The sequence below is a fragment of the Lactuca virosa genome, chromosome 5 (assembly GCF_052849685.1).
Source record: "Lactuca virosa cultivar CGN04683 chromosome 5, Lactuca_virosa_CGN04683_v6, whole genome shotgun sequence".
Lineage (NCBI taxonomy): Eukaryota > Viridiplantae > Streptophyta > Magnoliopsida > Asterales > Asteraceae > Lactuca > Lactuca virosa.
This window is the reverse complement of record NC_136430.1, coordinates 283,793,863-283,865,951: the sequence shown is the minus strand read 5'-3', so window position 1 is coordinate 283,865,951 and position 72,089 is coordinate 283,793,863. Positions and strand designations below refer to the sequence as shown.

At 35.4% G+C, this 72,089-nt stretch overlaps 1 protein-coding gene across 1 annotated transcript; it reads right to left on the bottom strand.

The window, feature by feature from the left end:
* Positions 1–40,812: 40,812 nt before the first annotated feature.
* Positions 40,813–41,298, bottom strand: LOC145112843 (uncharacterized). The gene has a single exon (XM_079048969.1). The coding sequence runs from the start codon at positions 41,296–41,298 to the stop codon at positions 40,813–40,815; it is 486 nt and encodes a 161-aa protein (XP_078905095.1).
* Positions 41,299–72,089: the final 30,791 nt, after the last annotated feature.

The following is a 72,089-nucleotide window of genomic DNA, read 5'->3' as shown; positions in this document are numbered from 1 at the left end:
CTACTGGAAATGGACTGGAAACATTACAGCATGCGAGGAGCATTGGTCTGAAGGAAGATATTAGTTTTAGTGATTAGATAGATAGTTAGAAACTTGTAATAAATAAATGTAATTGACATTTGATGATTAAGTAATATAGATTTATTTATAAGTAGAGTTTACTATCTTGTGTCAATTGTTTACTATTGTTTCACTTTTGCATGTTTTACTTCCAGAATAATTAGATTGTTGAAATTATCCACAGTTAATCATACTTTGGGAGTAAGTAATGAGGCAAGACTGTCATGAATTGGTTTGTAGATTGTCTAAGTGTTTAGACATAGCAAAGGTTTGCTGCAACGTTCATGAGTACTCTTGAAATAAGATTTGAGTATTGGATTAAACCCACGCTCATGTGAATCACTTCATAGAATTTATCACGAGTGATTGTGAGACGATAGTATTGTATAATCTTCAAACCGAGGTATATGAGTTGTTGTTTACGAGTTGGTTGTGCATTGATAATGCGTAAACGCATCAGGAACTTGATGTTATAAAACGTGTTGTTGTGTACGATTTGATAAATAAATAGTACAAGCATATAAGTTAAAGTTTATCTGTTCCTTTTATCCTAAGAGGATAAAAGAGATATCTTGTGCCCCTCGATGATTTTGTGTTGACTTATGTGTCGGGCCCGGTCAGGACTGAATTGATGTGTTCAATTAAGTTCTATCTCAAACAAATCAAAAGTCGGGAAACAAACTGTTGGACATTGAGAATGATTATGTTCCATGTCTTTATCCACACAATATCTTGCAGAACGGAGGATTATATGATCCCTTATCTAAATGACGCGTCATTGACTAGGTCAGAGTTCGACAACGGCTTTTGAGAGCTACGATTGCAAATTGGATTTTGAAGTCATACTTGCAGTTATAGTTATTAGAATTATCCAATTAGGAGACTGTTGGATTAGGTGCCTAAGCCCATAACTATAATTGGTATGTACTTGACCCGATAGTAGCATCATCCTTTTGGGTTGCCTTCAGCATAGCAACTTGACTGGATGAATTATGAGAAAGAGGTTGATAAATGATTTATTAATATATTATAAGAATAATATATTAATTGAGAGATCATATTATTTAATTAGTATTGATCATAAATTAATTTGGAATTAATTTAGTGATCAAAAGAGACTGATTAAAAGAACGGGGACTGATTATGTAAATAAGTAATAGTTGTAGTTTGGGCTAATGGACCCTATTGATAAGGGGTGGATGAAAATCTATGGGAAGCCCATAGAGTTTTCGTCCAAGGCCTATCATATGGGGGTCTGTGGATTGCTTAGGGCCTAAGCAAGGGAATTAGGGTTTCCAGTTGAAAACGCTAGTAGCCTCAACTATAAAAGGAACTCCAAGGCTCTTGAAATTGGCACTTGATTCCTTAGAAGAAACCCTGGGTGAATTCTGGTAGCCTCCTCCTCTCTCTCTTGTTCATCCATTGCTAAGTGGTGTTTGTGACTCCATTAGAGGTGCAACAATTGACGCACTACGCTCTTGAAGGTCATGATCAAGCTATCAACAAGAAATGTATTCTTCTAACTCTTGTTTAATTGTTAAATCCGAAAATTGTATGCTAGATTAGGGTTCTTGCTTTGGAAAATTAGTTTTCATGTATAACTTGAGAAAAACCTAGATCCAAAGCAAATAGGGTTGCATGTGCACCATAAGAATGTTGTTTGGTGCAATGCATGGAGTTTTGACTCCATTTTCACCCTTTTTGACCTAGTTTTGGGGAAAGACATGCATTTGACATGCATGTGCATAAATTAAGGATTTTTATGGCTCTTTAGAAGGCAAGGAGGGCTTCTAGAAATTTGGAGTAAAGGACTTAACAGATTAAGTCCTTAATATAAAATTTTAGCTTTTGGTAGTCGTCACGACGTGACTAAGGAATGGTCACGATGTGAAAAAACCCATCACCGTGACTGTTTTGTCTCTACTTCCCCACGACATGACCAAGGAATGGTCACAACATGGCATTGAATTTGACTGGGTTGACCGTTGATCTTGTGGACCTTTAACTGTTTAATTTTGACCTGCTTAACATTGGGTCAAACTAGGTGGATTTGGATGTTAATTGAGGGTTTGTCTGTTTTGGGTGTTAGTCAGTTCGAGGGATTTATCAAAGCAAGGAGTTAGAGCGTTGTTATGCTTCTCTAGTTCTGTGAATTAGGAGAGTTTCTCACTATGCCACATATCTCATTGTATAACCCTTGTATGGTAGGATAGAGGTATTCTAGTTGCTGGGATAACTCTTTGTTATGCATATGCAATGTAGGAAACTTGGTGTCTTGGTATGCTAGACTGGTAAGGTTTTCCCTGTTGATCGAATGGTACAATTAGGAGTTATGTTTGGATATGGTAACTGGAGTAGGCCAATTATCAGGATTATTTATGTCTGACCAACGAAGGACTTATTTGAGAAGTGGTCAATGGTAGGGTAACTAGGGAATGCTAGTTGCTAAGGATAGGGATATGCTAGCATCTGTTATGTGTTTATGATGCTTGGTTATGTGGTAGTGATAGCTTGGCTTCTATGTAGTCTAAGTTGGATAGCTTGAGAACTCTTGGTCTAATTCTTGATTGTGATGTTCTTGTGTGGTTGTTCGCTCTCAGGTGGATCATCTATTCGACTGTCTATCTAGTCCCGACCACATATGATTTTGTTTATCACAGCGAAAGACCATGGGGGTAGCCCATGGAACTTTCTTGTAAGACCATGAGGGTAGCTCATGACACATTCTTGTAAGACCATGGGGATAGCTCATGTCATTGCAGGGAAAGACCATGGGGGTAGCCCCTAACATTTCAGGGAAAAACCATAGGGGTAACCCATGGTATTATTTGGAAAGCCCATAGGGGTAGCCCATGGCAAGATGTATGATTATAAGTTGACCACAACATTCACTCGATGTTGGAACTGAACCGTTATTTCATGTATGATTATTACTTGTGTTTATGTGGATAGGAGAATTGGTTGTTCGATGCGAGAGTCAAAATTTTGTGTGGATGCATTGTATATATGATAGAATATGTGGTATATTGGGGAACTCACTAAGCTTTATGCTTATAGTTGTAGATTAAACATTTTGCAGGTCGTTCATGAGAAGAGCTTGGGGGGACTGTACACATGCATCAAAGATGTATGTTTCTGCAATTTTGTAAACTTAACTTTGATATGGTATGATTTTTAATCAAAAGAATGTTGTTCATGGAACAAAGGTTTTAAATGGTTATCATATTCAAAAATTCAAAAATCTATTTGTAATTTTTTGGACGTTACACAACTTCAGTTGGCTACCACGTCATGACCAAGCATAGGCCACGTCGTGGTAGCCTCACGACAAAACAATCGCAAGACTGCCTAGCACCACATTGTGATGATCAAACCACCAAGTCGTATCACATGTTCGGACCAAGTTAATGGATTAAGCTCTTAATCCCTAAAGCCACTCATCCATACTTTCTTGGAGGCTTTCGTACATCGGAATGCATCAGAAAAATCTATGCTTTATGGACATGCATGCCTTTTCCAATCTAGGTAAAAATGGAAGAAATGAACTCAAAAACTCATCCATGAGACTAAGAACTTCATGGTACATTTAGATCTGGAACATATAACCACAAAAGGACCTCAAGGATCCTTAAAGTTTCCGTCTTTATAGAATCTATCAACTCAAACCACCTTAAACATGGAGAAGAGTGCTTAAAAGTCTCGATCTAGAAAGGCTACACATAAAAGTTATGATATTGAGGACTTACAAAGGTCCAGAATGTGTGTAAGAAGGTGGTGAGGAGCTTGCTTGCAGGATCTTGGACTAAGGACACCTTCTTCTTGCTTCAAAACCACAAAACACCACCAAAAAGCTTCAAGATACACCCAAGGGAGGCCGGGGCTCATTTTATGTCATGAGGTAGTGATGCTGAGGGTGAGAAAACCCTAGCTATGACATCCCTTAAATAGGTCTGAAAACCTGGAAAATTAGGGTCTTTCACAACAGCCGCCATCATGATGTGGCTAAGAACCTTACCACGTCGTGGCATTCATTAAAGAGGCGCGTTTATTTTAGACGAAACCACATCGTGGTACCTTAATCACCATGACGTTGTCACCTAAAATCTCTTATTTGAAGGTTTAACATGATATAATCTTAAAGGAAGTATACCTGGAACTGGTGTTACACTTTTGTTGCCTCAAAGGCCTAATCTTTGGTGTTATAAGACCACATCTTACGAGATAGCGACATATGGTGTACGGATTCTGATTATGCTTGTGTCTTGGCTTCTTTTCATAACACGCTTCCGAGTGTTGACCTTAGTAGTTTCACTAATAATGACACCCCTTAAATCCCAACATACACTGACAAATTCCTTTTTTTGTTAAATTATCCAAGACTTAGGACTGCATTTCGACATGATGGTTCGGCAGAAAGTAGTTTTCAAGTGTTTATGATCACCATATGCTTAAGATTTTCTTCTAGCTATTCTATAGATAAGCTTGGCCAACATATGTCTCTAGTGGGTTATCGTACTATCCTTAAATATAGACTCATGATCACAATATTCCTAGCGACGAGATATGTTTGATGTGTCGCAAAACATGTTTGGACTCTTTTGGAGAGTTCATTGTAAAGAACTCTCGGGGTTCAAATACTGACACGATATCGTTAAAGGATGTTTTGTTTGACATATTTAAGCGTGCGAGAGGTTTTTGCTAAGAAAGAGGCACCTATGAATTTCTTGACTAGCTCGACAGAGGGAATGTCAACCCTTAGACAAGATAACATTTTGGTTTTTGGATGGGTTGGAGGGAAACACGCTTGTGTGGAACTTATACAGGCATCCCCTCCTGTGGGCTTGAGGGTTGAGGGTGTCAAGGTGGGGCATGCTGCTTTAAAAACTGTTATATACGAAGTCACAAAATATGAGAAATCGTGCATGGAAAATGAACACGTGTTCATACCATTCACGCTTGATATGTTTGGCTTCCTAGCACTGGATGCGATAAAGCTTCTCATCAAAGTATAACTGATCATACATAACAATGTTAGGTCCTCTAGATCTATGGATGCAGTCTTCAAATGAATTGATTTTATCATACAAAATGTTTAACGACGTCGTTTGTTGCCCGTTTGTTTTCTCACTCATTGTATTGTCATGACTAATTAATTATGAATTACAAGCTGTAATATTACCAAAGAAAAACGAATTCATTTAATAGGATTGTGACCTAACCGTTTAAATAGAGTTGCAATATATTTAAGAAAACGTTTCATAAAATAGATTTGCTTGATCGATAATCATATCTTTATGTTTCCTCGATGTAATTTTTTGCTTTGTTTAATTCGTTTGCTAGCTTTATATAATTTTGGCTGTTCTAAATAAATCATGATTTCGTAAAATTCAAAAACTTTTGCATACTTACGAAATAAAAGCATTTTGCCAAATTAGAGTAGTTTCTTTTAATCTATTTTGTAAAATAGGCGGTTGTTTTATGTTGATCGTTATAAAAAAAGAATGTCTTAATAATATATTTTCAATTTTGATAGTTTGACGATTAACATTAAGAAAATAGATATTTATTTATTGTTAAAAATATCTATATCTTATTTCATGTTATTTTATTGGCACATGGATAAACATCCCAATAGAATGAACCATGAATTCCGCTTAGCTGGCCACTTCAAGATAATAACATACCCAACTTGCTCCTCTTGTTAATGGAGCAAAGATGAAGCCTAAAGTCTAAACTTGTTGATATATTGATTTGATATTTTAAAAAATAGAAAAAATAAATATCTTTTTATTTTTATTTTTATTTATTTTTCTATCTATACAAAGTAACATAAGTGTCTTAAATTTCATCAAAATATAACATTTGTCATTATGGATAAAAATAAAAAGATAATTATAAAGAAAAAATAAAATAATATTTAATTTCTCTTTATATAACCAATTTAAATTGTTTGAGATGGGAACATGTTTTTTTTAATAAAAAAAATTATTGGATTATTTTATATCAAAACGGAGTTTAAAAAATAGATTAATTTATACAATACAAAAACATAATAAACTAATTAATTATTTAAGTTAATAAGGACAAAGTAAATTATCAAAAACTTTTTATTTAACTTTATTAAGTAGTTTTAATAATCTCTTATACAAATATTTAAAATAATTTACTATTCAATCGACTACAATAAATAAAGATTCATTTTACCACGTGTCAATCTCTAATAAATTTTGACACTTGTCTTTTTATTATATTTTCTTGATTTTTTCAAATTTTAAATTAAAAAGCCACATAATACTTATATATTTATATACTAATTTATAACCCGTGAGAACCACGGTTACAAAATTAATTAAACTTTAATAGTAAAACTCAAAATTATTAATCACTTATTTTAAATAAATTATTAATTAAGAGATTTTTTTAGTTATATAACATAATCATTGATTTAAATAAATATGTAAAATCATATCACTTTATAATTTGTATTAATTTTATTTTAATTTTTATTCTAATGTTATTAATTTAATGTAATTAGAATGGGAAACTTAATATTTGAAATTTGAAATGGAGAATCAATAGGTTGACAAGTGACATGCATTAATTAGGAGAGAAAATATGGTGACATATGGCAAAAGAAAAATTAAATATGTATTAATTATGAGGCCTAATATGGTGACACATGTCAAAAAGAGAATAAAACTATTCTTTTATTAGAATAGGGAAAGAAGATGTAAGGTATTAAATGTAATAACTATTATAATAATTGTAATTAATATGTTTATTCATTCCTTATTTCAAAATTTTATTAAAGAAAATACTTAATATTTAATATTTTGTTTAATCGTATAATATACGGGTTCTACACCTAATAGTTTAATAAACTTCAAATATGCAAAAGACAAACACATAAAATATAAGATACTTTTTTATTAAACAAAATCAAGAAAATCTATGATATCAATCTCTTTTGTATCTTATAGTATTTACTAATTAACAACTAAAAAACATAGTTTTATAAGTAAAATGTTCCATTTATTTTTTTTAGAAAACAAAAAAATCTCCGCATTGCCCCTTTTAGAGAAGATGAGAAGGGCTATGGATAGACAATCCTCTTTGGCTATGTTGGTCGCAATATTCTAGATCTCGTTTCATTTTATTGATTGGTTCTAACTCAAAAGCACAACATGGAGAAAACATATACTTTTTGGGCATTATGTAAAACAATTGAGACATTGTAAAAAATCTCTTTGTGCTATACAAATAAACTTTTGTACCATAACAAATTTTATTTATATATTATAATAACTTATCACCCTACTATCCTCCCTAAGAAATAAAGATCTTTTTGTCACATGTCATATTTTTATTTATTTTGCCACATGTAATTTTGTGGTTATTTTAAATTAATTTTTATTCCACATGTCATTTTATGATTTTTTTCATTTTATTAAATTGTAGATAGTATTTATATTCAATAATAAATGCATATCAATTTCATTAGTGAACTTTCCTTCTAATTTCAAAATTATCAAATTAAAGATTCATTGATTTTCTTTATTTATTTATCTAAATTATTTGTTTAAATTTCAAAAAGAAAAAAATATTTTAATTTTTATAATTCAATATTTTCTTACTTTTCTTATAAATTCATATTTTTCAAATGTTTTGAATTTTATATTTAGTTTTTTTTTAATAAACCCATGTAATACATGGGTCTCACATCTAGTATGTATGAAATTAAAAAAATATATTTTTAGTTAACTTCAAACATTTGAAAAGAAAAACATAAAGATTGTAAGAATATTTTACTTTAGGAAAAAAATATCAGATATTTTCGGGAATTGTGCTAAGTTATTTAAATAATCAAGTCTTTGGTTGTTTATATCAATATTTATCTTGAAGCAACGTTAATTTCATCACTATGGACACCTAATCTATATGTTTTGACAAACAATAACGACAAATCTAGTAAAATCTTATCCGATAATGTTGTTGCTAGTAATATATTGTCGTTAATTTATTTTCAAAGATAATTGAGAAGATATCTTAAAAGATATTTTTTTGACACATCTTAATGATCAATTATAAAATGGTGTATACAACCGCTCACCTGACAGAGTTTATAGGTCGAAAAAGACAATGACCCTGACAATGTTTATAGGTCAAAAAAGACAATGACCCAAGGCACGATGGTGTTAGCAAAACGCACCTCAACATTATTAGGCTGTTCGGAGTGGAGATAGCTCCACGCGTGACCTGCTTACATGGAGCCTCTCTCCACGCGTGAACACCGCCCCCGACTTTGGTCCAGACGTGAACACCGCCCCGGATTTGGTGGGTTGGTGGTGGCGTGGCTACCAGGACAGAACAAGACGCGTAATTGGATTGGTTGGTTACTTTTTCGATTGTTTGGGCATTTAATAAATATATATATTTTATAATTTAATTTCTCTTTCTATATATATATATATATATATATATATATATATATATATATATATATATATATATCCATTTTACACATATTTTTCAAAACTAAACCTATAAACTCTTTCAAATCAAACACACACATTCAACAAAAAAATAGATAACGATTCTGATAACGAGTTGATATTGCACACACTATTGTCTGCGGCACAATACATGTTCGTGAGAGAGGTGAAAGTTCACACAACGAGAAGAAGCATAAAAAATGGATCAACCGGGATCGAGAGGCGGCAAATGAACTTTTGGTACGTGATTATTTTGCCCCTGATAGTTTATATGATCTATCGAAATTTGAAGAACGTTTTCGTATTAGTAAAAATTTATTCTTACCTATAGCTAGAGAGTTGGAACGTAATTATGAGCTTTTCCAATTACGATGAGATGCTAGAGGTAAAAGTGGTTTTACTACAATACAAAAATATACTACCGCTCTTAGACAATTGGGATATGGCATAACCGCAGACGCATCAGATGAGTATTTGAAAATGTCTGAGAGGACGGGTCGAGAATGTACATATCTTTTCTGTGAGTATGTTATAGAGCTTTACCATGACATATACTTGCGACATCCGACTAAAAGAGATGTTGAACAGTTGTATGTCGCGCATCAAGCTAAACATGGTTTTCCAGGGATCCTTGGTAGTATTGATTGTACACATTAGGAGTGGGCAAATTGTCCCAATGCGTGGCGTGGTCAATTCACGCGAGGTAATCATAGGGTCCCGATTGTTATATTAGAGGTGGTTGGTGGTGAAGCTGACGTGGCGCAGAGGTGACATCACTTTTTTGTGGGTTGACTGTGACCACTCCCCACAACCTTAGGGTACGAGATGTATGTATGTATTTTATTTAGTGTATAGGCCCAAGTTTCACATTTATTACAGTTAGGGGTGAGCAAAAATCGAACCTCAAACTGAAAAGTCGAAAAAACCGCATAAACCGAACCCGAAAAACTGAAACTGAAATGAAAAATCGACAGTGCAGTTTTAAGTTTCGCAAAAACCGAAAGTTTTCTGTCCGGTACGGTTTCTAATATTACAAAATCTGAAAAAACCGAACTACACCGCATATATATATATATATATATATATATATATATATATATATATATATATATATATATATATATATGTGTGTGTGTGTGTGTGTATATATATATATATATATATATATCATATCATATCATATCATATCATACTATATTATAGATGAAACATTTTTTCTTTCACTACATTCATTTGAAACTCCCATGCATTTTTCCTTTCACCACATTCATCTGAAACTCCCATGACTTTTCAATTTCTTTCTAATAATGATTATAAGTTGGTTAATAATATCAAACCTAAGTGTAATCATATATAAACTAAATTTCAATATTAAAAGAATATCTTTACTTCCACTTATAAAGTTATTTTTTTTTAACTTTTTACATATTATACTTAATTTATTAGTTTTAATATATTGTTGGATGTAAACCATTATCATTTTAAAGCTACAACTTTTGAACAATTTGTATAAAATATTTAAATTATAAACTTAAATATAACATTACAGGACAAACTTAAATATAAATTTTAGTTTAACTTAAACAACCCAAATAATATTTTGTAAATAGTTAAAAGTGATAAATTGTAGTGTTTTTCTAATAATGATTATAATTTGGTTAATAAGGTTAAATAAATATCAAACCTAAAGTGTAATCATAAATAAACTAAATTCAATATTAAAATAATAACTTTACTTCTACTTAAAAAGTAATGTCTTTAACTTTTAAAATATTATACTTTATGCAGTTATCGCTGTCAAAATTTCAATAGCGATCACATGCCGCTATTTGAGATCGCGGTTATCGCGGTGCTATAGCGGTTTTTTACTATTACTTATAATTTATAATTTTATATTATATTTATATAGAATTTATATATTTGAGTACTAATATTATAAATCTAAATAGAATTAGTATCATCAAATCTACAAAGTCATATAAAAACATAACATAATATTCTATTATAGTAATATGTAAACTAGGTAGTGTCAAAGTGTCAAATAGAGTTTAATTACATTGCACGGGTTCAATATCGTATTAGTAAGTCGTGGTTGATTTAAGGAGTTATGTCCCAAGCCGTAGCGTCAAAGGTGTAGGTCGATTTACAAAAAGCATTAATAGAGTCTGACCATAGCAGCTTAAGTCTTCGTGAGTATAGAAAGAGATGAGAAAGAGAGTTGTCGGTAGACTTAGTTGCTATGCATGCTTTTAATTATGTTAGTTGTTCGGGCTTTTTAAAATGAAAGTATAGTAAGATCATTAAAACTAGTTTTTCATTGAAAAAGTAACCAAATGGGCCAAAATGTAACCAAATGGGCTAAAATGAAAGTATAGTAAGATCATTAAAACTAGCGGTAAATAGCGCCGCTAATAGCGGTGCCGCGAAATGAAAACGCTAAACTGAAAATAGCGGTTCTTAACCTCCGCAAAACGCTATAGCGCCGCTAAAGCACCGCTATAGTGCATAATTGATAGCTTCGATTATACTTAACTTATTTAATTTAATATGTTGTTGTATGTAAACAGTTATCAATTTAAAGCTACAACTTTGGAACAGTTTGAACAAAATAGTTAAACTGTTAATTTAAATATAACATTAAAGTGTCAACGTAAATATAAATTTCAGTTACACTTAAAAAACCCAATGAATATTTTGTGAATAGTTAAAAGTGATAGATTGTAGTGTTAATGCAAAAACTAAATTATAATATCAATTTAACTAAAATATTTCCTAAAGATATTTATATAATCGTTAAAAGTTTTCAAATAAGTAGCTTAAAATAACTTACAATAACAATATTAAAAATAACTCTATATAAATGATAATATTGTTACCTTTAAAATAAAAAAAATGTCTGATGTTCTAAATAATTATAATGATTGAAATTAAAACGTTAAGAAAATAAATTTTAAAAAATTAATTAACAATAACAAAAACTATAAATAACATTAAACTATATATTATATTTAATTTTATTCATGAGTAACTCGCAGGTAGAAGTCATTCAAACGGTTGAGATTATACAGTTATAATAGATGTATATATTATCATATAATTCAAAATAATCAATATATTATATCAATTTAGTATACGAATTATTATATCAAATTTAACAACAACGTTATTGTTATATTTTAAAAAACATATATTTGTAAAAATTTCAATTATATAGGTGTTTCTGCGCAACGCTCGGGCATTCGCCTAGTATATATATATATATATATATATATATATATATATATGTGTGTGTGTGTGTGTGTGTGTGTGTGTGTGTGTTGTGTAAGAGTTCATTTGAGACAGACATAATTTTGTGAAACCGTGAAACCAAATTTTTTTATTGAAATATTCTAATATATGTTGTTCGTAAAAATAGAATATGCAATATATTCTAACATTATATGTTTTAGAATATTTCAATGTAAAATATGTTAAAATTATTGTTGTATAATATTAGAATATTAGATATATTTAATTTTTATAAACACTAGAATATTAAAATATTTCACTAGAAAAAAATAGTCTCACAATCTCACAAAATTAGGTCGTTTCACATGAACTTAACTATATATATATATATATATATATATATATATATATATATATATATATATATATATATATATATATATATATATGTGTGTGTGTGTGAAATAAAAGTTTATAGAAATATGTAATATTTGTAATGTGTATATATAAAACAGGCGGTGTTCGTGTGTGTTATATATAATATATATGTATATTAAATGGTATGAAATATATATGTAAATACGTAGTGTGTTGGTCAAAATAAATGAAATATGTAATAGGTAGCATGTGTGAGTTTTGAAAAAAGTTAAGACTGTACATCTGTGTATGTATAGGCAGTAACCAGTTTAAAGGAACATATCTGATACCATAGGGCGGAAGGAAATCTAAAACCGCTAAAAAAGTTGCGAACGAAAAACCGAAAAAAATGAACCGCAAAAAAACCGAACCGTGCGGTTTTTAAACTTCACAAACCGAAGTTATGGTTTTCGGTTTTGTTTCGGTAAAAGACCGCATCGAACCGCAACATGTTTAACCCTAATTAAAGTGTTAGCAAAACGTACCTCAACAATATTAGCACATGCATACGTTAATAAACAGCACTAAAATTTATTACAGTTATTAAAATTGAAACTCAACAAATGTCTACAATATTCTACTTCTAAATATTAAACGAAATACATTTGTGAAACCTCTTATCTTTGAGACAATTAGTTTCATATAATTGTGTGTTGTTGCCGAATACACAACATTACTGAAAGTGATGTATTAGACTGTGTTGCATTAGTATTATATTTCTCTTTTATGCATCCTTTTAACTTATTATTGTTGTAAAAATTTATTTTTATGTAAGGGTCGAAAATACAATCTTTTATAGAGTTGTTTGTTTAGCATTCACGTTTGCTATCTACTATCAATGTTTCGTATTTGTTAGGCGTTTCTGAATATTATTAGCGAATATTGTAAGACTATTATATATAGCTACATATAATAGATTTTTTTTGTTCATTCCTTAATCTCTATTGCTTCTTATTCTCCTTGGAATTTTTTGGTCATGCAACCTTCTCATTTATAGTCAAGTTTCATTAATATAAAAATTGTGCTTTGTGTTTTTCCCTATAAGGGTTTCCTCGTGTATGTGTGTTATTAGTTGTTCTTTTGCTTCTATTTATAATCCTATTTATAACAATTATTATCCGTGCTTCAAACTTAAAAGACTCAAAAAAAACCATGATATCATCCCCTATAATTTGACTTTTAATGGACTTAACAAGTTTCCCTTTTTATTTTTTATTTTTTGAACAACGAAATTTTTATAAAACCGCTAGCAAGCAACTAGGGGCAAAAGAGAACAAAATAAACAGGAAGCAAATTGCAAGATTACATTAAAGGGAAAATACACCAAGATGACCAATTTAAAGAGGAACCCCCTCTCCTATTTTTTATCCACGAGAAAGAGCTAGCCTTGATATCTTCAAAAACATGGGCCTAAGATGGAGCGATGTTGTTAAAAGAACCGTCATTTCTGGCTCTCCATAAAGACCATAGGGCAGAAAGAATAACCGCGTGAGTCATATCATCTTAAGCAGGGAAGGCGATTTGGCAAAGGATTGTAAAACATAGAGGAGCCATTCTATAGAGTTAATGCCATATGTCACACCCCCAAACCAAGGATAGCGGAAACGTCCGGGGGTGGAGGACTTCATGTAAAGTATCACAACAACGAGTATAATAGTGTTCAAAGTAAATACAACCATCATAAATATAATTGAAAATGTTACACCATAGTATATGTTTACATGTTTCAAAATCAATTACATTATGATGACAAAATAAACTGTTTGACGATTTAACGTCCCATCCTCAAAGTGCTGATGTTTTCCTGTTTCACTGATTCCCTGAGAATACAAGTAGTTTTGAAAAGTGTCAACAATTAAGTTGGTGAGTTCATAAGAGTTTTGTTTGAGAAAGAAACTGTTTTCCTTGAAAAAACGACAGAGTATGTTTCCAGAAAATCCAATATTTTCTTGACTAAGTGTGAAATGAATGCTCCTATGTTATGCGATAATGAACCCTAGAAAGACCTGTAGGTTCCTTCTATAATTACCCAGCGTATATAAGTTATATAAATTTAAGTTAAATAGACCGTCGAATGTAATGAGTCTGCCCTAGGCCCACAACCAAACAAGGAACAGGAAATAAAGTGGACCCACCAATTCTAAGTCGATTGTGACTAGATTCTTATATAACTCTAGCATATACAATTAGCAATTATAGCTGAAGCCTAACAATTCTAGATAGAATGTAGTTTTAATAGAAATATGTTTCCAAAGAAAATCCGATATTTTCCTTAAAGAGTGAATTGTAAGTTTCTGTATTAATAAATAGTGCATCCTAGAATTTCCTATAGTTTCCTTCTATAATCTCTAAGTGTATATAAGTTATATAAAATTTAAGTTAAATAGACCGTCGAATGTAATGGGTCTACCCTAGGCCCACAACCAAACAAGGAACAGGAAATAAAGCGGACCCACCAATTCTAAGTCGATTGTGACTAGATTCTTATATAACTCTAGCATATACACTTAGCAATTATAGCTGAAGCCTAACAATTCTAGATATAATGTAGTCTTAAAAACCAATGCCTGAGACTATGCTTATCATAGTTCATCAAGTAGTGGTAGTGGACATAAACTATACATATCATAATTCGTCAAATAGTGGTAGTGATAGTGAACATGAATTATGCATATTATAGTTTATCAAATAGTGGTAGTGGTAGTGAACACAAACTATACATATCATAATTCACCAAATAGTGGTAGTGATAGTGAACATGAATTATGCATATTATAGTTTATCCAAAATGTTTGTAATGTATATGCAACCTAACTATACCTATTATAGTTCTAGCATGTTTGTTTGTGATGTATAAGGACCCTTTTTCTATGTAAGTTGAATGTATAGCAAAAATATAACTATGTTTATCATGCCTTATTTTTATACTAATGGTAATAATGGAGAATTCTTACAATTCAATGAGTATTTTCTGTTATATAATTATACCACAACAAGAAACACATGTAAAATATGAAATCTTCAAAGATTAACACTTTGCTCAACAAGTTATAAAGTGTGATGAAAGTTATAAGTTGTTATCTAAATTTTTACCTTTCTACACTGTTTTAGAAAAATCACACGAAGTCGAAAACTGATTCCGTAAATTCTGAGAGTTCACAAAATGTGTCTAGTTTATTCATAATTTTTATTATGATTTTTAGAAGTCTTTAACTTGTGTTAAAATGTTCATATTCACAGACTGGTCCAAATTCGTTTATGAAATGATAGGCAGTTTTGTAAAAATCACCATAAATCGTAGAAAAATCGTATGGAGGTGTGCAAGTAGTCATTTTAAAGGTATGAACCTGAACTATTTGCATATTAAACAGTTTTGAAAGATATTAAGTTTAGGATAGTCAAAACAGTCCGTGAATAAGACTCAACTTTTCTGATGAAAGATGTTGTTTGAGTTTAGTTAAGTTTTTGGTGTTTTAACTTGTATTCCCCCCCTTAAAACTTAAGAAAAACATGAAAATGTAGGGGTATGAACTCACATTGAGTGATTTCAGTAGATGGATGATGGAGAAAATAAGTGTTCAACTCAAGAACACTTGGGAGATGCTTGAAGATTTGAAGATCAAATGTTGAAGAAAAGCTTGGAGAATAGCCTTGAATCTCGAAATCTAGAGAGAGGAAGTGAGAGAGAATGAATTTTGTCACTTGGAGGAAAATGAGAGTAATGTGAGGAGAGAGGAGGGTTTTCCAGCTCTTGACCAAGTGTGTGGCTGAAAAATGGTGGGAAAAGTACTATGGAATGACTAGGTATGGAGGAAGGACAAGGGGTTGTACTATGAAGGTATGGGGAGGTTGCTTGTGTCCTTGTCCAAAGGATAAGTCAACACTCCACCTAAATATCTCACCAAGTAGATTTTATTCTTAGGCAACGATTTTCCCCAAAATATAATTAAAATATGAATATTTGGGGTTTATTATGTTAAAATACGAGTTTGGGTGAAAATCCCGCGTTAAAATCTTGAAAAACGGGCTTAAAACGAAGTTTGGGTAAAAAACCGGCAATCTGGACCGAACCTGCGAGGTTCGGCTCTAAGGGAGTGAGAACCGAGAGTGGAGAAGGAAGGAACCGAGAGTAGAAGAGAGGACCGAAGGTGCGAAGGTTCGGTCGTGGCTCGCATCTCGGAACCGAAGGTCCTCGGACCGAAGGTAGGAAGGGAAGAGCCGAAAGTCAGGTCTCGGTTCTGATTAGTCAAGGGACCGAAATAGACAGAGCCCTCGGTCCATTTCGGCTGAGAGGGTTTCGGTTCTCAGGAGGTTCGGCTCCTAAGAGGGGTTTCGGCTCCTTAAGGCTGTTTTTTGCGTAGACTTTCGTTTTTGAGCGGTTTTCGACTAAATTAATGGCCGGGATGCCCCGAGTGATTATAAGAAGTTGAGAGAGATTTGGGAGAGATTTGACATACTTGGAGAGATTTGACATACAGAGAGAGATTTGGGAGAGATTTCACATTCTTGGAGAGATTTCTTAATCAGAGAGAGATTTGGGAGAGATTTCACATTCTTGGAGAGATTTCTCCTTCAGAGAGAGATTTGGGAGAGATTTCACATTCTTGGAGAGATTTCTCATTCAGAGAGAGATTTGGGAGAGATTTCACATACTTGGAGAGATTTGGGAGATATTTTACATACTTAGAGAGATTTCTCATTCAGAGAGAGATTTGGGAGAGTTAGAGTGAAAGAGATTGGGAGAGACTTCTTTTGTGACCTTTTTGAGTGTTTGGCTTCGCAACGCAAGGTTTTTACACTCTGTTAAGCCTTGTTATGAATGTTATACGCTCTCGAGGGGTGTGGAATAATGTTTTATCGAGTAGATTCATCACTTACCCTGATTAGGGTTTAGAATTTCCGAACACGTGAAATATCTAAGTGATACTTTATATTAAGATTGTGAGTAGTACAATGAGAATCATAATGGAAACTGTAATGCCCGTGTTTCTAGGCTAGGCATTAATATTGACATAATAGTCTAGGTTAACCTTTGTAAGTCATTTAGAAGAAATGAAAAGGAATTATGTGAATATTATGTGAAAATTATGTGTTTTATGCTTAATTATTAGGGTTTAAATAATTAAGAATAAAAATGAGCGTCAAAATTAAATATTAGATAAAGCCGATATCTATTAAGAAACTTGTAGTGGGCGTGACAAGGATTACGGATATATAAAGTATGCCGAAATCCGAGTTATAACGAAGAAGTTATGACCTGTCGAAGTTTCGCGACAAACCGGCACGGGGCCGAATGTCGTAAAAAGTGAGTTTTTGATAAACTACTTTTTGGCCTTAGTGATCTAAATGAAACTTGTAGTGTTCGTTAAACCGAGAGTAGGTATAAAAAGAACGCCCAAATCTGACTTCGTATGAGGAAGTTATGATTTTTCGAAGTTTTAGCTTAGCAGTAGACAGCTAAAAACTCGAATTTTAGATCGAGTGATTTTTAGCCGACACGACCTAAACGAGAATCGAATGTCTCGTCATTAGTAGCACAACGGTAAAAAGCCTGACGAAAACGGACGTCGGATGAAGAAGTTATGAATTTTTAACGGATTTCCTGTCCCGGTCTGTTAAAAATAATAATATAAAAATTAAAGTCAAAGTTAGCCGACGAAGTCTAAACGAAAGTTGTAGAGCGTAATTTTACCTACGCGTGCATATAAAGAACGTCAAAACGGAGCTCGTATGCGAAAGTTATGGATTTTAGAAGTTTTGGCGCGAAAACCGAGAAAATTCGCATAGTCACGTTTTTGCCACGTCACCTTCGCTGAAAGAGTGCCACGTGTCCGAAATTGGTGAGTCATGCGAAGCCACGTGTCGCCTTCCCTCGCATGAACAGTAGCTGCGTGTTGGATTCTGATTCGACCGAAGGGAGGCCCAATCCGAAGCTCACAGCTGGACCGAGCCTTACACCGCCTTAGCCTCCGAGCCTCGCAGATGGACCACTAGACCTCGGTCCAATCAGGAGAGGACAGCGAGGCCTTCACACGTGCAGCCACCTGCGCACCCTCGCCTGCGGACCCCACCACCAGACCGACTTCGGACCCTATAAATAGAAGGGTCATGCGAGCCTTCTCGGGTACTTTTTGGAAATTGTCACTTTTAGCCCATTTTTCCATATTTTCTTCATCTTAGCATCCCCCAAAGCCCCGGTATCGATTATAACCCCCGGAATACACCACGAAGAGCCCGTGAAGCCCGGAAAATTTATCTTTTCGGTTTTGAAGCCCGACCTTTCGCAGAGCCCGGTTTCTCAATAAAACTCCCGGTTTTATTAGAAACGATCGTTTTAGGAAACGAATTGCTGCCCGATTTTCATTAAATCAGGTGAGTGTATAGTCACTTTCACCTTACACATAGATATGAAGTATTTACCTTAAAATACGTGCTATGTGTAAATATATTAATTGTTTATTTGAGGTGACTGTTGAATTGATGTTTTATACAAGTTTTAAACTGTATATATATTTTTATCTACAAATATGTTGGGTAAAACATGGGTAGATGAATTACATGATGTGTGATGAAATAAAAGTGATGAGAGGTATCGATGTTTAAGATGATCTAGTTATCTAGCAGAGTATAGACACCGGCCACATACTATTTTAGATAGCCCAGTGGAACGTTAGTAGACTTGTAATCGGTACGTATGTTTGAACTATATGTTCATTAGGTATTTTTGAACTATGTGTTCATCCATTAGTTCTTCCTTTTGAAACTATTACGTGTCGGGGTGCGGGAGCGTACGGGAGTACTTTATCAGTATTTTCCCTGTACTTTTATTTGGAAGAGCTTTGGAGTCTTTGTTCTTTTATGAAGTGATCGGACGAACTTCATGAGTTAGTGTTATAGATTATGTGTTAAATAGTTGGTGTGTGATAAAATAAAGTGATGAGAGGTCTCGATATGATTTGAGATTCAGTCATCTAGCGGAGTTTGGATGACGACCACGGACTTTCTAGACAGTCCAGTGGGAAACATTAGCAGGCCCGCAACCTGTAGGTGTTAATGAACTTGAGTGTTCATTCGTTGTACTCTATTCCCCTCATGATTGCCTTTAGTGCATGTATGGCTGGGGAAACCCCTTAGTATGTTCATCAGCTGTATGGAAAACCCATTGACATGTATTGCGGGGGGGGGGGGGGGGGGGAAACCCGTGGGAAATACCGTCGATGAATAAGAGCTATGGACTTAGCATATGGAAAACCCATTGACATGTATTGCGGGGGGAAACTCCCGTGGGAAATACCGTCGATGAATAAGAGCTATGGACTAGCACATGGCGACGATGTGACTTGGTGCCTATTTGACATAAATTGCTGAAGGAAAGCAATGTTGTCAACTTGTTGGTTGTTTTATGTTAGGATGTCTTGTTTGACATAACTTGCTGAGGGAAAGCAATGCTGTCACCCCGATGTTTGTTTTATTTGACATAACTTGCTGAGGAACCCCCAAAGCAATGTTGTCACCCTTAGTGATAATCCTTAGGCTAGGTCCCTTGTGATAGTTGTTTTAGGGACGTAAAGTGAGGATAATGGGAATGGGTAATTAGGGTTATTTTTGGTTGATGAAATTAATAAATTTATTATTGACTGAGAACTTAATAAGTTTATTATTTATTGTGGGTTGAAAACCCTATATGCTCACCAGGCTCCCAAGCCTGACCCATTCAGTTTATTTGTATCACAGGTATCGATACAAAGTTGTTTTACACTGAGAGATTAAAAGAGAAGTAGATCATTAGTGTAAATGAATGTAAGTTTTGTTTATGCTTATGTTTTTGTATTGACAATGACATCCCAATGGTTTAAGTGAATAAAATTCATTTCTTCGGAAATGATTTGATAACATAGTTATCATGTTTATCTGGGAACAAATTCCACAACACTTTTAATCAAATGATTACTCTGAAATTATTTTAAAAGCATAAATTAAATCGGTCTTTTCTGGCCGTGAAATTGGGGATGTCATAGAAACCCTAATATACAAGGGTTAGATGAGTTGACCGGTTTGACTTGTTGACTTTAGTTGACTTTGACTTGGCAAAAAATTGACGGTTGTCACACCAGAGAGGTCCAAATCACACCAATCTCGAAGCATACTCCAGACATCTCTAACCCACTTACATTCCCAAAGAAGGTGTATGATAGATTCATCTCTTGCACCACATATATCGCAAGTATTAGAGCTCAAAACTACCCCTCTTTTCATAAGCTCGGTTTTTGCAGGTAATCTGTTTATAACTCGCGCCAGCCAAAAAATTGCAAGGTTATTCCAGAAGTGTTTGTACTCCATAGGAGGATAGAAATTAGATTCCCAAACTCCACGTAAAGAGCTCACAGAAAAAGTCCCCAAACTGTAACCGCACCAACTCCATGCATCGTCATTTGTACCATGATAAACTAAGGAAAGTTCATTCAGACGGTTATCAAGTTCCAACAATTCAGTTGTGGAGCTAGGAGGGTATTTCCAATTCCAAGAGAAGACCATCGAACCATCCAATTTCTGACACATATTTGCAAGGGAACATAGCTTATTAGATTCCAGAGCGAATATAGAATGGTATTTAGATCTAAGATCCAAGTCACCAGCCCAGATTTCAAACCAGAAAGAAGAAGAGTTCCCCTTCCCTAAAACGTTTTTGAACATATCTTGAATCACAATATTTTGAGACCCAAAATCCGTAATAGAGCCGACAATGTTTTTCCTAACTCCAGTAGCCCCCAACCGAATAGGGAACAATTTCTGAGATCTTTGCAGACAATGCGAGGACTTGATTAGATTTGACCAAAGGGCAGACATGTCCGTTTTTAGCCTCCATAACCATTTGGCCAATATAGCTAAATTTAAAGCTCTCAAATTTATCACACCTAAGACCCCCGATTTTTAGGTGTTAAGACTTTATCCCAACTAATCCAGCAGATTTTGTTTCTAGAATCACTTTCGCCCCGTAAGAATTTCCTCCGGATTCTATCCAGTTCATCAATAATCTTCAGAGGTGCTTTGAAGATAGAGAAGTAAAATAGGGGAAGACTCCCTAAGACCGAATTCAACAAAGTAATTCTCCAGCCAAATAAGAGTGATTTTCCCTTCCATTTTGACAGCTTATCATGAAATCTGGCAAAAACGGGCTGCCGGTTCTTAATCAAGGACATATTAGCTCCAACCGGTAAAACCAAGTATATGAAAGGGAGAGCTGGAGATTGGTAGTGAAGGTAATGAGAAAAGAGTTCTACTGTGTTCGAATTAACACCAATACCAAAGACACGACTTTTTGAAAAGTTTACCTTAAAACCAGAGGGTAAGTTAAAACACCTAAGCGTTCTCTTGAGGTTAAGTAGATTAGATTGTGACCAATCTCCTATAAAGAGGGCGTCGTCCACATAGAAGAGATGTGATATGCGCGGACAATTGTTAGGGAGAGTAGTTCCTGAGAAAACGCCCAGTTCACATGCTTTCATCATAACTACGTTCAGAGCCTCCATTTCAAGGATGAAAAGAAACGGGGCCAAAGGATCTCCTTGCCTAACACCCTTGGAGGCCGAGAACTCAATAGTTAGGGATTCGTTCACTAAAACAAAAGTATGAGAAGAGGAAAGGCAGCCCATGATCCAAGTGTGCCAAAGTCGAGGGAAACCTAATTGTTCCGTAATTGATTCCAAAAAAATCCAACTCAGGGAATCAAAATCCTTATTGAAGTCCACCTTAAATGGAAGGGAACGTCGTTTACTTTTTTTTTTCAGCCAAGAGATTGTTGGGTTTTGAGCATTCTAACACTCCTAAGTGTACATGCAACCCTAAATACCTTGGATCTATGTTTTCTCTATTATACATACAAATATGAATATTCCAAGGTATTATCCTAACTAGCATACAAAACATTGATTCATATGGAATAATATAAGTTAGAAGACATACCTTTTGATGTAGCTTGATTCCATGGAGCTTAAGAGCCTAGTGCCCCAAGTGTGACACCTCAAATGGTTCACACAACACCAAATACACTTAGAATAACTTGAGAGAAATGAGACACTTCATGAAATCGGCTAGCCCTCACCATTCCTTCATAGTTGCCGATTTTTGGAAGAATAAGATGCTTATATACTATGTCACAATTAGGGTTACACCATGTAAACCCTAATTGTCATGGCCTTTCATTTCCATGATCCATGACAAAACACCATGGAGCATCCTATGGGTTTTAGTCCAACTTGATAATCCATGGAGCATTAGCCCACTATACAAGTATGGATGATTTACATAATCAACCCATATATTTAATTAGTCTCCTTTTGATCACTTAATTAATTCCAAATTAATTCTTGATCAATACTAATTAAATAATCTTATTAATATATTATAACTTATAATATATTAATAAACCTTAAGTGTTATTTCTCTCATTTTAGTCTATCCAAATGCATGATGCCATGCAACCCAAATGGACCATGCCAATCGGGTCAAGTACATACCAAATATAGTTATGGACTTAGACACTAATCCAATAGTCTCCCACTTGGATAAGTCTAAAACTATTATTGCGTATGACTTCAAAACCCGACTAGCAATCATAGCTCTTAAAAGCTGCTGCCGTCGAACTCTGAACAAATCAATGACGCGTCCATCAGATAAGGGATCATATATTCCTCCATTCTAGATATCATATGGACTGAGACATGGATTAAAATCATTCTCTCTGTCCATTTGTTGTTTCCTGATTTCCGATTTATGATGACCGACTAATTGAACAAATCAAATCAGTCCTGGCTTGGCCAAACACTTCGGGGTGTCATCACTAAATCATCGAGGGGCCCACAGATATCACTTTTATCCCTTTAAGGGTAAAAGGAATGGATAGACCTCGACTCATATGCTTGTTCTACTGCTTGTTGAATCATATACAAAGGCACGTTTTATAACACCGAGTTACCAAATGCATTTTCATGCAATCAATGTATAACCAACTCATAGGCAACAAGTCATATCTCTAGGTTTGAAGAATATAAGATATTATCGTCTCATGATCACTCGTGATAAAATCCATGAAGTGATTCCAATGAGCGTGGGTTGAATCCAATACTCAGAAGTTATGAGTACACATGAATGTTGTAGCACCACTTGCTATGTCCCATACCTTGGACATCTACAATCCAGCTTCACGACAGTCTTGATTCATATCTACTTCCAACATATGACCGACTGTGGATAGTTTGAATAACTTAGTCATTCAGGAAGAACGACCTAGTTATTCTGGAAGTCAAAACATGCAAAGTGAAACACAAGAATAATCGAATTCAATATGGTCTCAGAACTTATGAATATAAATAAAACACCTTTTATTTATCACCATATTGATTACACATTATTCATTGCATACTGTTTCAAACTATCAACTTTATACTTGAATTAAAACAATAGTTATCCCATGCTCCAAGCATGTAGACTATGTTTTCTAAACACTAGTCATGCCATACACCAAGTATATACACTATGTTTGTCTAAACATTAGTTATGCCATACACCAAGTATGCATACTAAGTTTGTCTATGATCTTTACTTTGTGAAATAGATCGGTTGAACATAATTCCAATGATTCTCATTTCATAGTCCCAAATCCTTACCGCAAATGCAATAATTCCAAATTCATGCCATTTACCGAAATATTGTTAGATTTTAAACTTATATGTATTGATGACCGACTAATTGAACAAATCAAATCAGTCCTGGCTTGGCCAAACACTTCGGGGTGTCATCACTAAATCATCGAGGGGCCCACAGATATCGCTTTTATCCCTTTAAGGGTAAAAGGAATGGATAAACCTTGACTCATATGCTTGTTCTACTGCTTGTTGAATCATATACAAAGGCACGTTTTATAACACCGAGTTACCAAATGCGTTTTCATGCAATCAATGTATAATCAACTCATAGGCAACAAGTCATATCTCTAGGTTTGAAGAATATAAGATATTATCATCTCATGATCACTCGTGATAAAATCCATGAAGTGATTCCAATGAGCATGGGTTGAATCCAATACTCAGAAGTTATGAGTACACATGAATGTTGTAGCACCACTTGCTATGTCCCATACCTTGGACATCTACAATCCAACTTCATGACAGTCTTGATTCATATCTACTTCCAACATATGACCGACTGTGGATAGTTTGAATAACTTAGTCATTCAGGAAGAACGACCTAGTTATTCTGGAAGTCAAAACATGCAAAGTGAAACACAAGAATAATCGAATTCAATATGGTCTCAGAACTTATGAATATAAATAAAACACCTTTTATTTATCACCATATTGATTACACATTATTCATTGCATACTGTTTCAAACTATCAACTTTATACTTGAATTAAAACAATAGTTATCCCATGCTCCAAGCATGTACACTATGTTTTCTAAACACTAGTCATGCCATACACCAAGTATATACACTATGTTTGTCTAAACATTAGTTATGCCATACACCAAGTATGCATACTAAGTTTGTCTATGATCTTTACTTTGTGAAATAGATCGATTGAACATAATTCCAATGATTCTCATTTCATAGTCCCAAATCCTTACTGCAAATGCAATAATTCCAAATTCATGCCATTTACCGAAATATTGTTAGATTTTAAACTTATATGCATTGATGACCGACTAATTGAACAAATCAAATCAGTCCTGGCTTGGCCAAACACTTCGGGGTGTCATCACTAAATCATCGAGGGGCCCACAGATATCGCTTTTATCCCTTTAAGGGTAAAAGGAATGGATAAACCTTGACTCATATGCTTGTTCTACTGCTTGTTGAATCATATACAAAGGCACGTTTTATAACACCGAGTTACCAAATGCGTTTTCATGCAATCAATGTATAACCAACTCATAGGCAACAAGTCATATCTCTAGGTTTGAAGAATATAAGATATTATCATCTCATGATCACTCGTGATAAAATCCATGAAGTGATTCCAATGAGCGTGGGCTGAATCCAATACTCAGAAGTTATGAGTACACATGAATGTTGTAGCACCACTTGCTATGTCTCATACCTTGGACATCTACAATCCAGCTTCATGACAGTCTTGATTCATATCTACTTCCAACATATGACCGACTGTGGATAGTTTGAATAACTTAGTCATTCAGGAAGAACGACCTAGTTATTCTGGAAGTCAAAACATGCAAAGTGAAACACAAGAATAATCGAATTCAATATGGTCTCAGAACTTATGAATATAAATAAAACACCTTTTATTTATCACCATATTGATTACACATTATTCATTGCATACTGTTTCAAACTATCAACTTTATACTTGAATTAAAACAATAGTTATCCCATGCTCCAAGCATGTACACTATGTTTTCTAAACACTAGTCATGTCATACACCAAGTATGCACACTATGTTTGTCTAAACATTAGTTATGCCATACACCAAGTATGCATATTAAGTTTGTCTATGATCTTTACTTTGTGAAATAGATCAATTGAACATAATTCCAATGATTCTTATTTCACAGTCCCAAAACCTTACCGCAAATGCAATAATTCCAAATTCATGCCATTTACCGAAATATTGTTAGATTTTAAACTTATATGCATTGATCCTCTTGTAATGATTATGCACAAAGTCACAAAGACTTGTCAACAGACATTACAGAGTATTCCAATGGAGATCAACTCCATGGAAACATCCTTCTTGCACTAAGTTTTTCTAATCTTACACAAATTGAATAACTTCCACCTATGGAAACATTTCCATATTCCCATTTTGACTATCACTTCTGAACAAGAGTTGCCTCTTTTCAGAATATGTCAATATGGTCCTTCCAAAATTAACATTATACTTCCAACTGTCCCTGAGCAACCAATCTTTGGTAAACCTTAGATTGTCCTCGACAATTGCTTAATCATTTTAGTCGTATCCAATTCTAGACCTTTTCCCTTCTTAATGCCCCAGGCATTTGGAAAATTTTAGAAATGATGAATATTATAGCACATGCAATCGATCCTATATCCGAAGCATATGGGACATGACTCATGATGTCTCACATAAAGACATGATACTAGACCAGTCCTTTTGCTACAATATTTCTATTTGCCAAGTTCTCATAATTCAGATTATGAAAAGGGATGCCGTAATCATAATCGAATTTTAGAACGCAAATAATGGACCCATATATAGAATTTCCTTATGTTGAGCCATTCCAACACAAAATTCATATATATCCTTGACTAAAGATGATTAAAACCTCAATCTAAGCTTTTAGATTGAAATGAAGTATAATTTCCTCTCCCTTAATTATAGCAAAACAACTTTTCAACCCCTGCAACTTCACGAATTGAAACTTTTGTTTTCTATAACTAACATTGCTATCTTGCAATACTAATAATAATTATCATGCTCCCACTAACATGATGATTATTAGCATAACACTTATGCTCCTACTAGCTTTGACATGTACTCAAAAATCAGCTGAACTTCTAGAAATCAATACTTTATTGACTTTCTTACCAAAGTTCAGATTTTTGATACGAGATGTTTTGATAAGACTTTATCAAAATCACACACCTTTCCTTAGATAGCTCACATGTGTGTCTAAACAATTTTTAGAACTATGAAAAGGGATGTCATAATCATAGTCTCAATTGTTTAGACCTTTGCTATTTCTCACAAGTCCATGTTAGTGTGCCGGTTAACCACACACGCTCCACTAACGACTTTGAGAATGCAAATATCACAACTGTTATCTAATTAAAATCTACTTAGTGAAAGTATTTCCTCACCATCATTTTCATGAATCGGAGAGAAACCTTATGACACTTCACACAACTGTTAGTGAAAGTATTTCCTCACCATCATTGCCAAATATTCAAGAGATAGTGCATATTCTTTATCAAGACAAACACTTCACACAATTGGCCTTAGTTGGTCTTTGTTTTATCCAAAACATCACAACATACCAATTTCAAATGTACAAGAGTAGAAAACATTTTACTCTTACATTTGACAAGTGTTATAAACCTTCTTTAAGATGTGTCACTCAAGTTATAATCTTGGAGTATGACTCTAAGACTTGTTTTGGAACGAAGTATGACTCATCTTCTTTATTTAACCATTTCAACAATTCATGACTCCTCTTCTTAGCCATAAGAATGCACTAAGATGTCCTTAGAAGACCAATTATGATATGGTTCTTTAATCATTAAGATGATCACAAAACATGATACTAAAGTACTCTCCCATCTTTTCAGATTTGAGAAACTTTTATCTTTCTGCCTAATTTGATTCTTCTCATTCGTTCTGCCATACATCGAAACTTTTCCAATGTTTCAGTATTATACTTACTCTGGTAAGTAAAACCATATTTACTAAACTTTAGTAAATCATGACGAATAGTCTTAATGATCTTTGTGGTGGACTTGATCAGTACATAAGAATGTGTACTCGATCCCTTAGTCCTTCACTTGACTCACATATACATGTGAACAAGGAATTAGTCTTAATTTTCCAAAGATGAAAATTCTCATTCATCATACTATACAACTTGCATGATTCCAAGTTTCGGTCCAATTAAAACTTGGGTTATGAGAATCTTTCCTTATTTGGTAAATTAGACATTACTACAAATGAAAGAAACAAATCCATTTTCCAATATTGCTATCAATGGAATCATATAAGCAACAATTTTTCACAAATGTCATTGTAAGGATACTTAGAATAAATACAATCAAAAATTTTCCTTTTATTTTAAAACTTTGCGGAAAAACTTATCCTTACAGTGAAAAAACATATGAAAAATTTGTTGTTATCTATTCCTAAGCAATATATCATATGTAACGCCCGCAGATCCGGGCTAGTCAATTAAGAGACAATGAGCGTCAAAAAAATGAGTTTTTAATGAAAGATTATTTAGAGGGGTTAATCTTAACCAAGTTGTAGTATATGTTACAAGGGTTCCGTACATATAAAGAACGCCGAAATCCGAGTTATAACGAAGAAGTTATGGCTCGTCGAAGTTTTACGGCAAAACCGGCACGGTACCAGGAGACGTAAATAGTGAATTTACGATAGAGGACTTTTTAGCCTTAGTAATCTAAACAAAAGTTGTAGTATACGTTAAACCGATAACATACAAAAAAAGAACGCCTAAATCTGACTTCGTATGAGGAAGTTATGAATTTTCTAAGATTTGACCTATCAGTGCACGACCCGAAACTCGAATTTTAGTTCGAGCTGTTTTTGGCCTACGCGACCTAAATGAGAGTTGAAGATTTAATTAATAGGAAGTCAACGATAAAAAGACAGATGAAAATGGAGTCCGTATGTAGAAGTTATGAATTTTACGCAGACATTTAACAGTATAATCTCCTCCTACTGTTAAATTTAAGATCGGTTGAGAATTAGCCGACGGAGTCTAAATGAAAGTTGTAGATATTGTTTTTACCTACGCGTGGAAAAAAATAACATCGAAAACGGAGCTCGTATGCGAAATTTACGGGGTTTAGAAGTCGGCAGGGTGCTGCTGCAAAAGGGGTGACGTGGCACAATGTAGGCCACACACGTTTTGCCACCAGAAAGCTGACAAGTGGCACCGACTCAGCGAGTCAGTGAACCGACTCGGCGAGTCCATCAGGATTTCATCCTATAAATAGAAGTTCCGGGTCATGTCATTTCCTCACACCTTCAAACCCTTCTTTCTCTCTCTAGAACCTCTCTCTAAGCCTCCCTAACCCCCCAAAGCCTAGGGTAACTCCCTAGCACGAGGCGGAAGCCCCGGAGTGCCTGACGGATTCGAAAAGAAGAGCCCTCGGCTCAGAAACTCTGCTCCGGCAGAGCCCGGTTTTCGAGAAAACCCGCTGTAAGTGAGCTATGCCTACCCTATCTTTAGTATAACTTATGTTTCTATATAATAATGTTATTAGGACCTTATAAGGAGTATTTGGGCTATTATTATGGGTTATATAAGTATTTTTTAACGCTTATATAATAGTAATAATAGCTAGACTATTAATTAGTCTCGTCAAACGTTAGACTAAACTCTAGTGGTAATGATACTAGGTTTCGTCTAGGGATAATTGTTTTAAGAGTAACGAAGTACTGTCCGAGTGCCGACTCACCACCTTACCGGGTGAGTGCATAGTTACTTTCATCTTACACATAGATATGAAGTATTTAATATAAATTACATGCTATGTGTTCATATTGTCTGTATACTTGCCATTTGTGCGAAAGATTTTTTATACATGTTTTAAATGATTTAAACTGTATATGTATTTTGTATCTACAAAATGTGTTGGGTAAAACATGGGTAGATGAAATAGTTGTTGTGTGACAAAAAAAATGATGAGAGCTGATATAGACCATGAGATAAGGGTGAGAGGTGAACCATGAGAGAAGCCTTTTACCCAAGTGTTGGCCCCGTCATCTAGCAGAGTATGGATGACAACCACAAACTATTCTAGACAGTCCAGTGGAACACTAGCAGGCTCGCAACCTGTAGGTGTTATTTGAAATGTGTATTCACCAGCTGTACTCTAAAAACCCATTGACATGTATTGCGAGTGGATTCTCGGAAACGATACTGTCGATAAACGAGATAAAAACCCATTGACATGTATTGCGAGTGGATTCTCGGAAACGATACTGTCGATAAACGAGATAACCCTGGCAGCTATGGATTTAGTGCCTGATGAGCAAACCTTGGCAACTATGGATTTAGTGCCTGTTGAGTAAACCATGGCAACGATGGATTTCGTGCCTATTCCTTAGGATAATCCTTAGGAATAAATGAACGAGAAATAGCTGATTCTTAGGGTAGATCCTTAAGAGAATGAAGATAATGGGGATGGATAATGGGGATGGTGTATAATTACTATGAGACTTAGTGCCTAAACCCTGGCGACTATGCGACTTAGTGCCTGTAGAGAAAACCCTGGCAACGATGGATTTCGTGCCCATTCCTTAGGATGATCCTTAGGAATGAATGAACGAGGAATAACGAATTCTTAGGGTAGATCCTTAACAGTAAAGAAGATAATGGGGATGGGTAAATGGGTTGATTGTTTGATGTTTAAACTTAATAATTATATTATTGTGGGTTAAAAACCCTATGTACTCACCAGGTTTCCCAACCTGACCCACTCAGTTTAATTACATCACAGGTGTTGATATGAAGTCACATTACACTGAGAGATTAAGGAGATATAAATCACTAGTGATAATGAATGTAAGTTCTGTTTATGCTTATGTTTCTGTATTGACGATGACATCCCAAATGTTTTAAAATGAATAAAAAATACTTTTCTTCGGAAATGCCTTGATAACGTATTTATCATGTTTTACTGGGAACAAATTCCGCAACATTTTTATTAAAAGAGGTACTCTGATTTTTATAAAACATAAACAAAATCGGTCTTTTCTGGCCGTGAAAATGGGGATGTCACATCATAACTCCTAAGCAACAACTCAAAATTCTGATCACCGAACTATACGATCGTAATCCATCTTTGCGATCAAAATCAGCATATACTTCCTTTAAGTTTCTTCACTTTTCTTTGATTCTTAAAACATCAACATGTGACCCAGTCACATCATGTAATCAGAATCTCAGAGTAGAAACTTAACAGAGTTAGATAGTGGACTTTACCTGAAGTAGAGTCAAACTTCTTATCTTGATCAACCTTATGATCTTTCAGGTAAATAGGCAGCTTCGCAATCAATGCCCCTTCCTTTGGCAAGAGAAACATATGGACTCTTTGGGAATGGTACATGGGACTATCGCAGACTTGGCCTTTCTCTTTACCATTTGGTCAACCGAATTGACTGTGGCCGATCCCTTTCCATTGGGAAGAGAAAGCCTTTTCTAGATATCCAATGTTACCATTGTCAATGTCCATTGGGAAGTCGATCTCCTAATCAAATTTGCTTTACTAGTCCTCAAATCATTATTGATTCAGCAGCACCAAGCAAATAGATAAGATCATTAAGGGTCATGTCATAGTCTGTTTCATAGTAGTCCCAAAGGAACTCACTATGTGACTTAGAAAGTGATTGAACATCCAACTTTCATAAGACTTTGACACCCAACTCTCCCGGCTTGTCAATATGTGACTTCATCTCCAAGATGCGATCAAACATAGACCTTGCTTGCCAATAGGGCTTGAGTGACCTTGAACTTGTGGGTTAGGGAGAATAATTGGAGGAGGTGGAGGAAGTAAAGTTCCAAGAGATTTGGGAAGATCATAGATGTCTGAACTAGACATCTTTTGGGAGATATTCAAGATAGTTGATCTAAAGTCCTTAATATAACACCCAATATGAAATATTAAGGCTAGGACCTAACACAATACTTTTATAACTTGGAAGAGGGATGTCGTAATCCAAGCTATAAAATATTTGAAGGTAGGCGATGACGATTCACCAATTCCACCATGAAAACGAAATAATTTAGTTAGGTTTTACTTGGATTTGAAACTCCTAGATCTTTTGAGATTCATTGAACTGTTCAATGGCATGTTTCAATCTCGATTGTTCCCTTTCAAAATTTGTGACTGGGATGCTGAGGATCACAAAACAAGGTGTAAATAACCATGCAAATATACTTGGTACCCTTAATATTTACCCCTCAATCGATGTGCCGGTTAACCATACGCGCTCCACCGATACTATGATAAACATTAAGTTACCCTTTGCCTACCTTGTTATATCCAGGTTAGTGTGCCGGTTACCCACACGCGCTCCACTAACGACTTGAGCAAAGTGCAAAGTGTAATTTCATGGATTAGCACCAAATTCACATTTTCCTAAGTAACTAAGATTGGGAATTTATAAAAGTTTAGTTACTTAGTATTTATCATTAATACTTTTAATGAAAGGAGAATTCTAGTCCTTGTCCTACCCGTTTGGCTAACGACCCTCCACCAGTCAAGGAAGCGGTGGGTGAGAGTGAACACCCATTAAACTGCCATTTTATAGGAAGTAACCTTATACCCCCCTTATAGACCGACTTCGTGAATGAGGCCTACTAACGGTAAGACTGACTTGCTCTTATACATATATATATATATATATATATATATATATATATATATATATATATATATATATATATATATATTATTAACTTTTAATACTATAAAGTATAAGGGTTGAATTTTAACTTTTAAAATTCTAAGGGCTTAACTTGGAATTAAATTATTCATAAGGGAAAACTTTACAAATTCCAAAACTTGAGGGAAAGTTTTGAAACTATTCAAAACTATTCAATTCCATAACTTATGTGTTTAAAGTAGTTTTAATTCAAAAAACTCTTCAAGTTCCATAACTTGAGGACAAGTTATGGAAGACTTTAAACTATTAAAAGAATATGACTTTTCTTTATTCATAACCTATGGAAATATTTATGAGTTTTATGAATCTTAAATGTGACTTTTCATATAACTTGAGGACAAGTTACAAAAACACATTTTAGAACCAACTCTTAGATTAATTTGGATTGAAAACAACAATTTCACATAACTTTTGTATTAATCTAAGCAACTTATAAGAACAAGATAATTCAATTAAACTTTTTCATGTAATTAGCCTAACCATTAAACTAATACAAAACATGAATCTATTGACAATTATCTTTGAAATTGGATTAGCATGAACATTACCACATCAAAAACCGATTTATAAGTTGAAAAACAGCTTAGGGTAATGTTCCTAGTCCAATTCCAGCCAAAACAGTCGAAGATATGTTGTCTGGGGGTCCAACTCGTCGAGTGCATGAACCAACTCGGCAAGTTGGATGAGTTTAGCCTTGGACTCGTCGAGTCCCTTCATGGACTCGGCGAGTCTGCTGAGCAGACAGCAACAAACTTCGATTTTTCATCCAATTTTGCAAGTATAACAAGAAAACAAGCCTAGGCTTTGATACCACTGTTGGGTTTTGAGCATTCTAACACTCCTAAGTGTACATGCAACCCTAAATACCTTGGATCTATATTTTCTCTATTATACATGCAAATATGAATATTCCAAGGTATTATCCTAACTAGCATACAAAACATTGATTCATATGGAATAATATAAGTTAGAAGACATACCTTTTGATGTAGCTTGATTCCATGGAGCTTAAGAGCCTAGTGCCCCAAGTCTGACACCTCAAATAGTTCACACAACACCAAATACACTTAGAATAACTTGAGAGAAATGAGACACTTCATGAAATCGGCTAGCCCTCACCATTCCTTTATAGTTGCCGATTTTTGGAAGAATAAGATGCTTATATAGTGTGTCACAATTAAGGTTACACCATGTAAACCCTAATTGTCATGGCCTTTCATTTCCATGATCCATGGGTACAAAAACACCATGGAGCATCCTATGGGTTTTAGCCCAACTTGATAATCCATGGAGCATTAGCCCACTATACAAGTATGGATGATTTACACAATCAACCTATATATTTAATTAGTATCCTTTTGATCACTCAATTAATTCCAAATTAATTCTTGATCAATACTAATTAAATAATCTTATTAATATATTAGAACTTATAATATATTAATAAACCTTAAGTGTTATTTCTCTCATTTTAGTCTATCCAAATGCATGATGCCATGCAACCCAAATGGATCATGCCAATCGGGTCAAGTACATACCAAATATAGTTATAGACTTAGACAGTAATCCAACAGAGATGATCTCGTTGATCATAAGGGGCCCGTTTAAAATGTTGCGTCAAGCAATGAATGCAGACTGGACCTCTCCCATAACCGAGCCAATAACAGTTCTAAGGCGATTGGCGAGGACCTTAGCAATCACCTTGTAAATTCACCCGATTAGGTTAATCAGACGATAATCTAAAGGTTTATATCGATCATAAACACTTCAAGTAAAATAAACAAGAACAAACTGACTAAGCAAAACAAAGAACATAAAAAGTAAAGAACACGAAATAATCACAAAGTTATCTTTCACTAAGAAAGGAGTTGTTTTCACCAAGAAAACGGGTTGTCATAAAGATTGTCACCAAGACAATTACATTAGGGTTTTACTCTAATGTTGACTATATGCTAAACTATACTAGTATATCCCTTCAATCTAGGGATTATATCTAATCTATATTAAGAACTGATCCTTATCACTAATATATCAGATATGCTATCTATTATATACATATATGTATCATCATCTAATATTCAAAGATTAAATTAGATCACTAACTACACGCTGACGCTGATAAGGCTTGAGGCGTTGGCGCTGATGCTAACGTTGGCGCTGGCACTGACAGTCATCATTTAAAGTGTTTGAATCATCAGATCATAAGGTGTGACCTTAAAATATCCCCTATCTGATGATGTCAAAAATAATCTTCCCTATAGGAGTCATCAAAAGAACCATTATAGAATTTATTAGCTTCTTTCAAAATTTCAGGCTTTACCCACCCAAATTCATCAATTTGAAGTTCTTCCAATCTTTTGCTAAGCTCAAGAGAAATCAGCACATAGTATCCTATTTCAAGTTCTATATGACGAAGTCCTTCCATGCGAAGATGAAATAAATTCTCAGTGGGTGCAGCGGGAAGATCATGAGTGCATTGAAGCACATATTTTTTTGACTATTAAGATAGAAAATACCATGTTCTAGTTCTTTAATGAACATATTTTGAACTGGTTCAACACCCACGGGTAGTTCATTGTTGCTATAGCGAGTTCCATATAGAAAAAGAAACTTGGTACTTGGACCTTCTGGGAGCGCCTGTTCTTCCTGAAGTTGATGGTCTAGATGGACCAGCTGATCGTACAAGATTCAGCTTCTTGACCTTGTTAAGAACCTGTTGAATTGCTAATTTTACTTCTTGAGCATGAATACCTTTATGTTTCTCAATAATATCCTGAGTTTCTATTCACTCGTTGTAGCCAAATTTGACTAGCTTACAAGCAAGTATAACCTCAATGTATTCATGCTCAATTTTCTTCCTGACCAAGTGAAGCTTCAATGACTCATTGTTTGGTTTAGTGAACCTTACGCTGATGATGGGATCAGACTTTGATCTACCATCCAGAACATCTCCAAACTTCTTTCTGTTGATCCTGGCATTCAGTTATGAAATCATGTGTTGTTTGTCCACATTATTGTTGAGTAGCTGAATATTCTTCTTTTTAACATTAGTGCTTTGAACATCAAAACTTTCATCAACAGAAGCGATAGCCTGAGCAAGTTTAATGGACCGACGTTCTTCTTTTCAAGGTCGAATGGTGACATTATTCGCTATCATAATTTCTTTAACTTCCTTAACAGTTATATCCCATTCTTTAGCTAAGTCATTCAGATTAACAGTGAGCTTGCTTTTCTTGGAAGGAGGAGGGGTTGAAGGATCACCAACTGCAAAAGAATTTCCAGCTCTAGTGTCATTAGCTCCCCCTGAGAAGGAAGTTTTCCATTTTCGAGGATTGAGTTGATCATGATTATACTCTATGTCCCTGTTAGTTCCTTGAGGAATCTCCCCCTCAGAATATGAATTAGGTTAGATGACACTCAAAAGAACACCAGGAACAGTAGTTTGTGCCAAAAATCCCGTATCAAGAAACCCTTGATAATCATTAGTCTCAGATTGTTCACCGGCATCTGGGATAGGCTGGTCATCTTTTGTTGCATCAACGTCTGAGATGTTGCTTTCTTCAGCTACAACGCTTGCCTTTTGATTATCAACTTCAACCCTTCCTGATTTAAACATTTTAGGCTCATATGGAGTTGATGCAATCACCACCATTTGCTGATAATTTCTTTATTGACCATTCTCTCCCTTTTTTGGCATCATCAGTTTGGGGAGGAGAGCTAGGTAGTGGAGAAGGAGTGCGAGGAGGAGGATGAGATGATGGAGGAGGAGGTGGAGGTGGATTTGATGATAGAGGTAGAGGTGGAGGAGGATTATCACCTGGAGAATTTGGTGGAGTGTCATTAATAACCATATCATCATCATCATCACCCAAGGTCATAATGTGTTTCATATCTACCACATCCTTTTCTACTCTAGTCAGTCTTTCTCCTAGCGATTGAGTTATATGTACCAATAGAGAGAGTTGATAGAGCACAATAGTTTGAAAATTGGACTTGGATTCCCCTTGATAAAAAGCAGTCTGAAGCGGTGTTGGCATAGGAGGAATATGTTCAGCTTGATGAGAAGGAGACACTAATCTTGGAGAAATCACATCTTAGATCAGTGGATTAGTAGTTTCCACTTGAGGTGGGGTTGATCCACGTTGTACAATATCATCTATAGAGGGAGTGGATGAAGAATTAGAGGAGAATTGAATGTGCTTGTTCAATCTTGGAGGAGAATTCATTCCCTGAATAGAAGCTTCACCTTTATCAGTGACAAGTTCATCCTCTTCATCTTTAGTGTCTTCTTCATCATCAACTCCTTCTTCATCAGCATCCCTATCATCCTCTTATTCAGAGTCAGAGGATTCAAAAACCTATGGTTTGTAATCCATTATTCCATCCTCTTAGTAATATGCAAATCATCATCAGAAGGAGCAGCGTTGATGATATTTGAGGAGAGGGAAGGAATTGGAATGATGATTACATGATTATTAATATAACCTTCATCACGAGCCAAAATTAGTCCATTCCAATAAGGATAGGGAACATACACTGGCTTCTTGTTCCTAGTGATACAATCAATCACTTGATCAAGAAAGAGTTGATCAAAATCCAGTCTTTTGTTGCACACAATGGAATACAAAATTCTTTGCTAAAAAAGATTCAATTGATCCAAGCTCCCAATCTTGTGTCCAATACATTTACCAATTACCCCTGATATGTACTTCCACCCTACACCAAAACACTGACGAAGAGTGTACTTGTATGGATCATGAGAGGTACCCTGAAGAGAAAAGTTATACCCTAATCGTTTTCAGAATCGTTTCAGAATCGTTTTCAAATCGAGTTTCAGAATCGTTTTCAAATCGAAGGAGTTTCAGAATCGTTTTCAAATCGAGGAAGACGAAGAGCAGTTCTAAAAGATTCCACATCAATAGTAACCCTAGATTGACCATCTCTAATGGTTCCAGTAATGGTTTGAGCACTAGAATCAACACAACAGGAATGGTAGAACTTACATACTTGTTAAGGATAAAATGGCTCTGTGAAGTCACAAAAGCCATATTGAAGACAACAACTCTTGACATAGTTGACGAAGTCGTCAATTCCTGAGTTCACGAACTGTTTTGGGATGACATAAGAGAATGGCACAATGTTTACTGGAACGAAAATGGAAGAATCAGGGACATGGGGGCCTTTGACAACATTGGCGTTAGGGGAAAACTCGTACAGAGGCTTTGACATGATGAGAGCTTGAGGAAGACAATGGTTGAGAGAGCCATTTTCGAGAGAGAAAACCAATTGCTTGAATGACTTGTGAAAGTGACATAGGAGAGAATTTTCCCAATTTATCCGAAAATTTTCTTCCCTTCTACGTAACTAATGATTGAAGAGATCGGCATCGTAAAAGTTTCTTATCCCAAGACATTTATTGATCTTTTAATCGTCATCCAAAAGTTACCATTGAGATAAGGAAGTTACACCAGTGAAACATAGCATCAGCGAAAATAATCATCAGCGAGAGCAATCTACGTATTAGAGTTGCAGTTGGTAATCAAGTAAGTTTGTGACGTCTCCTGATAGTATAGGTTTGAACTACCATTCACTTACATAGTATTGTGAGATTTCATCAGCGTGTGGTTTCATAAGTTGACTCATTAATCACTTTTATTAGAATAAAAGGACAAGAGTGGAGTGATGCGTGTGATAAGCTGTGGTGTTTTAGCTTAACGATCAACATAGATTTTTCAAGCTCTCATCAGCATATGGTACGTTATGCTAAATCATAAAGCTTTAAAAAAGAATGTAAGGACAAGAAGGGGTTGGTGCGTGTGATAGTCTATGGTACATACACTAACCATCAACACAATGTTTCAAACTTTTATTAGTGTGTGGTATATCATAGTGAGCCGTCAAGTTTTATTAAGAAGAAATTAAAGAAAGAATAGATTGTTTCAGTTATGCGGAGGTGGAATCAGCGTGAATTATAAACAATGTCAGATCATCAACAAGAAGTGGTTTAACTTTCGTATCATAGAGTTGAGTTACAATATTGAGCATTGAATTTCTTGGTCAATTCGTTCAATGGTACCATGTCATACCTCCGACTAGGAGGTCAAGGACATGAATAACCCTTTTTCATTTAAGGACCAGACAAGTATCTCTTATGTTGATGACTGTGCAATCAGGGTAAGCCACTGGGTTATGCTCGATGTTTCAGCAGAACATGAGACTTGATGCATATGACAAACATGCTTCAAGGGACGAGAGTCAGGTAAGAGACAATTAACTAAAAACAAACACCCAAATCTTTCTATAATTTTTTATTTGGACCAGGAAATCTCACTTAGAAAGTTTAGACGATGCTAAACAATCAGCGTGAGAGGTGATTCAATGTCATCTCAACATATGGTCTCGCTGATGAGATACTTAGAGAGATTTAGGCACATATAACAACATGCTTCTAGGGACAATGAATTGTCGATAGTTACATACTTGGCTCATGAACTGCCACGGTCAAATTCTTTAAAATGGTATAGTACAAAATAATAAATAATATAAGAATACAAACAAAAGAGTTAGTCAAACAAGGAAATATTCTAAAAGCGATATTTTTGCAGCTTTTTCAGAAACAAGATAAAAATCGATTCATTAAATCTTTTGAATTGAAGTGCCATAATTGAACTTCATTTTTTGAGAAATCTGTCCCTCAACATTGTCTATAAAAGAGTGAGCAAACAAGATCAAATATATTAAACTAAAACACAATTTATAGAACCAAAAAGAGAAAATGCCTTTAATCGTTGAAGTATTGCTGATTGATTCCAAGCTTCATGTTCACCAAGAATAAGATAAGAGCATGAACCAGTCTTTTTAACCAACAAGTTAAAAGGATCCAATCTTTGTAACCTTCGAGTTATGAGAGTCGCCAAGACAAAACTCGAAGGTTTAGTACATTGTGATTCGTGATAGAAGTGATAAGGACCACCGTCTTGTTGAAGAGGTCTTTGGATTTTAGAGGGGAAGTATTGTTGCAGTGACAACATGTAGGGAAATTAGATGTGCTATGTTACCTAACTTCAACTCATCCCATTTCGAGATAGGCTCTCTAAGAAGGAAGAGATATGTTCCCAGAAGAACACATTTTGGCACAGTTATCTCCAATCTGGCCTCATCAACAGGATGCTTCATGTCAATCAGCATGAGCATTAGTGGCAGAGAGTGAGCAGTTGGCATTGAAGAAAAGATGCAGAGCCAGCTTCAACTAGCTCTACTCTGAAGATGATGTACTGAAGGAATGATATGATGATCCTTTCCAAAGGAACAAATCATTTCAGGTCAATATCGAGAGAGAAGAACATGCATAAGCAATGTTAGTAGTATAATGTACAACGCATACTTCTTTGGTAAAATAAAAGTTAAAATTTTTTTTTGAAGAAAAAAGGTCATAGCAAATTATAATTTTAACAGCTTATGTTTAGAAGTTTTAAGATAGCAAATCAAAAAGTGAAAAACATAAAGTAGCATTGTCTAAACACATAAAATCAAAACATATAAATGTTTTTGTCCTTGAGTGTAGTGAGCACAATTTTGTTCTTAGAGTAAAGAACCTTTCCTTCTTGGAAATCAAAGAGAACCTTATAACCAGCTTCACAATGTTGACTGATGGAGATAAGATTGCTTTTTAGACCCTTGACATTAAACACCTCCTTCAGCTTGAACGCCCTGCACTCAAATGTTCCAACACCCATGACAACTTCTTCATTGTTGTCGCAAAAAACCACAATAGGACCATCTTTCTCCATAAAATCTATTAAGAGGGACTTGAGACCGGCCATGTGTCTAGAGCACCCACTGTTAAGGAACTAAGGATGTTCTAGATTTTGACTAGACCCTTGGACAGCTTGAAAGGTATCATCATCACACATGTTGAGATTAACATATGGGGAATCATTGATAAGAGCTATAAGACCCATAACATTCAGCCCCTCATCTTTAGATGTATCTTCTTATTCCACCATTCTTCACGATCCTTTTGTTTTGAAATGAAAGCTTTAGGAAGAGAGATGTTCTCCTTCTTCTTGTGAGCCAACATCTTCTTGTACAACACTTCATAGTTCTCTAGACTTTAAACTTCTTTCTTCTCTTTGCAGTCCCTGGAAAAATGGTCAAGGCTTCCATAGTTAAAACAATTACCTAATTTTCTCTTCTCTGAAGTGGATCTCCTTGTTGAACAACCTCCCGTAAACGGAGCTCTTTGAACCCCATTTGATCTTCTTTCTTCATAATGTTTGACAATAAGTACAACGTTGGTTAAAGTTCATCAGTGATTTCTTCACCACTCTCTTCACCCTGATATGAGTCATCTAATTCGCTGATGAGCTTCATTGATTCCTTTTGAGAAACCAAGGCTACATACTTTTCCTTGCTCGATTCATCCATGATTTCTTTATGAAGAGCTTTGGTTATTCGTAATTTTGTAGATTTCCAAACAAGGAGTTCAGATCCATGGCCTTGATCTTCTCACAGTTCTTAAGGACATCAGCGTGATGTTCCCATCTTTTCCCAAGAGAGTCTAGGAACTTCAGAACCATCTGAGAAGAATGTTTGACAATTGCCAGCCTACGCATATTATTTACTAGATAGTTAAAATTGTTAAAAGTTTGGGTTAGTGACTCACCTTGTTGAGCAAAGAAATGCTCGTATCTCCGATTAAGGTTGTTGATGGTAGTGGTTTGAACTTCCACAATGCCTTCATAAGCCACTGTCGGTGTATCCATCATCTCTTGAACTGACTCACAATTCTGTACAAGATGATCCACGTGATAGTGAAGAGAGTTTCCTATCGCCACTCTAGTTTTCACATCAAGACTAATCAGTTTTTTTTCATCGTCATCATAACTAGTCTCTAGTTTTTGCTTTAAAGGACCAACGGGGGAATTGTTGACCATAGGTTGATACATAGGAACGTGAGGACCTTTTTTCAACAATTTTAAGCATCTTATAGTCCATGGTTTCAAGAACAACCATGGCCTTAGTTTTCCACATGGCGAAGTTGTGCTCATCGAAAGGAGGAATCTTGTTAATACCAAAGGATTTGGGATTGTAGTAAGTCGACATGATAACTTGAGTGTATCAATAAACCCACTCTGATACAAATTAAAGATTTGTATCGATCAGATACACTTCAAGTATAATAAACAAGAACAAACTAACTAAGAAAAACAATAAACAGAAAAAGTAAAGAACACGACATAATCACAAAGTTGTCTTTCACCAAGAAAGGGGTTGTTTTCAACAAGAAAACGGGTTGTCATAAAGACGGTCACAAAGACGATTACATTAGGGTTTCACTCTAATGTTGAATATATACTAAAATATTCTACTATATCCCTTCAATCAAGGGATTGTATCTAGTCTATACTAAGAAACGATCCTTATCACCAAGATATCAGATCTGCCATTTATTCTCTACATATCCATATAATTACCTAATATACAAAGATTACATTAGATCACTAACTACATGATGACGCTGATAAGGCTTGAGGCGTTGGCGTTGATGCTGATGTTGGCACTGGCGGTGGCAATCAGCGTATAGAGTGTTTGACTCATCAGGTCATAAGGTGTGACCTTACATAATCCGACAGAGAGAGCGGATCTTTAATCTTTGGTACCAGAGAAATGAAAGAGGAGTTGGACCCTGAATTAAGAGAACCTCTAGTGTGAAACGTATTAAAGATATTAACGAAATCAGCTTCAAGAGGGTCCCAAAAGGATTTAATTATCTTGAAAGAAAAGTCATCCAGTCCGGGTGCTCGCTCATTACCGTAAGCCCAAACAGCTGCTTTGATTTCATATGGTAAGAAAGGGGCGATGAGATAATCCGCATCCGATTCCGAGAGGGAGCGAGAAAAATTACAAGTCAGATTTGATCTAGACATCAAGGATTCTAAAAAAATTTTCTTTACAAAAGGGAAAGACCTCATTTTTTATGTCCGCAGGATCCGTTATCCAGACCTCGTTAATGGAGAGACCATTAAGACGATTATTTGATAAATTGTAATTGATAACCCATGAAAACACGATAGTTTTCCTCCCCATTAATTGCCCATCTGATCATAGATTTTTGATTGAGGTCAAAACACCTGTTTTGCTCAAGTTCTAATAATTTTCCTTTCCAATCGAGTTGATTCTTAAGTTACACACTAGACAGGCCCGGGATTCGGCAATGATGTCGAGGGAATGAATTGTCTATGTATTTTCAACTCACCAAAATCCAATTCCCTCTTTTTTACATTCCATTCCTTGATCACCTTCTTGAACTGTCTAATCTTGCAAGAGAGAAGTTTGTCAGGAGGACCAAAGAAATGAAAAGAGTCATTTATAGAATTAACATCCTCCACCAGAACATGATCATTAACCCACCTGTTGAAAAATCTGAAAGGAGATTGTAAGGATCGAAGACCAGTTGTAATATGTCGAAGTCATAAGTTTATTTTACAAGGCACATTTGTAACGAAGTGTATTGTTTTAGTCCTTGTAATTTTTTGTGTGCTTTCACGTTTCCTATAAATAGGAACATTACTTGGAGTTAGATAAGTGTCTTTGAAAAACTTGTCTATTTTTCTCTCTGTAACAGTGAAAGCATAATAGAGCTGAAACTAGATCATATTTACATCTCGTGTTCAATATATATTTGTATAACTCTGATTTGATTCATACTTGATTCCACAATTCATCAATTGGTATCAGAGCAGGAATCATCATCTGAGATATGATTTTCACTCTAATTCAAAAGGTTTTTAAATCAAATTTCTGTTTCAAAAGTTCTGCACCTTTGACGTGAAAAAGCGTTCTAGATCTTCAGTTGTGATTCGATTCTGCAACTGATTTGTTGAATCGAGTATTCTACTTGATATTTCTGATCAATTCAACAACTTGCTTTCAAATTCTCTTTGATTTCTCAAAATTCTCAAAAATTTTCTTCCGTACAAGAATGGCGAACTTCAATCTCAACTTGATGACTTCATACTCTCATCTGCTAGGATCTTCAACTAAGATTCATATGCTTATTCCAGAATACTATGATCAATGGGCGGATCAGATGCAAGATTACTTGAATGGAATCGATGAAGAGCTTTGGTCATGTATCTCAGGGAATGTTACTCTTCCGACGAATCTTCAACCAATTGGATCATCATCTAGTACTACGAGTGTGGAAAATCAAAATGATCGAATGAAGAAACTTGAAAAACGATGCATAAGGGAGTCACGTGGTGCATTGCCCCCAGTTGTGTATAACTATGTCAGGAGTTGTACAACTGCAAAAGATATCTGGATTAATCTCAAAGACAAGTTTCAAGGTAGCGAGAAGACCAAAATCAATTCAGTTAAGCAATGTTTGATTGAATTGAAGGACTTCAAGCAAAAAGATGGTGAAACGATTGAAAGTTACTATGATAGGCTGAACGAACTGATTTACAAATGCAATCATTATGGAATCACGAGGTCTTCCATGGAATTCAATCTTACCTTTGTTATGGGACTCCGTAAAGAATGGAGGAGTGGTAGTATGATGGTGAAAAATCAGCAAAGTTTCGACACATCTTCTCTAAATGATTTGTACAATCAACTAAAAACTCATGAAAGTGAAGTAAATGAAATTGCAGAAGAGTCGAAGCTTAGTCTTAGAGGTCCATTAGCACTTGTCTCTAAAGTGTCTGAAAAGTAAGTAGTTGAAAAAGGTGATTCTGATGATGAAGAAGGGTTTCTCATGAATTCGGATGATGAGGCAGTAGCTTCTTATTCAAACAATAGAGTCAAAAAGTTTTTTAAGAAACCGTTTGTTTCGAAGATGAAGAATGATGGAAAAGGTAATTTCGTGAATAAAGTTGCTGGAGTGGAGAAGAAGTATGAGAAGAATGATGGAAAGGTTGCTGAGGAGAAGAAAGAGAAGAAACTGAAAGGAGATTCTGGTATGGAATGTCATTATTGCAATGGAGCCAATCATCTAGCAAATGATTGCATGCTTCGAAAGAAGGATGAGAAAAAGAATAGAGTGAAGGATGAGGCATATTATGTGGAGAGGTTGGAAGAGGTGCGTACGAAGGCGAAAAATTTGTCTTTGGTAGCTCAAGGTGAACAAGAGAATGATGACACATATCAAATTTGGTCTTCGGGCTCTGACGATGAGGAAATGCGTAATCCTACGCATGGGGCCATGTATGCAAAGCTGGAGGAAGATTCAAAAGAAGAGGTCAAGGGCCAGTGCTTTGTGTCAAAGTCTGCTGATAAGTCTCCAATGACAACAAAGGTACGTAATATTCTTCAATCTTTCAATATTCCTTTAAGTGCATATGATTCTGAAATCGTTGCTTTTGATGATACTGTTGCTTATTTTGATAATTTGGTTGTTTCTGCTAGCAATGAAGCTAAGAAATTAAGCAATCAGTTGTTAGAGACTCAGAAGAAGTTAGATTCAAAAGTTGTTGTGACAACCCGAAATTTTTTTGCTTTGAAAGCTCAGTCAGTCAACTCAACTAAGTGTCAAACTCATTGGTAATGTGTTCTAGCCTGGTTAAAGGTCATTCTAAGGAGTTTTAAGCCTAATACACTCAAGGAATGAGTGTTAGGAAGTACCTGCTAGAACCATAGTATATCATGCAAACCTTAAACTCCATCAATAGGAGTTTACGGCCAAGTTACCAAGAGTTTACGGCCGTAAACTCAAGGGGGCCGTAAACTCACCTCTACATATATAAAACTTGGCCATTTTTCTCATTCCTTCTTTCCTTGGCCGATTTTCTTCAAATCCTCTCAAGTATCATCCAACTTTTCATCCAAGATCTTCATATAAATAAGTATTCTATCATTTGATTAGTTGATACACCTTCTTAACTAGCTTCATCCATTGATTTCATCCATAGAAATCATCTTTTCTTAGATCTTCAAGAAACACCAAGAACACATACTAGTGTTCTTGGCCAAAATCAACCATTTCAAGCCTCTATATCGTAAGTACTCTTCCCTACACTTGATATCTAGTTAGGAATCATGCTTAGAGCCTTGAAAACATCAAAAACACAAGAACAAAAGGAGTTTACAGCCAAGCCATCTCCCATGGCCGTAAACCCCTTTAAGGGTGCCATTTTGGCCATAAACCCTCCTAGATGCAAAGCTTGTGACCTAGAACCCTTCCTTGATGGAAATAGGACCTTAAACTACTCTTAAATGTATAATGACCATGAGTTTACGGCTGTAAACTCCTTTGGGCCGTAAACTCATCAAAAGCCTCCATTGAGTTGGTCTTTCTCATCCTTGTGTAGAACAAAAGTCCCTCAAGCTTCCCTAGCCTTCAAACACACACTTATGCATGTTTGACCATGATTTTACGGCTGTAAACTCCCTTTGGCCGTAAACCCATGGTAGTAAACTCATGGTATTACCATTCCACTCTCCTTTGATGAATTACATGTGATTCCAACACTTGGTCAAGGTGCTTCCTAGTCCCGGAAGGTGTTTCCTTTCATATAGTTGCTTATAAACACTATATTCATGCCAATATATGTCATTTAGGACTTATTGTGTCTCGGGACTTCATTCGTGGAACTTCTCATCCTTACACGCGTATTCGTTGAATCACCCACATCAGGTGAGTTCATACCCCGTAATGAATCTTTTAACTGTTTTAAATGATTTTAAAGGGGGGAATACAAGTTGAACACAATGATAATTGTGTAATTGTTTGTTATAAACATCTTTCAAAATGTTACTTATGTCTTTTATAAGTGATCAAAACATTTCAAAAACTCTTTTAAAGTTATGTTACTTTATAGTTTAATCAAACTCCGTTTTTAAAGTACAAGCATAACTTAGTAGTAAAATGAGTCTTTTCAATAACAATTCTAGTAAAACGTTAGTTAACTATAATAGGTATAGTTTAGGAAGATACTATTCATTATTTCTAGTACAATGAAGCACACAAAGAGTCAGTTCATACATGAGTCAAACATACTATGATGAGAAACAAACCGAACATACATACATACTAGACAGAGAGAACATACAATACAGCTTGTACATACTATACATTATACAAGAGAACATACTATGATGAGAAACAAACAGAACACACACACATACTAGACAGAGAGAACATACAATACAACTAGTACATACAAAACATATACAAGTATACAATAACATAAATATCAATCACTGTTTCGAGGCATGGCATCACCTGTCATGGTTCGATTTGCAGCCAGAATCTCCTAGAGGGAGAGCGTGAATTTGGATATAGAAATATACTGGATTGACTATCCTACACCTTGCTGTTAGCTACAGTGGGATTTGCAAGTCTACGGGTGCCAAATGTCATTCTTTCCGACGTCTTTCATCGTCGTGTTATTAGTCGATAGTATGGTGCAATCATATCACATTATACCTTAAATAACAATTGGTTTAAGGTAGGTAGTACAACAGTAGTTACTATTATACAATACTACAGTACTATTATTATTTCCCCATTTCATTCACATTGTGATCTTCTCATAATAAACAGTAATGTAAAAACTACATTTTTGGTTAATGATAGTCTCACTTGGAAAATTACACAACTCATGCAAGAAACAAACATAGATAACATTAGATGCCTTGGTAGAAGGTTACGTTTAGTAGAGAGGACCATAATGCTAACCTTATGATTCCTTAATGTATACATCAAAGGATATATATATATATATATATATATATATATATATATATATATATATATATATATATATATATATATATATATATATATATATATATATATATATATATATATATATCAATAGGATCCGACAGGTAATAGGATGTGTGCTCTCCGCTTCATTTCCTGTTCCTTGTTTGGTTATGGGCTTGGAACGAATTCACCCAGTCTATTTTCTATTCGATTATATATATATATATATATATATATATATATATATATATATATATATATATATATATATATATATATATATGCTCAGTATACGTTAAGTCATCATAAGGGTACCAGGTAAGGGTACTAGAAACTTACCAGTTAAGGGTTTAATCCATTTTATTAAACCAGTATAAACTTAAAGGACCTTAGGTGATTAACTCTATAATACCTAAGTTTATACATCATGTTTATATATCATTAATACCCAATAGGTAGTTGGATGTGTGCTTTCTGCCTTACTTCCTGTTCCTTGTTTGGTTGTGGGCTTAGGGCAGATTCACCCATTTAACTTTCTATCCGATATTAGATCATATATATCCAGTATAAACTAAGTGATTATAGAAGTAATCAGTGTGGTCACCATTTTATTATAAGAAATAAGGGTTTTCTTAAAGAATCTTTTCATTAAATATAAAGGAACCATTACAATTAACTCCATGAGTAACAAGTGAATACACCAGGGTTATATACCACAATGATCAAACCAACAATGGGATGTGTGCTTTCCGCCTTAGGGCAGATGCGCACAATCGATTGTTTGTTTACTCTGAGTCTTATATAACTTGTATCCATTTAGTACTCATAGAAAGGATTGTAGAGTCATTTTTACTTATCTTTCATTAAAGTAGGAAATATAGGATTTTCTAGAGGAACAGGCGAACTTTTCTAAACAGAACTTACAACTTACTACATTTTTCAACTACATTTTTCAACTACATTTTACAACAACATTTTACAACTTACTTACATCACTAAAATCTTATGAACTCACCAGCTTAATTGCTGATCAACTCTTTCAAATAACTTGTATTCTCAGGAGCGTAGTAGACAGATACTCGTGCTGGGAATTCAGAAGATGGAGCATAGTAGCTTCAAGTCTTGTTTTGTTATTTGCTTATGTATTCTATGTTTTGTGAACACACACCTTGTAAACACTTTCTTTCTAATGAAATGGTTGTTCATTACTTTGCTTACTATAATGCATATCTTGTGATACTAAACATGACGTCCTCCACCCCCGAACGTTTCCGCCGTTCCAGTTTTGGGGTGTGACAGATTGGTATCAGAGCATTGTTTATAGTGAACTAAGTATATCAACCGATAAAAGATATACAACTATAAATACAATGGGGCTTAAGTGCTCTGGATAATGATATATTTTAAGAGTATAACGATAAGTTATAAAAATATACCTACTTGCTTATACATTTACATACTAGACCAAGTATCATAAGAAGAACAGAACTAAAGTATTTAAAGGTTGAACACTGTCGTGAAACCTGAACAGTTATGTAATCATAACTAGGATCAATATAGCCTGATCAACTATATTCTTTCGAGATGTGACCGACATGTGTTTGGGAGTGATGTGGTGTTGCAACAGTCTTAAAATTTACCTAACGCCAGTCAAGAGAATACTAGATGAAGTACATTAGACTTAGAATACTATAGGAGTATTCTATGATACCATAACGCGATAACAAGTTTAAAACATACCAAGTACATTACGTTAAAATACTATAGGAGTATTTTAGGCACCATATAAATAACTTATGTGATAACTTAAAAGACCCTTACGAATAGGTCTATAATCTTGCAATGTATACTCTTAAAGTTTTATATAATTGAGATCTTATAGACTTAGAATTGTGATCTACGCTTCACAACCCTTTCCTTTTATGGTTGTGGTTTTGGAGTAGGATCACTTATTCGAAGGTCTATTTAATCTTGAATTATATACAACTTGTATACATTGTACAATTATAACAGGACTTTGTAAGGATCACCCCATAAAGTTACCTTAAATCTCATAGATTCTTTAGTCACTTCCATTCTCGCACGACAAGCCCATATAGATGTAACCACTTCCTCATAGTAGACAACAGAAGAGTCAGGAGGAAACGAGAGTAAGTTCATGAGGAGCTTTCAAAGAGGGATCAACTGAAGTAACCAAAACGTCTTACACGTCACACTAATAAATAATAATGTTGTTAACTTAATGAGCGAGTGGAGACACTGCTCACATTATGTGTTAGGATTATTTTCTTACATGCAGGTGGTAACATCTATTCAGGTAACAGATATTCATTCGAGGATAGCCATTTCAAATTCATAGAGTTTATTAGGTATAGACTCTTTTATGAATTGTTTCTAGAACCCTGTGGAAGCCAGGACCCGATACACCCAGAACTAGGATAACCTTGTCTTTTAGCTTTCGGCATGTGTCCACTGCTTTAGACTTATTCTGTCTCATCTTTGTATTCTTTTAGCAAAGATGCCTCCTCGCAGATCAAACAGACGCACTACTCTGATAACTCCAACTCCATCTCCTCAATTCGACTCAGCTGCTCTCCACGCAGCGATATCCTCCGCAGTGGCAACTGCTATAGCTCACCTCGGTGAAAGTGGTACCTTCGGATCTGGCAGCGGTACCCACTTAGCCAACCCCGGAGCTAGTCATGGACACCCAAGGGAGTGTTCGTATAAAGACTTCTTGAACTGCAAACCAAATTCCTTTAATGGAAATGGTGGAGTCATCGCTCTGATGCGATGGTTCGAGAAAACAGATTTGGTCTTCGAAATCTGTTCGTGCCCAGAAGGGAGCAAAGTGAAGTTTGCTGCCTGCACCTTCTCTAACAAAGCCCTAACATGGTGGAACTGCCATGTTAAGTCACTGACCCTATCAGTGGCTAACTCAATAGGTTGGGAGAACCTAAAAGAGTTAATGCTAGAAGAATACTGCCCGAGGGGCGAAGTTCAAAAGCTAGAACAAGAACTATGGGAGCTCACTATGGTCGGCTCAGACATAGTGACCTACACTGACCGGTTCAGCGACCTAGCAGCACTATGCCCCGGGATGGTTACCCCGGAGAGCAAGAAGATAGAAAGATACATCTGGGGTCTAACTGCTCCGACCCAAGGAGATGTGTTGTCTTCTAACCCAGCCACATTCGATAGCGCCAAACGCCTAGCCCAGCGACTCATCGACCATGGAGTCCGTCATGGTGTGGAAGTCCTCGTTCCCGAGCCATTAAAGGGAAAGGACTATAATCAGAAGTCGGGGAACAAGAGGAAGAAGAAGCGAACAACACAGGACACCCCGCAAGAGCAACAAGCGAGTACTATGTACGCCGCTACAACACCTGCTGCTCCAGCACCTGCCAGTCGATATGTTGGAACCCTCCAAAAGTGTGGAAAGTGAAACTATCACCACACTGGAGTATGCCTAGAAATACAGTGTCTGAACTGCCACAGAAAGGGACACACAGTCCGTTTCTGCAGGGCACCGGCTCAACTGATCTCCTAAGTCCCCGGAGCTGAAGAAAACCAAGCCTGTTATGGCTGTGGTGAGACTGGACACTATCAAAGGGACTGACCGATAACAAAGAACTCAGGAGCGGATGGACGAATTCGATGATCACCGCAGGGGAATCCACCTCGGAGTCGTTGACGAGCAGCGGTACGTTTTCGAAATAGTAATTACTTTGAAAATTAATTTATATTCATATAAGATTAAAACTTGGGGGAAACACTTCAAAAGTAATTATAATAACTCGCATATTGAAAAAGATCACAGTATTCAAGAGAACTAAAAGATCCATTTAGAGAAGCTATGATGACGTAGCATATACATCAGGGTTGTGAATAACTAAGAGATTGCAGGCTTAGAGTGAGTGATTCTGCCTTAATCCTTGTTCCTTATTTGGTGGAGGATTTGAGGCAGAGTTACTCAGTCGACTGTCTTATTCATCTTAAGTATTCATAACTTGTATATGATAGGCGATCGTAGTGGTGCCAAGGAGGATCATGATATAAAGTATCATCACCAGTTATCAAAGCACTTTCATTTGTATGTATGCGCACATAGCGGTACGATACGTAGGAGTGTTAACATCAAAGGGAAAACAGAAAGCACTGGAACATTTACAAAGAGTACATTGTCGAACACGCTAGGAGTACATTATCGAAACACTAGGGATACATCATCGTATAACAGATGTTTCTTTCAAATTGGCCAAAACTTTGTTCAGTAAAGAGTCCGTTACTATCATTCGTCATGAATTGGCATGGTCCTCACCATACTAAGTTCATATGTTTCTATCACCTCGATCGGCAAGTTCTCGAAACTTTCGTCATTCGTATCGACAGTCCGACCCAAACCTCAGTTTTATCTTTTGTATTCTAAACCTCGAAGTACTCGTGCGAAGAGTACTTTGTCCTCCGAAGCCTTATCGTCGAATGTCCGCAGACCGTCACGAAATACCACTCGTCCAACCGACCAAGTTTGAGCACAGAGGCTACGGACGAATACAGTCCACCTATCACTATTCAGTGTATACGCGAGGGTGGTATATGATTATGATTACGCAGATTTAGTATGTGTGTTTCCGCCCTATCTCCTGTTCCTTGTTTGGTTGTGGACCTGGGGCAGAGTCGCACATCCGACCGTCTTACTAATCCTAATTATATACGACATGTATACACGAGGTAATGATAGATAGACCAAGTATGAATCCTATCATGAACACAAGGGCAAAGTTGCCAGGTCTACGAGTAAGTATTCTGCTAATCAGAGGAGCCCAACCCCAGTAGTATTGCTAAGAAAGCTAATTTCAGGACGAAATTCCATCTAACGGAGGGATGATGTGACAACCCGAAATTTTTTTGCTTTGAAAGCTCAGTCAGTCAACTCAACTAAGTGTCAAACTCATTGGTAATGAGTTCTAGCCTGGTTAAAGGTCATTCTAAGGAGTTTTAAGCCTAATACACTCAAGGAATGAGTGTTAGGAAGTACCTGCTAGAACCACAGTATATCATGCAAACCTTAAACTGCATCAAGAGGAGTTTAAGGCCAAGTTACCAAGAGTTTACGGCCGTAAACTCAAGGGGGCCATAAACTCACCTCTACATATATAAAACTTGGCTATTTTTCTCATTCCTTCTTTCCTTGACCGATTTTCTTCAAATCCTCTCAAGTATCATCCAACTTTTCATCCAAGATCTTCATATAAGTAAGTAATCTATCCTTTGATTAGTTGATAAACCTTCTTAACTAGCTTCATCCATGGATTTCATAAATAGAAATCATCTTTTCTTAGATCTTCAAGAAACACCAAGAACACCCACTAGTGTTCTTGGCCAAAATCAACCATTTCAAGCCTCTATATCGTAAGTACTCTTCCCTACACTTGATATCTAGTTAGGACTCATGCTTAGAGCCTTGAAAACATCAAAAACACAAGAACAAAAGGAGTTTACGGCCAAGCCATCTCCCATGGCCGTAAACCCCTTTAAGGGTGCCATTTTGGCCATAAACCCTCCTAGATGCAAAGCTTGTGACCTAGAACCCTTCCTTGATGGAAATAGGATCTTAAACTACTCTCAAATGCATAATAACCATGAGTTTACGGCTGTAAACTCATTTGGTCCGTAAACTCATCAAAAGCCTCCATTGAGTTGGTCTTTCTCATCCTTGTGTAGAACAAAAGTCCCGCAAGCTTCCCTAGCCTTCAAACACACACTTATGCCTGTTTGACCATGATTTTACAGCAGTAAACTCCTTTTGGCCGTAAACCCATGGTAGTAAACTCATGGTATTACCATTCCACTCTCCTTTGATGAATCACATGTGATTCCAACACTTGGTCAAAGTGTTTCCTAGTCCCGGAAGGTGTTTCCTTTCATATAGTTGCTTATAAACACTATATTCATGCCAATATATGTCATTTAGGACTTATTGTGTCTCGGGACTTCATTCATGGAACTTCTCATCCTTACACGTGTATTCGTTGAATCACCCACATCAGGTGAGTTCATACCCCGTCATGAATCTTTTAACTGTTTTAAATGCTTTTAAGGGGGGGGGGGGGGAATACAAGTTGAACACAATGATAATTGTGTAATTGTTTGTTATAAACATCTTTCAAAATGTTACTTATGTCTTTTATAAGTGATCAAAACATTTCAAAAACTCTTTTAAAATTATGTTACTTTATAGTTTAATCAAACTCCGTTTTTAAAGTACAAGCATAACTTAGTAGTAAAATGAATTTTTTCAATAATAGTTCTAGTAAAACGTTAGTAAACTATAATAGGTATAGTTTTGGAAGATACTATTCATTACTTCTAGTACAATGAAGCACACAAAGAGTCAGTTCATACATGAGTCAAACATACTATGATGAGAAACAAACCGAACATACATACATACTAGACAGAGAGAACATACAATACAGCTTGTACATACTATACATTATACAATAGAACATAGTATGATGAGAAACAAACAGAACATACATACATACTAGACAGAGAGAACATACAATACAACTAGTATTATTATACAATACTACAGTACTATTATTATTTCCCCATTTCATTCACATTGTGATCTTCTCACAATAAAAAGTAATTTAAAACTATATTTTTGGTTAATGATAGTCTCACTTGGGAAATTACACAACTCATGCAAGAAACAAACATAGATAACATTAGATGCCTTGGTAGAAGGCTACGTTTACTAGAGAGGACCATAATGCTAACCTTATGATTCCTTAATGTATACATCAAAGGATATATATATATATATATATATATATATATATATATATATATATATATATATATATATATATATATATATATATATATATATGATCCGACAGGTAATAGGATGTGTGCTCTCCGCTTCATTTCCTGTTCCTTGTTTGGTTGTGGGCTTGGAACGAATTCACCCAGTCTATTTTCTATTCGATTCTAGATATATACATATATATATATATATATATATATATATATATATATATATATATATATATATATATATATATATATATATATATATATATATGCTCAGTATACATTAAGTCATCAGAAGGGTAGCAGGTATGGGTCAAGCCATAGGACACAGAGTCAATGCACAGTTTTCTAGTACAAAACATACTTTCCAAATCAGAACTTTTGGTATACAAAACTAGAAACTTACCAGTTAAGGGTTTAATCCATTTTATTAAACCAGTATAAACTTAAAGGACCTTAGGTGATTAACTCTATAATACCTGAGTTTATACATCATGGTTATATATCATTAATACCCAATAGGTAGTTGGATGTGTGCTTTCCGCCTTAATTCTTGTTCCTTGTTTGGTTGTGGGCTTAGGGCAGATTCACCCAATTAACTTTCTATCCGATATTAGATCATATATATCCAGTATAAACTAAGTGATTATAGAAGTAATCAGTGTGGTCACCATTTTATTATAAGAAATAAGGGTTTTCTTAAAGAATCTTTTCATTAAATATAAAGGAACCATTACAATTAACTCCATGAGAAACAAGTGAATACACCAGGGTTATATACCACAATGATCAAACCAACAATGGGATGTGTGCTTGCCGCCTTAGGGCGAATGCGCACAATCGATTGTTTGTTTACTCTGAGTCTTATATAACGTGTATCCATTTAGTACTCATAGAAAGGATTGTAGAGTCATTTTTACTTATCTTTCATTAAAGTAGGAAATATAGGATTTTCTAGAGGAACAGACGAACTTTTCTAAACAGAACTTACAACTTACTACATTTTTCAACTACATTTTCAACTACATTTTACAACAACATTTTGCAACTTACTTACATCACTAAAATCTTATGAACTCACCAGCTTAATTGCTGGTCAACTCTTTCAAATAACTTGTATTCTCAGGAGCCTAGTAGACAGGTACTCGTGCTGGGAATTCAGAAGATGGAGCATAGTAGCTTCAAGTCTTGTTTTGTTATTTGCTTATGTATTCTATGTTTTGTGAACACACACCTTGTAAATACTTTCTTTCTAATGAAATGGTTGTTCATTACTTTGCTTACTATAATGCATATCTTGTGATACTAAACATGACGTCCTCCACCCCCGAACGTTTCCGCCGTTCCGGTTTTGGGTTGTGACAGTTGTCAAGATAGAATGTTTAGAATTGCAAATAACAAACATAATGTGTGATAGAGATTCGTTGTTTAGTGATGTAAAACTATTATTAGCTCAACGAAATATCTACTGCAATTCTGCTAAACGTTTATATGGCAAGTTAACTGCATTGCATCATTCGTGTGATATTAGCAAGGAACAACATAGAAAATTATTACCTTTTCTAGCATATGAGAGAGCGAAGGTTGATAATATTTCGTATGATTGTGAGAAAAATATTGCTGAATTTGACAAAATTCCTGATGATAGATATACTTATGGAATTGTCAAAATTAACGAATGTCTTGATTCAAATGAATTAGTTAACATTGTGAATGATACTTTGACAAAATCAGAACAAATCAAAATTCTGAAAAAGACTGAGAATTCGACATCTGATTCTCAATCTAATTTTGCCGATATTGAAGATAACTCTAACAATATTAGCGAAATTAGTGATATTGAGGATGTTGATTGTTCTCAGTTGTCTGTCATTAATGTTGCATCAAAATCTAAAGGAAAAGAAAAACTTAAGGATTTGAAGGTTAAGATTGACACTGACAAACCTTCTACTTCGAAAGATTGTGATTTTGTGGATATCCGAGATAGTCAAACGGATAGTAGTGATGATGAAAATGATGATGACAATTTGGACAAAAAGGCTCATCAAATAAAGATTTGAAAGAAAATGAAATTCCACGTGTGGTTGTTGATCAAGTGTTAGGGGACACTGAAAATTTCGACAAAGTGTTGTCTGAAAAAGGAGCCCATTATTTGGAAACAAATCAAGTGGTGTATCCGAATTTCAAGTGTAATGATGATGTTGTTTACCCAAATCAAGTGTTTGTTACCACTGGAAATGTTGAGAATATTAAACCAGAATTTAACAAAATGGTCGAAGATGACAACAAGAAAACAACAGACAAAGGGTTCTTTTCAAATCAAAGCACTGTTGAAAATAATCTAACACAGAATTCGTATATTTTTCAAAGACAAAAACCACAACGCAAATGGGTTGAAAAATCAAAAAATGTGAAAGAAGTTACAAAAGAGGTTATTGTGGAAAATGAAACTGTTGTCAAATTAAATTCCAAAGAATTTAAAGAACAAATTTACAAGTTTTCAAAAGAAAATTCAATTTCAAAAAGACAAGCTCGAAAGAAGATTTTGTTGGCAAACCGTAGAGTTACGAAAGCAACAAAATGGTTTGACACTAAAAACAACTGAAAACAAAAAGACTAAATCTGTTGAGAACAAGTCTTCACATTCAGCAATTCATTCATATCAAAAGAAAAATCCCGCTCAAATAAATAAAACTAGATCTGAATTTCATCCAAAAACACATTCTTCGAAAGTTTCAAACTCATCATTTTCTAAAGATAACAAAAACACCTCAAAAAGTGTTCAAAATCAACCATCACCACAACGATTTTCTTCTAATCAACAAACAAGATTTTCTCAAAAACAAAAATCTCAAAATCGATTTTCTTAAAATCAAAGTGTTTGAAACATTGATGGAAGTCGATAAGCTATGGCATTTCGACCTAAATCAAATGTTGATTTCGTCCCACAAAAACCAAAATTTCCAAATCCTATAGGTAAACAAACCTTAAAAGTTTCATATACAAAAGGGTGGTCTCGTGACAAGAACATCGATCATTGGCTTGAAGGAAAAGGACGAATGTATCAATCAAGTAAATATTCTCAACAACAAATTCACGAAGCTTATGAGAAGTATGTGAATAATTCGTCAACTGAAAGCTCATCTTCAAAAGACTCAAATGTTTCAGTGAAAACTTGGCAACCGGTTTCGAAAGAAAAGCATGTACCAAAACAATCTAAAAAGACGAAGGCATGTGTCAGTGATAATCCAAAACTAACAAAAACTTATGTTTTTGTTCCTTTACCTAGTGATGTGGACTTAATTGATAGTCTCAAAACTAAAGTTTGTGATTGGGTTAAAAGTTCATCATTTCATTATGTCTTCAAAACTAATTTCCAAGGACCCAAACAGCCTTGGGTACCTAAATTCTTTCATTGATCGTAGGTACTATGTGACGAGCAATATGATGAAAAATGGTATATCGATAGTGGTTGCTCACGTTACATGACTGGTTGAAAGGAAAATTTAAGAGATTTTAGAAGCTTGGAAAATGCAGGTGTTGTGAAGTTTGGAAACAATCACAAGTGCCAGGTGAAAGGTTATGGCAAAGCCACGAATGGAAAGTTGATTATTAATCGCGTAGCTTATGTATAAGGTCTTCAACATAACTTGATAAGTGTTTCACAACTTGTTGTGGGTACTGGTAATCAAGTGGTGTTTAACGAAGAAGGCAGCATCATTTCGAATGTGGAAACTAACGAAGTTTTGCTCAAATCCAACCGACATGGTGACATGTTTACTCTTGATATCAAACCAATCATCGGAAAACCCTCAGTGTGCTTACTTTCGAAAGCTTCCTCTGATATCAGCTGGCTATGGCATCGTCGTTTATCGCATTTAAATTTTCGAAATTTGAATAAATTGGTTGTTGATGATCTTGTTCGAGGTTTACCTGTACTAAAGTTTGACAATGATACCTTGTGTGTAGCTTGTGTACAAGGGAAACAACACAGGAAAGGACATCCAATTGTTATAGATTCGAAAATTGTGGAACCGTTGGAACTTCTTCACATCGACCTTTATGGACCATCAATTGTTGAAACTCTCAACAAGAAACGGTACATTCTGGTTATTGTTGATGATTTTTCACGATTTACTTGGGTATATTTTCTCAGGTTAAAATCTGAAGTTGCTCAAACAGTGATCAAGTTTATAAAGAAGATTAAGACGAGTCTGAAGAAAAATGTTCGAAAGATCAAAAGTGATAATGGGTCTGAGTTTAAGAACAATGTGCTGGATTCGTACTTAACAGAAAAAGGAATTTCGCATAACTTCTCTTTGCCCTATACACCTCAGCAAAATGGTGTTGTTGAAAGACGAAATAGGTCACTTTGCGAAGCCGCGAGAACTATGTTGACATATGCAAATCGTCCTCAATATCTGTGGGCTGAAGCAGTTTCGACAGCATGTTTCACTCAAAATCGATCTTTCATACATCGTCGATTCAATATCACTCCGTATGAAATTATCAATAATATAAAACCTAATGTCAAATTCTTTCATGTTTTTGGTTGCAGGTGGTTTATAATGAATCTTAAAGATAGCCTCTCAAAATTTCAAGCTAAGGCTAACGAAGGCATATTTTTGGGATATTCGCACAATTCGGTTGCATACAGAGTGTTAAATAAGCGCACAAGAAAAGTTGAAGAGACATTTAATCTTACTTTTGATGATTATTATGTCAAAAAAGTTGAAAAGCAATTTGAACAAAAACCAATTATTAATGAATGATCTGATGAAACTGAAGAATCAAATTCATCTGATTTTGATTATGATTTAATTTTTGGTATTCCTGACAGGGCTGTGGATGCTGAAATTCATGCGAATGATAATCATCACTCTGAATCTTCAAAGCATACTGATGACTTGTAAATTTCTCAAACTATTGTAGATGTTAATTCAACAACGAATTCTCCAGGAGTTGGCGAAAGTATGCATAATAATCCAGTGGAGGGAGAGCACTTGGATTCGAATACTCTAGTTGAGGGGGAGCATTCTTTCGAGGGGGAGAATGGGAGAATTAATGAAGTTGTTGAGGGGGAGCATCAGAATGATCTTTCTGTTTAAATTGAACGAAATAACAATGATTTGATAAGTCTTGATGTAAATGATGAATTTCACGAAATTAATGATAATTTTTCTGTTACAGGATCTGAACATGAAGAGATGTACGAAGATGTACATTTAGAATTTGATCCGGCATATCCACCGTTAGAGAAATTGACAAAGACTCATCAAAAAGATCAAGTCATTGGGAATCCTCAAGATGGAGTATTAACAAGAGCTCAAATTCGTGCAAAGAATGAGGTATTAAATACTCATCAAGAATTTTGCATGTTCAATGTTTTCATCTCGAAAATTGAACCAAAAACAGTTAAGGTTGCAATGGAACACTCAGATTCGGTTGTTGCAATGCAATCTGAACTGGCTGAATTCGATAGAAATAAGGTTTGGAGATTAATTCCTAAACCTGAAAATGTTTTGATTGTCGGGTTAAAATGGATTTTCAAAAACAAAATCGACAAAGATGGAAATATTGTTCGAAATAAAGCACGTTTAGTTGTAAAAGGATATTCGCAACAAGAAGGGATTGATTATGAAGAAACTTTTTCCCTTGTTGCAAGACTCGAGGCTGTTCGAATATTTTTAGCTTATGCAGCTCATAAGGATTTCGATGTCTATCAAATGGATGTGAAATGTGCTTTTCTCAATGGTGAACTTGAAGAAACTGTTTATGTTGAACAACCTCCAGGTTTCGTAAATGAAATGCATCCTGATCATGTATACATTTTAGATAAAGCTGTATATGGGTTAAAACAAGCACCAAGAGCATGGTATGCAACGCTTACCAATTTCTTAAAACAGTCGAAATTTAAACAAGGATAAGTTGACCCCACATTATTTCGAAAGAAAATTGGGAATCATCTAATGCTTGTTCAAATTTATGTCGACGATATTATTTTTGGCTCTACTGACCCTGCTTTGTCTAGTGAATTTGAGAATTTGATGAAAAGCAAATTTGAAATGAGCATGATGGGTAAAATCAATAATTTTCTTGGTTTAGACATTCATCAAAGCAGAGAAGGCATTTTCATCAATCAGGAAAAGTATACATGGAATTTGCTCGAAAAATTTGGAATGACAAATAGCACGAAGCTAAGAGTACCAATGGCGGTTGGCACAAGGCTAACACCTTCGTTAGAAATGCCTGCGGTTGATCTTACCTTATACAGGAGCATGATAGGTTCATTGCTTTATCTTACTGCAAGTAGACCTGATATTATGTTTTCTGTATGTAATTGTGCTAGGTATCAAGCAAATCCACGAGAACCACATTTAACTGTGAAGAATATCTTTCGTTATCTCAAGGGAACAATTTCGTTAGGATTGTGGTATCCTTCGAAAACAGGGTTTTTCATTCAGGCATTTTCAGATGCAGATCTAGGAGGGTGTACTTTGGATCGAAAAAGCACAAGTGGAGGTTGTCAATTTTTGGATGGCAAATTGGTTATTTGGCAGTCGAAGAAGCAGACGTGTGTTTCGATTTCTACTGTTGAAGCTGAATATGTTGCAGTTGCTGCTTGTAGTTCACAAATTATTTGGATCCAGAGTCAATTGCGAGATTATGCCATTAATATGAAAAAGATTCTATTTTATTGTGATTCACAAAGTGCTATACGCATTTGTCATAATCCAATACAACATTCGAAAACAAAACATATTGCTCTTCGTTATCACTTTATCAAAGATCATGTGGAAGATGGCAATATAGAAGTCCATTTTGTAAAAACAACGGATCAGCTTGCTGATATTTTTACAAAAGCTTTGGATGAAAAATCATTTGTTCGAATTTTGACAAGTTTGGGAATGATCGAAGCAAGTTCAGTTCCAGGAATGATTTCGAATATAACACAACGAAGTGTTATATAAATATGTCGATTCAGAGGTCATCATGACTTATTCAGAGGCTGATAGTCAACCATTTAAAGGTTACTGTTCATAGTCAATGCTTCGACATGCTTCGACTTCGTGACATTGAGCATTTTGGTTTGGAGTAACTCTTTTCGTTAGATTTCCAAATTTCTTTAGTATTTCACTTTCATTTTCGAAAATTCAAAAACAACAAAAAGATTTTATTTCTGTTTTGTCATTTTATTTTCTAAAAATCACAAAATTCAAAAAGATTTTCTTTTGTTTGTTAATTGTTTCTTTTAAGAAAAATCAAAAACATCAAAAAGATTTTTGTTCTTTTGTTCTTTATCTTTTGTTTGTACAGATTTCACGAAGGACATACAAGGGTCATGCTTGTGTTTCTCTGGGAAGGTACAATTTCGATAAACTTTGTACTAGTTAGACTGTCCCTAGAAGCATGTTGCAGCATGTCGACCCAAGCCTCCAAAGACTCAATGTGTGTTTACGAAAGCCTTAATGAAAATTTTCATATGAAAATTTCTTCCCAAGTCAGGCTTATATTCACATTAGTCAAATGAGCTACCATACTCTTCTCAAATGAGTTAAGAGTTATCTGTTTGGTCCAATCATAATAGAGGTACAAGTGTTTTCATGAACCAATCTTTTTCATCACAAAATTCTAACACATTTCACACACAATGACATATGTCCGAGAGGTCATCGATCAAACCAATCATGACTTAGGCATATCAAAATTTTGTGTTAATGATCTAACATCATGAGACCGTGATGAAAGTGAAACCCAACATTCCATCTTCGTAAGGAATTGACAGGGAACTTTGTTCCAATTTTGACGAAACATTTGTTTCAGTACCACTTTTCGAAACTCCAAATCATATTCATTTCTTATGCGTAATCTTGATCAAACTATCGAAGCCCACGATGTTTGTTACCCAACAGGATTCAGTATCAATTCTTTCATGAATATGATTTCCGTGTGAGTTTCATTTGCTTTCGAAGTTACTTTCAAAATAATTCAAAGCATACTTGTCACTGACTACACTGGTCAAACAGGTAATTTCGGTTACAATTACTCACCTTATGTTTAGGTTGATATGTAACGAAATTGTAAACCACTCATGAAGCCTTATAAAAGAAGCCCTTCGATACTTCTCTATAAGTATTCGATTGAAATTCACGGGAAAATACACAAGCAGTTGATTATCTCTCTTGATAATTAACGAAGCAACCTTTCCCGGGGTTTATCTGCATTTGTTTCGAATTTTTTTTTGACATCACATATCCAAATTTTCGTTAATTTGCTTCTTATCTTTTCATTGGCACACTGCACTCACGAAATCCTTGAGGTTCTGGGTAAAACCAACTCAGGCTGATGATTTCAAACATCTGGCAAATGACTTCGCTTTTTATCCCAAAAGTGAAAGAGCCTTACCTCCATTCGAAGATTGGTGACGGTTACAATTCAATTGGGATATACGATCATACTGTTTGAAAAGACGTTCTGTATTCAGTCCGGGTTTCTAGGTGATGTGACAGCTATTTTTTGACGCATGGCTACTTTATCGGCAGTATGGTGCGAGATTCAAGGTGCCACGTCGGATTTCGTTTAATGTCAATCCCGCTTCAAATTCAAACACTAGGGTTACATATAGAAAGGGGAATCAAAGCGTGTTCTCAGTTTACACTTCCAAACGAAAAATTCCCAACTTTTCTCTGCAAATTTCCGATTGTTCTTCAAAGCTTTCAAAAACCCTAATCATGGCCAATTTTGATGAAGTTGTTGTTCAATCCCAAAACACTGAAGATGTTACTTCGCAACCAATCATGAAGATTCAAGCCACAAATTATCAAGTTGAAGATGATGTTTCTCTTTACCCATATGAATTGAAGATGTTGGTAGTCGCCTTGAAGAGTTCTGTTCTTTCTACTGCCATGTTCAATTCATTTGCAGTTCCACTTTCATGGCTTTCTCAAGCAGGTTCTACTGCCACGTATAGCAAAGCAATGAATATTATCACTTTTCAACTGGTGAATGACAAGAAGATCCGATTGTCTAAGAAGATCTTTTGTCAGATTCTTGATATCCCTAATTCTCCAATCTATACTGATCTTTCTTTTGCATAAATTATCCACATGTTCAATGAGATGGGTTACCAACCACCACTCACCAAGATCAGTGATTTCAAGAAGTCAGGACTTCCAACTGTTTGGAATTTTCTCTTCGGAATCTTTCTACGCTGCTTGACTGGTCGCAGTGTAGGTTTAGACAAAGGTCGAACGGAGGTGTATGCGATGGTGGCTGGGTTGTATTATAACATCAATGTGGATTATTCTACACAATTATGGAAGGAATTTCAAAAGAGTGTAGAAAACACGAATGTCGTTCAAGGGATTTCGTGTGCTCGGTATTGGAGTTTAATCCTTTGATATTTCTATGCCAAAGAGGGAATTGCGGTGCCTACTGATGAGGAGACTGCTGAATTCAACAAGTATCAATTTCCGAAGGAGGTTACGGATGATGCTGAGATCTTTACACACGTTGCAAGAATTGCAGATGCAATGTTACAACGGGTTGATCCAACAAATCTGGTTCTAATGGAGTACTTAGAAACAATCAATCTGGATGATGGCTCTGGGAAGTTGTTACCAAAAGAAAATGTTGGTCCTTCGGAGAAGTCTCGCAAGTCAAAGAAGGATGTAACAATTACTCCTGAGAAACCAATACAAGAGCCAAAGAAAAAGAAATCACCACCGAAACAGACGAAGCCCGATGCACAAGTTTCGACTATTGTGGTTGAACCGGTTGAGCCTGTTGATGATACTCAAGAAAAGGAAACACTTCCATCAAAATCAGGTATTTTTCGAAGGGTTAAGAAAAAGTCTCTTCGATCACGAAAGCTTTCTGATGGTTCATTCAAGTCTTCTTCGATGGTTCGTAAACCATATTTGAATCACCAAGGAATTCTCATTCGTGAGGTTCCAGCTCCTGTTTCTCCTTCTTCCAAGAAACGAAGAGATTAAGATGTTGCTACACATCTTTCGAAGAAGAAGTTAAAGAAGAGAAAAATGGTTCTTCAAGCAGAATCATCCGAAGGGGAGAAAGTTCCTGAAACTACTGAAGCTACAATTCTCCTATCAACATCTATTCCTGAGCAAACTAAGCTCACACCACCTGGAATTTCATTAACTGAATCAATTCTTGAGGAGGTTCGAACTTCAGACATCAATACACACGTATCTGATACGGATGTAAATGTCAATATGGGTGAAGGAAATTCGAATACAGAACTTGTTGTCTCTACTCAAGGTATTCCTGCATCTTCTGCTACTCTTGTTTCTTTAACACCGTTTATTGTACCTATCACAAACACTACCAATTCACCCATATTTGAAACCATTCTCACCCAACCCATCACTACATTGTTCTCATCGCAAACCAATGATCCACTTCAAAATACTGAGGATACTGATGTTGACGAAGGGGGTTTTGGGGGAACATTTGAAGATATGGAATTTGACGAAGAAGAAGAAACTTACCCTGACAACATGTTAATGACGATGAAGCAGTTTAAGATTTTGAATAAAAAGATGAATTCTATTATTCAGTCTCAAGCTGACATGGGGGGAAGTTCATCTCTTTCAAGTTTGGAACTTGACGTTATGCTCCAAGCATTCGAAGCCAGAATGGTTAGTAAAGTTTCTAGGATGATTCAAGATTTTGAGTCTAAAATCATGGAGAAGGTGGATCAAAATGATAGGTGTAACGAGTTACTGGTGAAGTCTCAATCTTCGAACTTTGTGAGTGAAGTTCAAGATTTACGAAGGGTTGCAAAAGAACGGCATGTCTTGTTTGTGAAAGATGTAAAGCAAGTATGCGAAGATGTCAGTCTCAAGATTCAAGAACTTCGTGAAGACATGATCAGAGAGATTGTTAGTGCTCAGCAAGACTATGCATCTCTAAATCAAAAAGTGGATATTATCAGTGAGGCTGTCAAAAAATTTGTCAAGCTGTATGAAAGCTTGAGTCCTCAACTAACTCAACTTTCTACAGATAACAGTCGAAGCCTTGTGGAGCTTATTTCTTTGTTGAAGGAGTTGAAAGATTTGTCTACCACACTTGTTGCCTCTTCGATAATAACTCCAGAATTCTTGTCTCAAAAGTTTTCTCAGTTCGAGGCTGTGCTGCACAAACAATTGGCTCGATTATCCAAGTTTTCCATTCTTCTACCAACGGATGCCCCACCTGTGGTCACATGGGTGCAAGGGGGAGAAAAGAAGGTTGGTATTGCGAAAGTTGGTGAGATTTCGCATGTAGCCGAGAAAACTAAGGCTGGTGAAACTGTTGGGAAGATTTTTCAAACAACAATTCCAGTATCGAAGCCAATTATTTCAATTGTTGGGCCTGTTACTTCGACAGTTGTGACAACAATGCTAATTTCTACGAAGCCAATTTCAAGACCAATTTCCAAAGGAATTGTGATTGGGGAAGGTGGTAGTAGTTCGAAGCCCAAGGAAGTTGGTGATAGTTCCTCAATCAAAGACAAAGGAAAAACAATTATGGTTGAAAAGTCGAAAGAAGAGAAGAAAGTTGAAGCTGAGGCTGAGGTAGAGAAGCTAAGAGTTGTACAAAGCATTTTAAGTCTTTGTGCAAGTGACCCACCTGGAATGAACAAGGGTGATCCTGCGAAGCATTACAACTACGAAACAATTGAAGCAAGAGTTGCATATAACCATATGTATGCTTTTGAGAAGAAGCCAAAGCAAAGCTATGAAGTTGCTAATACAGATATGAGACAACTGGATTTCCCAATCAATGAAATGATGTTTATCATGGCTGAGTACAAAATTGCTGAGAAGTTTGATAATGATGATGATTACACATACATGAAGCTCTGATTTCATGTTGTGTTAGGGAAACTTCCAGAGGAAATTTGGTCACTTGCGAAGATAAAGAAGGTGATCAGTATTAAGAGGGATGTTCTTTTCGAAGGCATGATGCAGAACCTTCGATTTTACATTGCAAGGGCGAATGGTCAAGAATGTAATTTCTCGATAGCTGATTTTCCATTAATGAACTTGTATGATCTTATACAAGTTGCATTACTCTTGAAAGACAAAGATGCTTCGTATCTTCGAGAGACTGATCCAGAAGTTTTTCGTCTTGGACTAGCTCACATAAAAATATTCATAGATAACTACTATGAGTGTTTGGCCCTAACGGATGTGGAGTTAGCTACTGCGAAGGGATTAGAAGTGAAAGTACCAATGGAACCAACGAAGACTCAACCTGAGTTAAAGAAGTATGCTGATGGGGAAATATGTTTGAAGCCTTTTGGCATGGTCTTCACAGGAAAAGACAAAAATGGAAAAGCTAAGAGATTCTTATTCCAAGATTACGAAGTGGAGAGATACACAACGTCCAGTATACGAACTTCATTGTTCGTATGAATAGCTGCAAGAAGAATAACGAAGGGGACAAGAAAGAGTTGAAGAAAATTATTTCTTGGTACTTAGAAATCCAAAGGGTGATGTTGTATGCTATACAGATTCTTTTGAACTGAAGATGGTCGACATTATTACAAAGGGGGAGAATGTAAGGGTCAAAGACCAGTTGTAATATGTCGAAGTCATAAGTTTATTTTACAAGGCACATTTGTAACGAAGTGTATTGTTTTATTCCTTGTAATTTTTTGTGTGCTTTCATGTTTCCTATAAATAGGGACATTACTTAGAGTTAGATAAGAGTCTTTGAACAACTTGTCTATTTTTCTCTCTGTAACGGTGAAATCATAATAGAGTTGAAACCAGATCATATTTACATCTCGTGTTCAATAGATATTCGTATAACTCTGATTTGATTCATACTTGATTCCACAATTCATCAGAGATGGACCGAAATCCACCACTGAAGTCTGAAGCAAGATAGGACAATGATCAGAAAACTCCAGTGGTAGTGCAGTGAGAGCGACATTTGGCCACAAGGATAAGAGTTTGTCATTGATGAAAACTCTTTTAATTTTGCTTAATTTTTCACCACCATCCTTCATATAGGTGAATTGCCTGCCTCCCATGGGGTATTCATTGAGCCCGGCCTAAAAAATGAACTCATTGAATTTTCTAGCTCCTAATTCACAGAATATGGAATTTAGTCTATCTTCCAAAGCTCTCATGTCATTGAAATCACCGAGTAAAATCCATAGCCCCTCCATAGTGCTAATTAATGACAGTAAATTGATCCATAACTGATTTTTAAGAGATTGACACTATAGTGCATAAATGTTAGCGATAATGAGATCATCATCAACGCCAGAGTGCTCACTAGAATCAGGAAGAACTGGTTCTTCACCACCTGTTTTGTTTTGAATAAAGAAGGATTCCAGATTCTGAACAAACCGCCAGGTCGGCCTTTTACGTCAATGTGATTGAAATCAAAAGACGACCTATCCCAATAGTTCTTGAATGTAATTTTAAATGAGTCAATGAATTGAGTTTCTGGAAAAGAAAAAATTGTATTTTATTCTCTCTCTTCAGCCTTTGGAACCATTCCATTTTACTGGAACTGCCTGCTCCCCTAATACTCAAAGATACGAAGTTCGTTGAAGAACATAACTAGCACCATCTTTCTTAACCATCTCTCTGATATGCTCTTCAAATCCATCTAGTTTGAAGTCGAATCGATCACCAATCATCAACTTGTTGGAGGTTTATAACATAATTTGGGGATCAAAACCGAGCCCCCCCACCAAGAGATTGAGAAGCTCGAAAATATGATCTCGAGTTCGAGGGCTCAGAGGGTCAGGGAAGCCAAATAGTATCTTTCAGTTTAAGCGAGTGAGGAGGGAACTTAAGAGAAGATTTGGAGTGACCTCTGCACGTGGAGTGGAGATTTCTAGGAATCGAGCGATTTTGGGATGCGGAAATCGAACAATTTAGGTCACAAATCAGTTTAGCGGTCGAATTCACCAGGCAAGATGGATTAGGTATGTCGAAGGGGCCCAAGGAACCAGATGGGCTAACATAAACAAAGGGGGTCGAGTACGAGTCAGAAAAAACCAGAACCTCCACAGTAGGAACTAGATCTGAGTCCGCCTCCTTGCGAGCGTCATCTTCAACGCATGGGGCATGATTCTCGAAGTTTGAGTCATATACAACAGACGATTGAGAATACAGATCATCCACGATAGACGTACGTACGTACGATTACCGATGCGAATTAACCCTTGGGATCCTAGACCCTCGACGACCAGAGGAATGGTTCATCGGAGGCGGCGGTGGCAACAGAGACTCCTGGAAAGAGGTTAGTGATTCTCCATCAGAATCGTCCTGGTCTTGTCGAAATTCACCATCTTCAAAATCCTTATCTTCATTAAGAATATCACCCAGGGGAAGATGAGGATCCATGCCATTGTCGTTCTCATATGCCCCATCGCTCAGTTCAGTGTCATCCACAAATTTAGGTACCCATACATCAGAGTCCTCTAAGACAAAGATCTGAAATTGTCTATCCCTCCAGAGCACGACTATTGATTCATTAATGTGCGACGATGAGTTCACAAGTATACACATATTTCTAGCCGACAGATTGGAAGTTTTAAGCGAAGAGACAAGGGAGGAGATGGCCCTATCAAATAAGCCCCCAATTGATTCCATGTAAGGTCCATCCTAGATTTTCGGCCTTGATCCCTATTTAAATATCTATTTAAATAATGTGATGGCTAGGGTTTTGTCCACCCTCACCCTCCATCACTCCTTTTAGTGCTCAAGATCAAACCCCATCCTTCTTTTAAGATTTTGAGCTCATTTTGGTGATTTGGTGACCTTTAAAGGAAGATGAAGAATATTTCTAGTGCAAGGTCGATCAAGCAACTCATATCCACCCTTGTGATCATTTTTCAGAGCATTATAAGTCTTCAAGGCTTAATCTTTATGGATCATTTCTTGTAGATCTAAGATAGTTAGCACTTATGGTCCATTTGGTGAAGTTTGAGTGACTGGTTTCCATAAAGTTTGCAACTTTATGGATCTTGAGTGTCCTAAATGATTTATATGCTTCAGATATGCATGGATTTTTTACTCCATTTCTCACCTTTTAGTCATAGTTTTGAGGAAGACATGCATTGGACATGGACGACCATAAAGTAATGATTTTTATGGTCCTTTGTGAAGCAAAGATGCCTTCTGGAAATTATTAAGGGTTAGCTTAATGGATTAAGCCCTTAAGAAAGGAAATATTTTCCTGACCGAAAACCACGACCTAGCCAAGCAAGGCCAACAACATGGTGGCACGATGAAATGCATATGTTTTGTCCGGATATGCCCACGGTGTGGCACAGTGCTTGCCACGGCGTGGTGATGGGTTTTCGCAACAATTTTGTCTTGTAGCTGCCATAAAGTGGTCATTGGTTGGCCATGACATGACGACCTTTGACCTATGACTATTGACTTTTACCTAGTTGACTTTTGGTCAAGTTGCTAGTTTTAGAGGATAGACTAAGGTTTTGACCATGGATGCTTCTTTAGGTGGTGTGTAGCACTAGCCTTTCAACTGTACGATCTTTGGTGTTTCGACTTCAAGTGTGAGGTGAGTCTTCTCATTATACTATGTTGGATGCTACACTACCTTTGGGACTCTTGCATAAAAGACCATGGTTGGATCACAACATTTTTATGAAATACTATGGTTAGATCACAACACATGTGTGAAATACCATGGTTGGATCATGGCAGGAAATACTGGAGTGAGGCTATCACAAGATAATTGATTATAGGACTATGGTTGGATTATATCAATCACATGGGTTGAAATATACCCCTAGTTTTGGGCCTATTGTTATGTATGGTATGTGTTATTTTGGGTTATAGTTTTATGTTTAAATGTTTAAGATACTTCTAGTTTCAAAAAGAAGGGCCCGACTTGATCGTACTGATGTGTTTTCTAGGTTACAAAATAATTAATCAAACATTATTTGCACAACATTATGGGCACATGCAACCTAGAATTTTATGGCTTTTCTTATAATAGCAACATTCTTTGAAAAACCTAAACTAACCTATGTAAAATTGAAAATTACGTAGTTAGGGTTACGTACCTTTGCTATAATCGAATATAAAAACTAACTTTCTTGGAACCTTCTTTGGAATTCTAGCTACAATAATATGAAAGCCTCTAATATGTCACACCCAAGCCCTAGGAAACCTTAGAATAAAAAATGAGAGAGAGAGAGAGAGAGAGGGAGATAAAGATATATATATATATATATATATATATATATATATATATATATATATATATATATATATATATATATATATATAGAGAGAGAGAGAGAGAGAGAGAAAATAGGAGGAGAAGAAGAAGAGATTTCGAAATTTACTATGAATTGTCTAGGGGTTTTTCAAGCCTTTTATAGCTCCCTATTTATTACTGTAGAAAAACCTTGTTTAAATTTATAATAATAAGATTTTAATCTAATTCAAATCATTTACCATATTAGGAAATAGAGGCTTCTAGAAACCCTAAAGATGGCTCCCAAAACCGTCCCCCATAGGGAGGTTCTAGAATGCTTGCGTTATTCAACTACTGAATAATTCTATTTTAACCCTTGCACCCTTAATTAATTCAAATTAATCTAGATTCAGTAATTAAATTAATTCAGATTAATTCTTAATTAATTATTTATTGGTTCTAATTAATATATTAATCATATAATATATTAATATTTCAAATTTACTCCTTTTTAATATCAAGCCTATGTGGGAGGATCAATAGGATTCTCCTATGATGATGCACGATTCACCACGAGTTTGCCTTTTTCAACTTGACGTCGGATGTAATGGTATATTCTATCGATGTGCGTCGATCTACCATGATCCTTTGGTTCTTTGGTCAAAGCAACCATACCTTAGTTGTCACCGAAAATCTCGATGGGCTCTTGGATTTATGGAACAACTGCAGGATCTCCAATGAAGTTCTTTAACCACGCCATTTCTGTAACACCTGTTTTCCAGAATGGATCAGCTGAAGGCCTTAAGGGGTCAAAGATAAGGTTTTTGTGGAAAACCTTATGCCACGACATGGTGTATGGATGAACACGACGTGGCATGGCATGTATAGGAAGTGTGTACTGATGGACACCACGACGTGGTAGCTGCTACAACCCAAGCCCGTGATTTTTAGGGTTTCTTCCATATTTAACCACCTTAATTTTGGATCTATATGCTCAAGAATCATTATTGAGTGATATTTCTCATAACATATGATTCTATAGGGTCACACCTTTATCAAGGTGGCACTTTTTGTATATTTATTATTAATATGATTATTAATAAATAATATCAACTCTTGTATTTAATTAGGGAATAATTATTGTTTTGGGAAAATAATAATTAAAGAGAGCATAAGTAGTTATTATATCATATGATATGGTTTATTAAGTCATGAACAAAGTTTTGGAAATTATGGCTAACCTTAGACTTGCTAGTTATTTACCATTAGTTACCTTTATGAAACTAGAGAAACTAGAAAATGATTTTTTCTTGCCTTTTACACCAAGGCCGAATTTTATAATGAATAGGAGAGGTTTCTTGTCAACCTTCTTCTTACGCTCCCCATGCTCCTAAAGGCAACAATTACTTTATATTATTATAATCTAAAAGCTTGTATTGCATGGGAGTATATAATAAAGTGCATGGAGCTTGTTTTTGCTAGTTTTTGGTCTTGAACTCTCTCTAAAATGAAAAAGTCGTAGCCTCTTTCTTTCATCTCACCTTGCTCCCTTTTGAAGCTACTTTTGGTGATTAAAGTTCCCTTATGTTGTCCCCTTTAGTGCTTACTTATGTTAAGTGCTCAAAGGCTTAAGACACTCAAGAATACAAGAAGGAACTAACATTCCATGTGCCTTATTCTTGATGGTGGATACTTGTAGAGAATATCATCCTCTTTGATGTTTCTATCTTCATCAACACCCCAAAACCAAGTGGGTTCAAAGGCTACAAAGGTTGTCATTATAAAACACTCTATGTTTGTTTTAATATTATTCTAACCTCAATAAAAGGATCCTTGGTGGTTTTGTTTTGAAATATACTCGAAAATAACGTTATTATTTTTAAAGCTTCCGTTGCAGTTTTTATGAAAAACTCTCTTATATTTTGTATCAAAACCCATCAGTAGTATCAACGCCATCTTTTATATGCTAGAATGATTTTTTTATGTTTGATA

Coding starts and splice junctions, on each gene's coding strand:
- LOC145112843 (XM_079048969.1), bottom strand. CDS start 41,298: ATGGTCAACAATTCCCCCGTTGGTCCTTTAAAGCAAAAACTAGAGACT.